Here is a 72,089-nt window from a genome sequence, read left to right as displayed (position 1 = left end):
GATTTCGAAGATCGAATGGAGTTCTGTCAGTGGCTGTTAGGCAGGCTGGACGGTGATACAGCATTCGTATCGCATATTTTGTTCTCGGACGAATCGCGCTTCCACAATAACGGGAACGTCAATCGTCACAACATGCACTATTTGAGTCCGGACAATCCTCACTGGGTGTGACAGGTGGCCCATCAAGTACGATGGGGAGTGAATGTCTGGTGTGAAATCTTGGGGATTCGCCTGATTGGACCTGAATTCTTCGAGGGCCATTGGACGGGTCCACGCTACCTACACTTTCTGCGTCAGGAACTCCCACTGCTGCTGGAGGATGTGCCCTTGTACGATCGTATGACGATATAGTTGCAACATGATGGAGCTGCACCACATTCGAATTTTCCCGTTCGTAACCACTTGAACGAGGAACAGCCATGGAAATGGATAGGACGAGGTGGCCATGCTTCTTGACCCACCAGATCACCGGATTTAACGCCGTCAGACTTCTTCTTGAAGAACGGCGTTTGAGCTCAAGCGCCGGAAAACCCCGAACAGCTCATGTAACTCATCACGGACGTCTGCCGAGCAATTACTTCTGGAATTTTCAGCGCGCAAGACTATCTATTGGACACCGGGCCCGAATCTGCATAAATCAAAACGGTCATCACATCGAGCATTTGCTGCGGTAAAACATAGCCAGGGCTGTTGTGTTCCTGTTATTTCCGGTCTGTGTGTGTCCAAGCTGCTAACGAATCGGCCCTTCTTACGGCCATAAACACATTTATTCACACAAAATGTGCTTGAAAGCGGGCATTGAACTTACATTGCGTGCGATACGTATTAAACAAATATTCCAAAGTTTGTAATCTTCGCCCCGGACTTGAACATCCCACCTGACATGCAAGCCCGCTCCGCATCGTATTTACCAACTAATCTACGGATCCGTACGGAGCACTGGGCAGATTATAGCAAGTATTAGGTTTACTGTGGTCACAAAATCACTTTAGTGTTTCGCCGGTGTGTCAGGTTCATATGATATATAAGGCACAGGCATGTCTTCTAGTGTTTAATACGAGTTTAACATTACGGCGTCCTATCATGGTGAGGCGGTAAATACCAAGATATCCGGTTGTGTTGTCTGAGCATACCGGCAGGGCAGATGTTTCCAGGACGAAATTAATATTTTGGGTTGCATAAAACTACTTTGGAATGGGCGGATGAATCGCACTGTATATGGAAGGGATGTTAAGTATAAAACTAAATACCTCAATGGTATTTATAGCTCAGTTGGAATGAGCATGCAACGAGAAATGGGGAATTTGTGGGTTCGGATCCCATTGGCCATTTTTGTTCTGTACTTAATATCTCTTCGATATGCACTCTATGTACTAAATACGATCTAATATGTTGAAAGCTAATTTCGAAAGCATTGCGGTCATGAAAGTTAAATGTTCTGATGAATGCTTTGTAACATCCGCAGACATTTGAGTTAAAGCACCATCAAAATATTCGATATTAAGGTCTTCTGGTGTTTGGCTCGTTAACCATTCAAAACCCTAGCGATGAGTTTAACAACTCTTCCCCCACCCCTCTCTTTTCGTTCTCGTGCTAAAGGATTATAAATCCCTATTAGCACATATTTTAAGAAGACTTGCCATCCAGTAAGTGGGAAGGTTACACGGCGTGTCATGCAGTATGAATGCGAAGACCATTTTGTAATAGGTTCAACTACAAATACACATTCGAAGTGCGAAAGAAGAAACGAAATTTAGCAGCCTTCCACGACTTTCTACAAGTGAACTGAAACGGAAACCTGCCAACGCTCCTAACATCAAGAAATATCTGAAATGTATACACCCATGCCATCCATTGTTTATTGTTATTATTGTTTTATTATTATTATTATCATTACTATTATTATTAAAATTAACTATTTCCGTTTTGCTCCCACTGAGACCAAATTTATATATTAATGCATTAAAATGTTTTATAGTTTTAAACTGTTCCTGAGAAAAATACTTCATTGGATAAAGTCAGTAGCCCGTCATCTTCTGGAAATGTACTGGTTAACGTGATTAGCTGCCACCCCCTGAGGCCTGGGTTCGATTCCCGGCTTTTCCACGAAATTTGAAAAGTTGTACGAGGGCTGGAACGGGGTCCACTCAGCCTTGGGAGGTCAACTGAGTGGAGGTGGGTTCGATTCCCACCTCAGCCATCCTGGAAGTGGTTTTCCGTGGTTTCCCACTTCTCCTCCAGGCGAATGCCGGGATGGTACCTAACTTAAGGCCACGGCCGCTTCCTTCCCTCTTCCTTGCCTACCCCTTCCAATCTTCCCATCCCCCACTAAGGTCCCTGTTCAGCATAGCAGGTGAGGCCGCCTGGGCGAGGTACTAGTCATCCTCCCCATTTGTGTCCCCCGACCCAGACTCTGAAGCTTCAAGACACTGCCCTTGAGGCGGTAGAGGTGGGATCCGTCGCTGAGTCCGAGGGAATAACTCACCCTGGAGGGTAAACAAATAAGGAAGAAGAAGAAGTAAGTTACAGAACATGAAACAGTGCAATTTGAAAAACCAATAGAACGAATAAGTACGAAAATTGCTCCTTTGCTACATACGAAAATAATATCTCACTGCCACTGTACTGTTTCATCGAAGCTACAGATTCTATGAAGACAATAACTAGATGTCCTTCTCTGTTATAAAAAATGATTTTGCGCTAAAATACTAAACCTTTATCAAGCCATCTAAGCAAGTTCGCGTCACCGGCGATCATCTGGTGCAGTTGCAGATTTAGTGCGCACTGTGTGTTATTGAAACGTAGAGAGCCTCATGATCAACGTGAAGATATCTTGATATCTTGACCAGATCTGCTGCCATTCCTCTCAGACGACTTGCCATTTGTTCGCAAGAAGCCGAGTGAAAACGGTTCCACCCGCAAGTTCGGAATTAAATTCTCAGACGAAGCAGAAACTGAACTTAGGGCCTTCGGATTAGAAAGGGAGACATGTTACCTCTATACCATTGGAATGTCCGGCTCCATGGCTAAGTGGTTAGCGTACTGGCCCTTGGTACAGAGGGTCCCGGGCTTGATTCCCGGCTGGGACAGGGATTTTAACCTTAATTGGTTAATTCAAATGGTTCGGGGACTGGTTGTGTGTGGCGTATTCAGCATCAGAAATCATCCTAGGTAGGGCCCTCATCTTCGCATACTTGCAGGTCGCCAAATAGGCCGTCTACGAGAAAAAGACCAGCACCAGGTCTCTCTGGAGGCCATACGCCATAATAATAATAATAATAATAATAATTATTATTATTATTATTATTATTATTGCTATTGGACTGATCCATCAAAAATAGGTCAACACTTTAACTGGTCATACATCAAATTGCGTATGGACACAACTTTGACTAATTTTATAGAAATCATCTATTTACATCGTGAACAAAGTTTGAATCAGACCTAGGAATTTGAGTTGGAATATTCCCCCTTAAATACATTTTTTTCTCCTTAGCCCAGCTATTTCCGGCCTCTCTGGATCCATACAGCCTCATTCAAGGTTAAATAATAACAATAATAGTCTAATAATAATAGTAATAATGATAATACTTTCATTGCAACCAAGTAGCCATGCGAAGGGTGTAAGATGTGATAAATTGTTTAATATGTGGATACATGCACCATAAGTTCTGTGAAAATCCCTATTTCTATCAATCGAATGAAAACTGGGCGTGCAAACTATGCCAGAGGAACTACGAAAGATATAATCTTGACAACTGCAAAAATCGTACAGCCTTTGAATGACTATAGTAAAGAACAGTACTGCATCTGAATCTGCAGTACCTTCGCTTAGGTTTTGATGATGATGATGATGGTGATGATGCTTGTTGTTTAAAGGGGCCTAACATGTAGGTCATCGGCCCCTAACTTAGCTTTTGACCTGGGGTTTAATGCCGCATGCCCTTCCTGACGCCACGTAATATTTGAGGTGAAAAATTCAATCCAGGATCGACCGTGATTCGAATCTCAGCTTTCCATGTAGGAAGCCAGCCGAAAATTCATTCAGCTAAAATCATTCCCGTATATTTCCCTTAAGTCAAGAAATGTAAACACACTTATTCTGTTCCCGTGTCTAGCCGTTTGCGTGCATTCTCGATTTCTCGATGGACCTAGTGTGTCAAATTGTAATTAATGTAAGTACAGGTAAGAAAATGGGACCCCTTGTCCAGAAATATGATACTATTCCATCATTTGCTAGAAAGAAGTACAATTAAATACAAAACAGTGCCTTCATTCCTTGCAGTTGTTCACAATATTTTGTTGTCCTTCGTACGTATCTCCGAAGAGTCAACCACTCAAATTACTTGAACAGTGGATCCAGGCAGCGAAAACTAACAGTTCACCGCCCTTTCGAGCAAGGAATAAACTTCTGACACTTCCCTAACACCCACATTTGAAATTCCAGCATGAGCTAGCCAGTAGGAGCTGAATTTAAAACATGGCTCTATGACACTACGTCAGTAATGACGACTTGTCTCATAGATCCTTGAATCAGGTGTCACCGTACTGACGGAGTATCAAGTCATGTTAGTTTCTCCGTAGTTATTGTTCAAAATTTAAATTATTTTCGTGGGGTTCATTATGGTCATATTACAACAAGAATATATTTATATATTCGTATATTTCAATTCGTTTAATTTAATAATATTACTATCTTTATGTCTTTCCACTGAGGTAACCTGGAGATGATCAAATACCAAATGCTGTTTCATTGTATTCCACGGTCTTTTTTTTTTATTGTGTAGTGGGAATGAAGTTTGTTAGTGTGTTTTACATACGTGATAGTGTTGTCTTCCGTGGCTGACGTTTTTAAAAATATAATGTTTCCACTAAATTCTTAAGTTTATTTATGAACAAGACGGCAGCCATCTTGTTATAGTTTCTTGTTTGTCGTTGATTGTAAAATTTCTCCTTGAACTTTTCGAAAAGTATACTATATTAGTTAACACCACCTAGGTGTCCTTTACACCAACTACGGAACGGTAGCCATGTTTTGTTAGTATTCATGCGTCGTGTATTTCCAGTATGATATTCAACGTTTAAGTTATTCTTTGTTATTGTGCGTGTCAGACAGAAGATAACGAACAATTGTCTGACGTCTGTGTGGAAATAAGGTGACGTTATATTCATTGAATTACTTCTCTGTGAGATATGTCATTTGAGGATTCACGGAGTTTACGCTGGCATTTCTGATGTGGAAGTTTAAGTTCTTACTAGCGCTGCTGACTCGTGGTTTGTGTCCATCGTGCGAATTAATAAAACTGTCCTATCTGCGATAAATTCGTTAAAGGTACGAAAGGTCTTCGTATTCATTGGTCTTACAATCATCCTGATAAACCTATTACAGAAGATTGTATGATAACGACATCACGGGATTCTTTCTATGAGGAACCGGTTTCATGTAAGAATAATGTACATATGCTACGTCGTATTCCGAAGGATACTACTAATCAAAATTCATATTGTAGAATATTTTACTGATAGTGTCTACTCTACAGTTCATTTTTGGAAGGTGTGGTCTGCGGGTTAGAATTCACCCACGGTAACCTCTGCTTGTCGTAAAAGGCGACTAAAAGGGGACCGGATATCTCCCGGTATAAGGAGACACCCTACACCAGATGCCAACAGTCTCCTTGAAAGTGGATGAGCGGGTGTAGGTCTGGGCACTCTATTGTCCAAGGGGTAAGAAATTGCCCCTAAAGGCGGAGGAACCAAGTGTGGTCAACGGCAGTAGAATGCAGAAGGCAACGGGAAACCACTGCATTAAAGGTCCTAAGGACATCCCTATAAATTCACATAACATGGATCTGAAATTAGTATCCGGAGTTTCTATTCCCCCAATCGGATCTCCAGGGAGGAATGCTGCGAACATAGTTGTGAACGATTGTGTACTTGACAGTGCTAGGAAAATCAAAATCTATGACAAGAATTACGAGTTGCTACTTGGAATGTACGCAGTTTGTATACGAGTGGAAAACTAGCAAATGTGGAAGCAGAAAGATGTAGATTGAAAGTAGACATCCTTGGATTGAGTGAGGTAAGATGGACTGGATCAGGAATTCAGAACACGAAGGAAGGATATATGTACTTCTTGGGAGGAACCGACACAATCACAGATATGGAGTTGCTGTGCTTATTACATCAATCATCGCAAATTCAGTTCTAGATTTTGTACCACTTAGTGATAGAGTAATGTTGCTGAGGTTACAAACATCACACCGGATCATGAACGTTATTCAGGTCCATGCACCAACTGACGATAAAGATGATGATGAAGTAGAAGCATTCAATGACACCTTAGAGGAAGCTATGAAAATAACTAAGAATGGAGAAATAACGTTGGTCATGGGTGATTTGAACTCAAAAGTAGGGGCTAGCATTGAAGGCAATACTGTAGGCAGCCATGATCTTGATGAACGTAACATAAGAGGAGACAGACTTGTTCAGTTCTGTATGGAGCACAATCTGTTTGTCTGTAACACATTCTTCAAACTTCCTCCTCGGTGGCTTTACACATGGATATCACCCGCCGATAACGACGAAAAGATCATAAAAATTCAAATTGATTTCATTTTGGTAAAACAACAACTAAATAAATATGTGACATCCGTTAAGACGTACCCTGGTGCTGATGTAAACAGTGACCACAATCCAGTTGTAATGGACCTTAAAATGATACGTTTTAGAAAAATTAAATGAAATGTTAAACCATCCAAGCATATAGATATTAAGGAACTATTGGATCCCAAAGTAAGAAATAATGTTGGAACTGCACTGGAAAAGAAGGTGGAATTAATAAGATACACTGAATCGTCAGAGGTAGAATACACATGGAACGCCATTAAAGATAGTGTGATTGAAATCCAGGAAAATGAAGTTGGACACTGCAACAACATCAAAAGACAGAGCTGGATGATAGATGAAATTCTAGAACTTATGGATGAAAAGAGAAAGCACAAAAATACAGATCATATTCAACACAAAATTCTAAACAAAGCTGTACGCAGAAAGTGCAGGGAAGCCCGAGAATTATGGATGACAGACAGATGTAAAAAAATGAGATCCTTTAAGAGAATCACGACTATTTTAACTTGCATAAGAAAGTGATAGAACTTGGTGGTTTGAAACGGAGACGATATGGTCAAATTTTGAGAGATGCCAATAATAAAATAATCTTGGGTGTGGAAAGGAAACTCAAACGATGGAAGGAATATATACAAAATCTCTTCAAAGATGACAGAAATGATCCTCCTTCGCCTGACGAGGGAATAAATGAAAATAGCCCTGAAATAACAAAAAGTGAAGTTGTACATGCCGTAAAACTTCAAAAGAATGGCAAAGCAACTGGACCTGACGGTGTGTACGCTGAAGTTCTCAAAGTAATAACAGAAAAGGAATCTACCGGCTTCAATATCTTATCATCATTATTCAATCAAATATATGTATCAGGAGAAATACCATCAGAATTGCTGAAATCAACCTTCATACTACTACCGAAGAAGCCTAACTTGTCTCAGTGCGATGATTATCGTGTGATAAGTTTGATGTCTCACGTGCTCAAAATATTCTTGCGAATCATTCACACTAGAATATACAAAAAATGTGAATTCCACATGGATCAGAATCAGTTCGTTTTCCGAAATGGCGTTGGTACACGTGAGGCACACTTCTCGTTAAATGTGTTGTTACAGAGGTGCAGATATATAAATGTTGATGTCTATGCCTGTTTTATAGACTGTAAAAAGCTTTTGATTGTGTCAGGCGCAATAAGCTTATAGAGATTCTGAGATCAACAGGTATTGACTCCGGCGACTTACGTATAATTAGTAACCTGTACTGGAATCAGTTCACAAATGTCAAAACTGATCAAGGAACTTCACAAACTGCTTAGATCAGGAAGGGCGTCCGCCAGGGTTTTGTACTGTCACCTCTGTTGTTTAACATTTACTCAGAGGCAATCTTTAAAGAAACATTGGAAGACTATGGTGGGATCAAAATTAACGGGAAAATCATCAACAACATCAGATATGCAAATGATACTCTTGTCATAGCTGATGACATGCCTGCCCTTCAGTGCATGATAAACTCCTTAGTTCAGCACAGTGAAGAGTTTGGATTATATGTTAACCCCTCAAAAACGAAACTGATGGTGTTCTCTAAGAAGACACTTCGGACAAATCTCACAATAAAAGATAAAATAGTTGAGCAAGTGTCTTCTCTCAAATATCTGGGTACGATCTTGGATGACCAATGTAACTCCAAACGGGAGATAATATCTAGAATTGAGCAGGCCAGGAAACAATTCATTACCATGAAGAAATTCTTTGTGAGGTCAGATCTCAATCTCCAACTATGAATTCGTATGATCCGCTGCTATATTTTCTGTTCTCCTATATGGATGTGAAAGCTGGACTCTGGATCCAATCATAGAAAAGCGTCTTGATGCCTTAGAAATGTTCCTGTATCGCCGTCTCTTGCGGATATCCTGGGTAATGAAAATCTCAAATGCCGAGGTCCTTCGTCGGATGAAAAAGCAAAAACTACTACTGCTCACCATAAAACGGAGGAAAACGCAAAACCTAGGACATATCATGAGAGGAGAGAGGTGTCAGTTATTACAGCTTATTATCGAAGGGAAGATACAGGGGAAGAGATCTGTTGGGAGAAGAAGAAATTCATGGGTGAAAGACCTTCGAAGATGGCACTGCTGTACTTCAGAAATGGCATTCCATTCTGCGCTGTCAAGATCAGAGCTAGTTACGTGGAACGCCAACCTCCGCTCGGAGACGGCATCTTAAGAAGAAGAAGTGGGAATGAATTTGGTTAATCTGCACTTAATTATTGTGGTTAAATTTTGAGAATTGTACTGTTAAATTGGTTTATTGAAACAGTTTCAACATGTTTGTCATCCCTGAATGATATTATAATTATATCATAGCTCTCTCCTATATTGTAAATGGCAGTATTAAGCCATAGGGGTTTCAACGTTTCATTGTATACTGTTGGATAATATTTTAAAAAGAGTTACTGCAGATAACCGAAAAAGTGTATCAGATCTTCTTTGTTAATTCATCTGGTCATGCGACCCAGGAACCTGAAAATCAGTTCCCCCTTCCAACAAGTAACTTAACATCATTCATTTGGATTTTATAAAACTCGACAGGCTGCCAATTTTCAGATTAACTATGCCTGGTACTAAATAAGATGCAGGTGTTTCTTGCTAATTATGGTGTTGTGCACTTATTACTTCTATCGGTGGGATCGGTTCTTGGTCCACCCTTGGAATAATAACCTGGTTTGAATTGGGTTCACTCACCTTCAGGAGGAAACAGATTAGGTGACACACCAATATCTCACTGGGGAAACTGTCGCTTTCGCAATATTGAGGTATGGTAATATCCCTAGCAGTCACACTTAATGGTTTTTAAGTATTGTTACCTTTGTTTTTATACATATTGTTATTCACAGAACAATCTCGTGTCGAATGTATCGTTGACAGTACACTCATAGGTAGTGGTAACCACTTTTGCCTTGATGACGGCGGGATGCGGCTTGGCATGGATTTCACACGACACCTGAAGCATTGGTAAGCCATGCTGTTCCATGATCACTGCAGAGTCTCCCATAATCCATTAAGATTGGGCGGAGCGCTGTCCAGGCCATGGACATTCCTGTCGACAGCTTCCCAGATGTGCTCAATGGAATTGAGATCGGGGATCGTTGGAGGCAGGCAAGCATCTTCACATCTGTGGGGAGTGCATCGAACCAGTGAACAACAATTAGGAAGCGACGGGATGAAGCGTTGTCTTGCTGTAGGTACAGGTCACCTGCAGCGTGCTGGAGGTGAACAAAGGTGAACATGATCTGCCAACAGGTTCATTTAACGTTTACCGGTGATGGACGTTGCCAGATGTAACAGGAGTCCTGTTTAATCCCACGGGAATACGAGCATAACACTACCACCGGCCTGAACTGTATATTGCTGGCCAAAGGGACCACTAGCCTCATGTGGCTGACGACGCACTTGTGCCCTGCCACCTGCGTGGACGATCTAGTATCTCGACACCTTTTTCAGGTGAGGATTCTGCCTAACTTCCAGCATCCAATGGTGGTGTAAATCGTTGTGCCTTATGAAGGGTGTTGAGCAGATACGCGCTCATAGGACGCTTACCTCTGTACCGCATAGCGGAGAGATATTTCTTGATGGTATGGTTGCTCACACGTCGTTGTTGAATCCAGAATCCACGTACTCGCGGTATACATTTGATACCGTAGCCATTGTAAAACCAGAGCCTATACGACTTCAGAGAATGAGTGGCCAATACCCCTGACGCCGACAATCAGGCCACGACCAAATACTCTGAGGTCCCATGTCCTACCCATCCCGTAGTGAACTGTTCCTCCTACATCCCGTACGAGATCTAACGTACTTGTTGTTACGTGCCACACCCTCCTATTTTATTCGCAGGGCCGAGCACTGCGCCATTTATCCACTACGAGAGCTATCTCCAATCATTTACTCATGAGTGTATACTGTATTTTGATATTGGCTAGAACAAGTTCGTTACCTTCGTCGGCTTGCGCCGGACTCATCTTTGGATTTGAAAGGTTAATTGATGTTAGAGGGTTGCTAATGACACCAGTAACGATGTAGCTTATCCCTTTGACAAATGATGCGAAGATGTCACTAATAGGATTGAGTGGTGCACTGGAATTTATTCTGTGGGACTTGTAGGATCATATGGAATAGTGCCATTTTGTTCGGTCAGGAAGGTAAGTAGAAGCTATTTCTTTCCTCATTTCCCTAGGACTCCTCGTCAGTGATACCTAAGCTATGTATTATAGCTGGTGGTGGAAATGTTGGGAATCCAATCAGTTTTGAACTGGAAACCATACATTATAATTAATATTATTATTAATGGCGGTAGAGGTGACGGTTGTGGTGGCGGTGGTGTCAGTAGTAGCAGTGGTAGTATTAGTTGTAGTAGTAGAGAAGGGGCACGGTTTTCCGCATCCAGCGAACAAGAAGGAATATTATTATTCTAGGACATGTACTCAGAAGATAAGTGAGACGATTAGTTTAGACAGACACTCTTGTCAGTTCTACTGAAACGATGTAGAACATCTACAAACTCCTAGTGTGATGTTTTATCATGCCTCCAGGAACACTTTCTAACATAGTCAAGCGTACGTACCAATCCTCCTTTTCGACCACAGCATCGTTCTCACTTCAAAATTTCAAATATTCACCTTCTTCAGCTCACCTCATTTTAAATTGTTCTCGTTCCTTGTATGTACAAACTTACTAGATTCCATGTAATTCAAATCAAAGTCGAAATCTGATTTCTCTCTCCCTGAATCAGTGTTTGCACTTTCGATGTAATTCCAATCAAAGTTGAAATTTGATTTCTCTCTCCCTGAAGCAGTGTTTGCAGTCTCACATCTGCCAATGGTAATGACGCGATAAGTAAAGATCGGCTCTTAAAAGTGCTCTGAATTGCAGTAGTGATAAAGTAGCTAATACCTATTGACATTTTTAACTGTGTATCTTAGGTGTGATCCCCTTAGTGTTAGAAATATTGCTGTTGATTGCTTGTTGGTAATAGTTAAAATTAGTGATATTCATTTAAATTTTATATTAAATAGTTTCGTTGGTGTCCGGTAGATTGCGTGTTCCGGTGACGTAGGTTAGGTTTACTTTGTTTCGATTTTGGGTAGGGGAAATTGGTTGTGTAGCTATTTAATTGGATTGTATCTTCCTTTCTTATTGTTGCATAATATTTATGTTGTCCTTTTTATATTTCAGTATTTAAAGGAAGTTCTCATTTATGTTTTCCCGTAATACTAATATAATGGGGACCGATGACCTTCGATGTTAGGCCCCTTGAAACAACAAGCATCATCATCATCATCATCATCATCATCATCATCATCATCATCATCATCATCATCATCATCATCATCATCATCATCATCATCATCATCATCAATACTAGTACTACTACTAATAATAATAGTAGTAATATGTCTATCTATTGATGTATTTAGTGTAACTTCATAATTCTATAATTAGCTGTTATTCCTATTATTATATAATTGGTAGAATTGCAGTGTATTTATTTAATCCGTTAGTATCTTGCTTGATTCATTATCGGGAAATTCTTTAGTAGTACACAGAATTGCTTTCCTTTGATGTAAATATTCACGGAATACTCTATTTTATTTCTGTTGATATTCTCATAGTCTCATATTATTTCATATTTTTGTAAAAAATAGTTAAGAATGGCTGGGGGAGGCATTTGTTGGCACTGTGCGTAGGAATGTGCATAGGAGAATGAGGAAAGGGGTGGCGACTTTGAGGGAGATAAATAAGTTTCTAAGGAAGGTCTCCCTCAATCAATGTACAGTAGGTAAGAGAGAAGTGAAGGAACGGAAGATGTTGCAGAAGACAAGTGGGCCAATGTTTTGAGGGGAAGGATAATGACGACTAAGATTACACATCAGGAAGTGACTTCAGAATTATCGGTGGGCAGCAGGTATGAATAGCTGCGGTTAGAACAGCAGGGGGAAATTAGTGAACAGGGAAGTGTTACAGAGGAGGGGTGAGTCAAGAGGAAAGGGAACAGTAGGAAGGAGAAACAGAGAGTAGTGTATGGAAAGAAAGTGGTGGGACTTGTTCTTGAGAAGGATAGAAAGGAGGAAGAAGCCGTCAGGGATGTTAAGAGAGACAAGAGAAGGAGGGGATCTACTGAGGTGGATGGCGTTGAGGCTCTTGTCATGGAGGACACCATTTTTGGGGAAGTTGGAACATGAGAGGAGGAAAGGGAACCTGGGTATGGGGTTATCCAGGGATTGTGTTATGGCAGATGTTGAGGAAAGTATAAGGGAAAGAGCAGAGTAGGGAGAATGTGGAACATTTCCACGTTGTATCATCAATGTACGGCAAGTAGGAATAGATACTAACATAGCATACTAACATAGCTGGGGATGTGTGGGGTATAGTTAAGGCAGCGCGGTGGGAATTTAAGGGAGCTGATAATGTTATCAGTGGGATCCTACGTAGGATGGATACTGACTGCAGTGTGATTGTGGAATTATATGAGGCTATGAAGTGAGTGTGCGGGAAATTGGGAGTGAGATTTGTAGAGACTACTGGGTGGCTAAGAGTAGGGATATACACTCAGATGGTCCTGACTTTAATATATAAGCTAGGGTATTTGGTTAGAAGAGTAATGCGGAGGGAAATTCAGGGAACGGGGAGGACTAGGGAGTGGTGATAAGAGTATAGAGAGATGGAAGTCAAGTAAGAATGTCATAATAATGTTAGTGTTAAAAAGGGGAAGTACTGTAAAGAAAGTAATAGTAGGCCTATTACGTATTTAAACATATATTTACATTACCAGATAATTCTGATAAGTGTTCAATCATGGCTGAGAAGTGACATTAGGGATGAGGACATTTTCTGACGGGACTTTGGTAATTATTGTGGAGAAAGGAAAGGAACGGTAAGAGGGGGAGTATTTACACAGGAGGAAGACTTTGTAAGCTATGCAAATTTTAAGGATGAAGAATATGAAATCCTAGGAGTAAGGCTCATCTCTAAACATAATCGTCAACCGTATGTTTTTGGGGAGGACAGACATTTGAAAAGAGTGACTTCGACGCAGATTTATTTGATAAGATAATCAGCTATTTGGGGAACGACACGGAAAGGAACGTGAATGAAGAGGGCGATCTCAATTTACCAAATGCCAACTGGGAACTTAATGTGAATGACAGAAAGCGTCACAAGTTAATCTGGAAAGGACGGGTGAATCAGGTAGTGATGGAACCAACTGGAGGGAAGAATATTCTGGACGTGGTGCTTATAGGGCCAGACTTCGTCTATACGTTGTAAGTGAACACGAATATGCTTTTGTCTTAATTAAAAATAAATTCAATAGAAAGGAAGGTTGTAAAAGTAGGACTGTTGGGCAATATCATGTAGGCGATAAGAGATGAATGGGGAGTTTTTAAAAATATATTGTTATCGATGGAAAATGGTAAATGAAATGTGGACAGCATATGGAATGAGTTTAAAGCAATTGTTGCGGTGTGAGGGTGGTAAGGAATGGTAAAGATGCATTATATTATAACAGAGAAATAAAGAGATTAAGAAGGAAGTGCAGGTTAGAAATAAACTGATTTAGGAATAGTGTTGCAAGTAAGGAAGTACTGAAGGAAATTACTAGGAAATTTAATTTATATAAAAAGTTAAGGAAAACATGATGGCAAACATAATTGCTATTTGTATTACTTTTAGGGAAAAATGAAATGGCGTATGGCTTTACCGGCGGGATTGTCCGAGGACATGTTCGGCTCGCCTAGTGAAGGTCTCTTGATTTGACGCCCGTAGGCGACCTGTACGTCGTGATGAGGATGAAATGACGATGAAGACGACACATTCACCCAGCCCCTGTACCAGCGAAATAAACCATTGATGGTTAAAATTCTCTGCCCTGCCGGGAATCGAACTCGGAACCGCTGTGACCAAAGGCCAGGATGCCAACCATTTAGCCATGGAACTGAACAATTTTTGGGAAAACTTGAAGTGATATGTGTAGGTACTTTAAAGCTGAAACAGGTTCCCGGAAGGATATTCCAGTGACCATTAATGGACAAAGGGAGTGTATGTGGAGGGTCTTACAGAGGGCAGAAGTGTTCAGTCAGCAGTATGTAAAAATAGTTGGATATAAGGAAAAGCACAGGTTGAGAATGTGGAAAATACTGGCAATGTGCTGAAATTTATCTATGTTAATAAATATATTTACAAAAAGATAAACGGTCTGAAAACTATAAATGCAACTGTAATTGATTAAGATTCTGGGGATATAGGCCCTACAAAATGCCACGGGTTGGGATAAATTGTCATATTGAATTATTTATTTGATTGCTGCCTGCATGAAGGAGCTATGTCAAATGAAGGAAGAATTGCAATAGTGGCCCCAGCGTACAAATGAAATGATGATAAAACATAAAGCGGATCTGCTTGACATATGTTGCTGGTAAGCTCTGGGAAGGCATTATTTCTGATTATGTTAGACATGTTCTCCAGATTACCAACTGATTTTATGGGAGGCATTTTGGATCAAGTATAGTTTATTCCGATGAGGCTCAACTGGTAGTATTCCAGCAAAATATAGCAGACACTGTATTTTAGATTCAGGAAGTCCAATGGGCTTTGTCGCTATTTTATTATCCAAGACTTTTGACTGGTTAGATAACGGAGACTACGGAGGTAAATGAAGGCTCCTAGACAAGACAGAAAGTGGTTTAATGGGTGGCTAAAAGTGTAGAAAACAGAAAGAGAATTATAGTAGATCGAGGACTAACTAATCCTGTGTCCGTTTAGAGGGTGCTCTCCAAGACAGTGTTATTGGATGTTTATTTGTTCTTAAATAAACGGTATGGGTAAATAACTGGAATCACAGATACGGATTTTTTCCGGATGATCTTATACTGTACGGTGTAATGAATAACTTACAGGAACGTGAGCGACTACAAACTATACCTCGACAGTTTTCTGGGATTGACAGAGATATGAAGGTAAATAGGATGAAAAGTCAGGTTGTAATTTTCACCAGGAGGAAATGTCCTCTCAGTTTTAATTGCTATGTTGATGGGGTGATAGTACCTCTAGGGAATCACTGTAATTACGTAGGTGTTAATGTAATAAAATATCTTCATTAAGGAATCACAAAAACGAAATTGTAAGTAAGTATTGTTATGAGGTTCCGGATATGCTGTTTTCGAATCTCACTGTCGACTGCCCTGATGTCAGTTTACCGTGGTTTCCCATTTTAGCAACAGGTCAACGGTGGGACTTTACCTTAATTCAGGCCACGACTGCTACCTTCCCTATCTTTGCCCTTTTCCATCCTTCCGTCGACGAAAACCTTCGGTGTATTAGTAAAACGTTAGGAAAACTTACACTAAGTGGGATGTTCCGAACTCTCAGTGGAGAGATGCGGTGAAATGATATTGATAGACGAAGAAGCCTACGTGGGGCTTTGAAAGATAAGAAGGATCATACTATGAAGATGAACTGGAATTCCAGAGGATAATTCGGGGAAAATATTATTTTATAGGAAGGGGAATTATGGGGTGGAATAATTCATCATGGGATATGTTCGAAGAATTTCCAAATTATTTCAAAACATTTAAGAAAAAGTAGTTAAACAACTGATAGGGAATCTTCTTCATGTGCGACAGCCCTATATGCAGATCACTATTGATTGATTGATTGATTGATTGATTGATTGATTGATTGATTGATTGATTGATTGATTGATTGATTGATTAGGACAACTAGGAAGCTGTAAGATTTTGGACGTAGTTTCTCTGGTCTAAACATGAACAATATAGGCACATAATAAATACATTATTTACTGTATTTAATTTTTTATTTTTTATTTATTTATTTATTTATTTATTTATTTACTGTTAATGCACAAGACACAGCTACACTGAGCACTAACCACTTGCACCGGATATGAGCTGGACGAGGGCTACATGTTGAGTTATGTGACCGTTGTTTTTCCCACGCACTTTAACAACGGTTAATAACATGTCATGAAAGCGACTTTTGTATAAATGTGTAAAAATGGTTTCGTCATAAATCAATTCTCGCCGGGCTGAGCGGCTTAGACGGTTTAGGGGCTGGCCTTCTGACCCCCAATATCGCAGGTTCAATCTTGGCTCAGTCCGGTGGTATTTGAAGATGCTCAAATACGTCAGCCTCGTGTCGGTAGATTTACCTGCACGTTAAAGAACTCCTGCGGGAAAAAAATTCAGCCACATCGGAGTCTGCAAAAACCGTAAAAAATATAGTTAGTGGGACGTAAAGCAAATAACATTATAAAATCAATACTCCCTTGGATACTGTCTACCTGTCAAGATATTGTGTGTGACAAAACTTATGTTCAGCCAGCTACATTGTGTACTTGTTAGGAACTCATCTTTTATGTTCAAAGTGGTGAGCTCGAATCCCAGTACAGCCGGTTGTTAATTAAGGCTGTTTTAAATCCGACAGCCATTAGATTTACTACTATATTAACGAACCTCTTTTCAGGCCAAAATTCCGGCTCAGTAGAGTGGTCTAAGATGAAATGTAATATTTAGTAATTCAATGGTTCTAAAATTCATATAATAATAATAATAATTATTATTATTAAAACTTGATTTTAACCCAATTAACATACACATCATGATACAAAGTTGTTAATCCTAATTCTAAATTTTCTATCCCACTGCCAACGGCTGTAGCCGTGTCGAAACACCGGATCCCGTGAGATCCCCGAAGTTAAGCAACGTTGGGCGTGGTCAGGAGTTGGATGGGTTGCCACGCGCTGTTGATTGCGGGTAAAGGAATGGAGGAGCGGAAAGGAACTGGTCACCCTACCGCACGTAAACTCCGGCTCAGGAACACCTCTGCGGAGGTTCGACCTGCCTTCGGGCAGAATAACCCTTACCTTACCTATCCCACTCGTACGGTAGCCCCGTGATGAAGGGCTAATGTCCTTATCCAATACCTGAAAGTACCAAGCGCAATTTATTTATTTATTTATTTATTTATTTATTTATTTATTTATTTATTTATTTATTTATTTATTTATTTATTTATTTATTTATTTATTTATTTGCTAACTGCCAATGCAAAAGACACAGCTACACAGAGCACTAGCCACTTGCACTGTCAACATACGAATTAAGAAACGGTAACTTTAATAATGAAATACAACATACCTAACAGATGAATAACAAGATCAGGTGTATATAAATTTCAAAATCAAAAACCACGAGAAGGTTCATGTCCGTAGCCAAGTCGACTCCTTCAGGAATCAGCAGCTTTCCTAAGAGGTAGTGAACCTGATCGATTAAGTCCCCATGGACAAGTAAACAATGGATGGAGTTTAGCTAGAGTTGCCACTTTCTGAACAGCATTAGGTCCTATCAAGTTATTTCCACTACGTTAACCAAGGATATAATCTGTGGTGATGGCTACAGCACTCCGCTTCCATTAGATGGCTTCTAAAACAGGCAAAGAGATGCCAAGGGTGTACTGAAACCTTACGGATTGGACAAGGAGGAGAGGACATTTGAAACTTCGGGAAATGTAAATTTGAAATACAGGTCAGGGGAGATGTAACAACAGTGAAACCTAACGTAAGTTGAAACAATGAATTATTCAGTTTCAGATTTCCTGTTTTTCAAGAATGTGTGAAAGTTAGTAAGCTCCGGGGGAAAATTTGGAAAATTAATACGACAATCGATTCCCTCAGGCCGATCATGTGGTATAGGGAAGCCACGTACATTTTCCAACAGATTACGAGAGATTCCAATGAATATTGCTGTCTTCACGCCAGATTAAGCTCTTATGGTGTGAACGATAGAAGAAAAGCCAGGTATTAAGGGTGATATTGACTTCAGTTTTATTATTAATATTTAAATTTGCTTCAGTTACTGAATCTAAGGAGAGTAGAAAGAAGTTTCGAGAATAGCGTTAAGACATTATTTTTCTCACGCCGTACGGAGAGGACTTAGCCGTATTTATCTTGCACTTGGCAAGTGAACAAGCGTAAAAAAGTAAATTATGGGACTTGGGCCTGAGCCGAGAAAGAAAAAGAATCTTATAACTTTGGTAAGGACTTCCACTACCTAAAATGATTAACGCTCAGTAAATCGTCGGCGTCAGCGCTGTAGGGGGCAACGCGTCCGCCTGTCACCCGGTGGGCCCGGGTTCGATTCCCGGCCGGGTCACGGGTTTTTAATTTTAAATAATTAATATCCATGCCCTGAGGACTGGGCGTTTGTGTCGTCCTTAACGTTCCTTTCCTCACATTCAATACTACACTTCCGCAATTCCACTTAAACGCAGGTTCCTATCATATGGTGAATGTAGTGGCAAAAGATCTACAGAGGTGGACTTAACGAACAAATATATCATCAAAAAAATCGTCAGTGTTCGTTTGAGATTACAGTGGATAGGATAGCTAAGAATAAAGTGACTCCATCAGCGATCGCAGGAAGATGGCTGAAATAACGTTTATCCATCAGAAATACTCACTTTCTATTATTCTTCTGACTCCTTTCTGCTCCCTTCTTCACATGAGGGATATTTACTCTAGACTCTATTGAACGACCCGTCGAAGATTCCCCTTCGGTAATGCGCGGTAATATATCTCAATTACCGCTGACCCTTATGAGTAGCCTACTAACTGTATTTGGCTTATATGCGAATGGTATTTTTCACCCCGTACAGTGACTCATCATCACAATAGTTTCGACACGAGCTAGGAAGGAAAGGGTATAAAGGTTTCCATGAAACGCACATATTATTTCCATTTACCTGGACCGAATCATTCGAAGTTTTCTCCCCAGCACAGTGACGCTATCCAGCTTTGAAGGTTACTAAGTCGGAAGGTAAGGGAAGACCTGCCGCATATAGGGCTGTTTTAATAGAAATTAACTATCAATACCAAGACTATGATTGTGAGAAAGGGGCGCTGAAGTCCATGGAATTAAAAATTATGTTAAAATAAGGCCCGTTACTTACAACGTTCAGATGACGAGGTTCACCTGTTCTATATCAATAATAGTAATGCAATAAAACGAACGTGGCACCTTACAAAATATACGTTATCTGAGTTGTCCTGTATATTATACATCTTAAACGAAATGCGCCCCGTGGAAAGGTGATTTAGATACATTTTACCTCGTATGACTTGTATGAGAGTGATATGACCATAGACAAAGCCAGGAACCTACCACTCCGCCCCCAGAAATATATTTTCTTTTATAAGGAACTAGGTTCCATACTCGTCACTGACGTGTTGGGATAATGGCAGCAGTAACACCATTTAATAGGGATGGTTGGCAGCAGAAGCACAGAGCACATCTCAACTTACAAGAACAGCCAGCCAGTGTAATGTTATTGTCGAGAAGCATTAGGAACTCGAGACATTGAAAGCCATCACATAAGAAAGGCCTAGACTACCAAACCCTTCCATTATAATTTTGTTTACCCTTGACTAATCGTACCTTCACGTTCTTATTTCTATAGTCACCTTTATTATCTTCTTGACCAATACGGGTTAATGACCACGCGCTTTTTCCGCTTATACAAATTACAACCACCAGCACCGCTAGCGGGTCTGCTGCCATCACGGCTGAGCAGTATTTCCACGGATGCGTTGCTCGCCCTTGGCGGACTTCGTAATGAGAACCAAAATTCACGATTACCTCTACCGTTATAGCTCGTACCTTAAAACTGTATCAGAAATAAAAGATTGAAAAATAGATTGTATATAGTTGTTATGTACTGATACAACTAATCTTTCCGGAGGTAATTGAAAGATTGTTAAAATAAAATAATTACGAATATATCTGTTATGACTCATCATACGATAAAACGGCATGAATGATCGGAAATTATATTTTGCGCAAATTTTAATACGTACAGTTTTCCCATGCAAGTACAATAAAATTAACAGCGAAAATTGACATTTCCAATTTTTATTCCCTTAATATTGTTGCGCCACTGCACATTAATGAAATAATACATAAATTACAGCACCCTCAAGATATCTCTGATTTTAAATGCCAAGATTCAAGGAAAAAATTGCTGCTGTTGTTGGAATACTACCATAGACTCAAAAGAGTATTACTTTCTGTACAGTTATAACTATTTATTATATACTTGTACACTCCCACCTCGCTCATATTACCATGACCTGGTAACGTAAAATGAGAGGTGGTATTCGAGCCACAGATGTGCTGCGAAACAGAGCTATTCGCACAATTTATCCCTTTCTTCCACGAACAGAGCAGAACTCGTACCGTATATGAACTGGCACATAAATGGCAATTCGCACCAAGTACCAAATCGTCTGTTTGTTTTTATGTGTTTAAAACATTAAATAGCTCCTTAGAGTTTCGACCTCCGGATCCCAAGATCGTTGATCCAAACCCGGCAGTGGCCGTCGGGTTTTTAAAGTCCATTTGATACACCACGACGCACAATGTGGGCATGTGAATGATCTCTGGTGACACATTTGATGTTTACCCGACAAAATTAATTAAAACTCAGTCGTTAATATCCAATATAGATTGGGTGTACTCTGCCATCTAATAGGCTCAGAGTAAAACGGAACGTTGAAACTGACGAGCAGGCAGCCAAATTAAAATGCCTACGCGGTAGGTGAGGCCATGCGACTATTATTATTATTTTCATTATTAAATAATCCTTCTCTTCACAACCTTATCATAACTCTTCAAACAACAGCTCACCAACAATGCCTGTGGTCCTGCCAAAATATAAGCATATTACACACAATCTGAAATATGGAGTTGAAAATTTAATGAAAAATCTTACGTTAAATATATTGGCTGAAATGTATACAGTATTGTGTCGCTCCCAGAATTCAACAGAGAAAAAAATAGCATTACAATTGCGGCACGCCAGACAATTCTAAGGGAATTAAATCCACTCACTCAAAATACTCTCACAGTTTTCAAAGTCTGCAGAACATTTTCACTGGTCTGAAGCAATTAACATGTAAGTAACTTACAAATTTGAATTGATTTTATTAAGTATTAGCCTATTTGTATATTCCATTTGTACTGAAATAAGTGTGACAATCACCGTGGTGAATGTACACTTTGTTGCCAACTTAATTAATTGTATTGACCCTTAATATGAGCATTTGCTCGTTGCAGTTTATCCTATAAACAACGAAATCAACGTTGCGCCGGTGAAAACCGATGTGAAATTATGTTGTTGGTGAAATACAGACCGCAGCACATATGTCGTTAAAAGAGAGAATCACGTGAGGTTCATCACAAAATACTGAACCTTAGATGACAGATCATTACCAACCTGAGTTCTAAGCTGAAATATGTCTCAGCGATTTTCGCAGGCGCAACGACAAAGTAAGAAATTCTGTGAAACCGTTTTTCAGTGATCCCTGCAGAGATAGACAAAAAGTGAACTGAACCAAGAATTTGAACTAAAAAGGCGAAATTGAAATTTTATTGATATTGAACCCATGACCTTTGTGCCCTAAGAACATTATGCATAAATTGCCAATTTAATTAGAAGTTCGATTCTTCATGGCATGGATTTGACACATGACGAGGGGGTGATTACCTTCGGTCCCACGCTCTGGGATACGTGACGTCAGTCGCACGTGTCAACGGCGGAAGAATCTTAAGTCAGTTTTGTGAACTATTTCAAAGCGCGTATATATGGCGTGCCCCAAGCCAAGTCAAAAATATAGTGCTTATCAAAGGAGGTCATTTATCCCACAAATCGAACACGTATAAATTTTTAATGTCCATGAACACTACCGCCAGAAATGTAGCAAGTATGTAGTCTCTTTCAAAACTCTAGTAATTACAGTTTAGTTAAGTCAGAAAATTTATAGAAATTTTCTTGGCCACAAAGGGAGATGCCCAAAGAGAGGGGGTAACTGGTATAAATATGAAGGGACGCCATGACGAAGCCTCCTTCTCCTGCATTTTATGGTACGAAGCGGACGATCAAGTGTTGAGCTGCTCTGCGAAATCAAACAACAAAAGTAGACTAAGTTCAACCGCAGATTTTAGCCATTGTGGCTGGGGTCTTGACTCCCTGTGGAGATAGTTTTCTTGAGTGGAAGTAATTGTACCAGACAGGACGGTCAAAGTACTGAATAAATTCTCCTGTGATAAAGTAATTCGTGTGCGGAAGTAATTACAGTCCATCGTGTGCGCTCAAAGAAAAAAAGTGAAGGGCATTTCTTTTTTTAATGCTTTATCCCAGGAAACCTGAAGAAATATAATAATCTGTAAAGCCAGAAATATAAAAATGGCTAAATAAAAATGCCAGGGTCGCAGGTGAGCCCTATGACGAACACTGGCGTGACTACATAAGGTATGTGACTTTCCATCTTACTACCTATTATATCTTGTTTCATGATCTCTAAATGTGTATTTGAATGGGGATATACGAAGCAGAGGTCACCCCTATTAAGTTTTTGTAAATGTTAGAATACGACTAAAAGAGTCTTTTCTTTATTTATCACTTGGATAACATTTTTGAAGCCTTGCGAATGCCGTATGATGTTGTAAAAAGTTATTGAATAGGGTTTCGAAGTGATATCACGTCCAATGTAGATCGTCATTTCCGTGTGTTTACTGCCTATATTTTGTGATGTCAAATTAAGATGTTCATTCGACGTAACGTTTTTCTGTCTGTAATTTTGACGTAAATAATATAGAAATCCTTGGTTACTCATTTTCAATCGAGTGGAAGCGCTCTGTCGGGTGAGAATCTAGTGTGATGAATTTGGTCACGGAAAGAAACGTTTTTCTAGGCCCATTTTGAACTGTGTGTGACTGACAATAAAAAAAGATCTAGTAGAATTTTTCAGTAATTTTCGTGAAAATCCAGTTATTAAATACGATATCATTTTATGCGAAATATTCATTATTAATGCATTGTGTGATATTAGACGTCGGGATTTCTAGTAAGGATTTTATTCCAGTTCTTTTGTCGGTGATAGTTGTGAGTGGGGAATAAGAGGTTAGTTTTGTCATATGAGTCGAGATGAGATTTGTGAATCAGGGTGTAGACCTGTCAATGAAGCCGGGACTTGTGAAAGCCCGAGGAAGATTTTATAATGGAGAGAATGGAAAGCAATATATAGAAATCCATAGCGGTATTAATTTGCGACGCGTATAATTATTGTGGGCATCTTGAAGCATAATCTGTGCATTTTGTTGGTTAGAAAATCGTATTTGTTTAATTATGTCGGCAGAGTTTAATGATTTTAAGAGAGAGGCCAGTTAGGTAGAACGACAGATGTCTCGTGTAACTGCCAAGCGAACTTGGAGGCGAGAGGCCTCAGCTGAGAGGGGTTCACCGCAAGATAACGGGACACGCGTGGAATTGAGATTGTATTTCTCGGCCGGGGAGAACGTTAAATGTTGGATTTAGTTGAAATTTAATAATGGCTAGGGTTAGATTAGATTTAAAGTGTGAGGTCATGAAACGAGATATATAAACTGGACATGAATGATGTAGTTCTTTTCCAGATAATAGGAAGCAACAGATAAACATCGATAGGATTTAAAAATTGTGAGAACACAATTGCGTAGGAATTTGTGAAGAAACCAGAGTCCGCGGAGATAGAATTTGTTATCCTTTAAGATTTCATTAAATCATTTAAATTTATTTAATTACTAGCGAATGTACCCGTGCTTCGCTACGGTATTCTACATTGTATTCGAATATCGAAGTAAATAGTGTGCATGCAGTAAATAAGATTGTTTTAAAATTGCATGTCTCTTAGCGTTATCCGAGAAAGAGCATGGGGAGGTCCCCGTACGTTGTTTCAAATGTAAAGTATTTGTTATGGATTTGTGATATAACGGCAGGCTCACTTGCCTACTGCCATTCACAATCGAGTTGGGAAGTTTACATTATAATGGCAGGCCCCATTGCCTACTATGCGGACAGAATCGATTTGGGGAGTTTTCGTTAAAATGGCAGCCCCCCTTTCCTACTTCCAGACAGATTACAGTTTTTATTATAATGGCAGGCAATTACCCTACTATCACTCGAAATTGAGTTGTGCAGTTATCATTATAATGCCAGGCCCATTTTCCTACTTCCAGCCAGCTTACTGCCAGTCACACCAAGTTGGTGAGTTTCCATCAAAATAGCAGGCCACTATGCCTAATGCCAGTCACATTTTAGATGAGGACATTTCTTTATAATGGCGGGCACCCTTGCCTACTGCCAAACACAATCGGGTAGGGGAGTTTTAAACAAAACTGCATGCTCACTTGCCTTGTGCAAGTCAAATCGAGAAGTGAACTATTCATTACAATTGTAGACCTTCCTTACTAATGACAGTTACACAGGAGTTGGAGAAGGAACCCTTTCATACTGCCAGTCAAAGTCGGTGTGGGGAGTACTGATTACAATAGCAGACCCACCCTTTCTCGATCGCTACAAATCGACATCACTGAATATATATAGATCGACATACGAAAGTATATGCGTGTTTACAATATTGAAGACCTTCATTTACAGATTAACTGCTACTAAACGTACGTCATATCGACAAAGGATTATACCATAAGACACGCCGGATTTAGTGGCCTAAATGGCTGGTCCTATGATATGTCATCTATTCTTGGGTCAGATTGAGTTAGAAACGTGGAACAGAGTAACGTTCTTGTAAGATTATCTCACATTACATTACTTTTCGGATAATTATGTGACAGCTATATACTTAGCAGTTGGCTCATATATGGCTACTGGGTGGGCCAATTTTCGTGAAGAGTTTGATGATTCTGTATTTCATATAAGTAATCGAAGGTATGAATTATGCATGTGAAAATTCCAAATTGACTTAACATCCATTAATAGAGAAAAATCAAACGTAAAAGGGATACAGATACGGCAAAAAGTCATAAGACCAAGGTTGTAGATCATTCCAAATTGAACGGAGATTGTGCAATCTGTTATGTGATAGGAATTTCCGAAGGTCTGCACCATCATTAAAATTGCCTGCATATTTCGATATTCTTCGGGGATAAAAAGTGAAAAATTTAATGATCTTGGATGTTTTCCGTTCGTTACAGGCTAAAAGGTATAATTTTGTCAAATTTCAATTATCTTCTTTTTCTTCTGGCAGATTATGCTGCAATCTGGATTTTGGGTGAGGCGGGTAAAAATTAGGACTTTCAGGAAACTAAACCAAAAATTATGCAGATGGTCATTATTACCCCTTAAACGGAAAGCTGTACGAAAAATTCGCCAAAATAGTCAGTGTAGAGGCACACAGTCGTTACGATTTGATTTATATAGATAAGGAATCTGCTCCATGTAAAACACATTTTTGGCTATGTCCGCTGGACTTAACCTGCAAAACTGACCATTCATGATATCTCCCTTAATAATCCTCCTGACGAAAAAATGCGCATGAAAAAAAGATTTAGAGGTGGAATTCCATCACGTTTGGTCGATTTCCAGTCAGGTTGGTCTTGTTCTGTATACATTCTGGAAGAGTAAAATCACCATTTCGGTTCCCTCTAAACCGCCAGTCCATTCCGGAATATGAAATGTTATTTACGTTTAAAACCTACCTTTGGACAGGTGGATGCTAAATATGAATTTTCGTTCGAATGTCTTCAGTAGTTTTCAAGTTGTAAGGAATACGCTTTACACGCACACGCTCGTGAGTTAAGTCCGATGGGACTTGTACAAAAAAACGGTCCGTTAATGATATCTCCATTATTAATCCTCGTATCGAAATGATGCACATGAGAAAAAAGGTTTAGAAATTAATTTCTACCAAGGCAGGTAGATTTAAATTAACGTTGGTTGTGTATATTTTGTGGAAGTGCAAAATCACTGTTTCGTTTTCGTATAAGCCCCCAGTCAGTTCAGGGATTTAGAAACAATATTTGCCCTAATACCTATCAAGGACAGGTGTATTCTAAATATGAGTATTGGTGGAAATACATCCAGTAGTTTGTAGCACTCGCGTACATACGGCGTAATTAAGGAAGAAAATAATACAGTTAAGAAAGTTGAAAGTAATAGAAAATGGATTATAACTGAGGACAGCCGGATAATGAAAAATGTGTAAATGCCAAGTTACTGTATGGAAAATCAAATGCCCCTCAATAAATTATGCTAGTGTGAGTTATGGATATAATAAAGCGGTAACAGATGAGAAATTTAGGTCCATTGATTCCTAGGTAAACAAATAATAAGAAGATGACTAATGGTGTTATTACTTAATCTATTCGAAGGCGGTTATAACATCCAACGATATTCCGCCAATATCCCGCAGATAGGCCGATTGACGCCTCTATTTTCTTCTACCCAAGGAACAACCACGAATTTAAAAGCATGATGAGGAAAATGGCAATACGTTACTTCTCTGCTGGCATGCAGTCAGAGACGTTGCCATGGTAACCTGTAGGTTCGTTGTCGGTCTGTCGGTCACTCAATGCAGAGCATGGTACCAACAGAAAATTGTAAATTTCTCCGTCATGTAAAGAGTAAGGTAAATTATGAACATGACGAAAGTTGTTTATAATGAATAGACGTTTCACGTACGGTAAACGAAGTTTACAGATAATCAATAGTATAAGAGAAAATGGAGGAAAACCATTCTGGTTTTCCTATAAACCCCCCGTCTATTCAAAGATTTTAAAATAATATGCATATTGAAACCTTCCCCGGGATGAGTATACTCTAAATATGAAGTTTAGTTGAGATATATCGAGCCGTTTCGACGTGATGGTGGAAAAACCATTCTGGGTTTCCTATAAACCCCCGTGTATTCAAAGATTTTAAAATGATATGCATATCGAAACCTTCCCCGGGAGGAATATACTCTAAATATGAAGTTTGGTTGAGATCTATCCAGCCGTTTCGACGTGATGGTGGAGGAACCATTCTGGTTTTCCTATAAACCCCCGTGTATTCAAAAATTTTAAAATGATATGCATATCGAAACCTTCCCCGGGAGGAGTATACTCTAAATATGAAGTTTAGTTGAGATATATCGAGCCGTTTCGACGTGATGGTGGAAAAACCATTCTGGTTTTCCTATAAACCCCCATCTGTTCAGAGATTTTAATATTATATGCATATCGAAACCTTCCCCGGGATGAGTATACTCTAAATATGAAATTTGGTTGAGATCTATCCAGCCGTTTCGACGTGATGGTGGAAAACCCATTCTGGTTTTCCTATAAACCCCCGTGTATTCAAAGATTTTAAAATGATATGCATATCGAAACCTTCCCTGGGAGGAGTATACTCTAAATATGAAGTTTGGTTGAGATCTATCCAGCCGTTTCGACGTGATGGTGGAAAAAATTTTCTGGTTTTCCTATAAACCCCCCGTGTATTCAAAGATTTTAAAATGATATGCATATCGAAACCTTCCCCGGGAGGAGTATACTCTAAATATGAAGTTTGGTTGAGATCTATCCAGCCGTTTCGACGTGATGGTAGAACAGACAAACAGACAGACAAATAAACAGACACGAACAATTTTATTTATATAGAAGATTAAATTCAGTGAAACCGCATTTTGAAATAACTTTAATCAAGCGAATAACTTGGAGATGCATTCTGGAAATCTTAGTTTGTTTTCTGGGGAATATGTAAATGGTAACGTTACGATTAAGGGGACATATCCGAAGGAAATGTATTTTACTGCCACAAATCTTGTGAGCATTGCTATTGATGCATTGTTTAACTTAAATTGATTAAGCAGTGAATGTGCTGGGGATAGTAAAGTGGAAACTTTGGTCATCAACCGATGTAATTTAATTGTGTTTAGCCTTCAGCCTAGAAACTTGGATGGTCAGGGGGTCATCAACCTCAGTGACTTAGATTAGGGCCCTATGTCAATGTAGCATCATTTTCCTTGCGGTCATCATCCACAATGACTTTAAAGTAAGAGTTTTAGATGTCGGTCCATGACATAGACGCAGGTCACATCGATTCAATTAAGGGTCCATGTTGTATAACCACTGTGTTGCACACACCGATTGGACAGCCTTAATTATACCTAGAGTCCAGAGTTCGTGTTACGAGGGCTGGACCATAACGAATCACTATGATGGTACATGTGGTCTCACATGGAAGCCGAATTTAAGGATTTCCAGACTTTCCTTTCTTTAATAAAAATGAGAGAATGGTTTCTAGTAAGAATGCCCATCAGGTAGACACGTCAAAGGCTCACCAGCGTTCTAACCTTCTATGTAATAAGATGATTGTGGTGTCCAGTGGACACGATTGATTTCAGTGATACCGTTGACATATCGGAATGCTTCAAAATTTCCTGAATAAATAGGAATCTTTTAAACAGACCTTTCATTTAGTAGATAGATTAGAATTACTGAACCATATCTTTACCTCAGCAAGTGACGAAGAACCTGATACGACTCAAGAGACAGATCTCATGAACTTTGCTGATTGGTAAGAAAGGTAGGTATCCCTAAATATGGACCCAATAAAAGGGTTCAATATAGATATAATAATTATAATGTTATTTGCTTTACGTCCCACTAACTACTTTTATGGTTTTTGGAGACAATAAGGTGCCGGAATTTAGTCCCGCGGGAGTTCTCTTAAGTGCCAATAAATATACCGACAGGAGGCTGACGTATTTGAGTACCTTCAAATACCACCCGACTGAGCCAGGATTGAACCTGCCAAGTTGAGCTCAGAAGGCCAGCGCCTCAAACGTCTAAGCCACTCAGCCCGGTATATAGATATAAATCCCGTGATATTTTCCATACCATCCGTGTCAATAGCCACTACCATTGGCTGAAATTAATACAGTAAGACGTCGCTCGCGGATTTCGACACAGACAGATGTCATTAGCAACAGCGGCACAATAAACAACCTTAATGAAATGAAGTCTAACCACTTACCCTTCGCTTCATTCGGCATATAATCTGGAAAACAAACCAATGTTGATACATATATACACACACACGTATCAAAACGAAGCTAACTCTCATGCGTTGACGCGGCATACATGTTGTAAACAAATCAATGCAAAATTTACATCTTTTACCATCAGAGTACCAGATGTTCGGAGGAAGTAATAAGCCGATCAGTCCTTCTCCTCACGCTGAGGCAAAGCCACAGTAAAGTTATGTTTCAGTAACTGCGGAATTACCTGTTCTGGAAATTCAGTTGAGCCTCATCTGTATACAGTATATCTTCGCTATGTGGGATGAAAGTGAAAGTTGTGAACTGAGCTGAATATCAGTTTCGGAATACAATCGAATACTGTGGCTCGGGAGGGTTGTTGCTGCTTTGGGGGCAAAATGACGGGAGGAGGAGACCAATGTGCGTGAGTAGCAAGTGCAACAGAGATTGACGGTAAAGGCAGGGGATTTCCGTTTTGCTGAATCAACATTTTTAATTGGTACAGACGTCATCGTTGTCAATGAGCTCTGACGTCGTCATGGCGTCATAATCTAAGCCCAAGCTGACCTAACAGGCTTCATGCAGGAGCCCATCGGTCAGGTTGTGACAGGTGTTTGGGGAACAGAAGGGCTAACTTCCCTCCACAAGGACCAGTGTAGTCCAACAAAAAATGTCAACCGGTGGCCGAGTGAACATTCACCGGCATCCCCCAACAGTTTTCCAGTTGCACTGAAGCTGAAAGCTCAAGAGCGGTGGACAGAATACCATGATATATTTTTATTTACATCGGTAGGGGTGTCGGGGGCGGTTGTTTGGAGCCTGCTCCTCCACAAGCTACATCATCTCCTGTGTGAAACGTGCTACCAGTCAGAGTTATTGAGGTATTGAGTATTGAGTTGCGTGGTACTGGAAGTTGTTAATGAGGTCGAGGAGGAAACGCCATAGGAAGAAATAGAAAGATGCCAACGGGTGAAACCCGTTTTGTTCTACGTAGAACATTCAATTCTCTTTTAGAAACGTCAGCTCGAATGAAGTTAAAACTGTGATATACTCTATTATATCTAATGCCGCAGGTAATGATGATATTCCCATATCGCTGATTAAGGTTATCTTAGGAGCTGTTCAGCCAATACTAACTCATATATTAAACTACTGCCAGACAAACGGAGTGTTCCCAGATGTTTGAAAAGATGCACTAATTAGACCCATCCCGAAGAGCTCCAAATTAGATTCTCCTTCAGATTATCGTCCATTTTCCATCCTACCACACTTATCCAAGGTGCTTAAATGTCTAGTTCATACACAAGTTACTGAATACCTTACGAAGCATTCCCTCCTCAACCATTTTCAATCAGGCTTCAGGTAAGGACATAGCACTGCGGCAGCTTTACTACGAGTGACAGATGATATCAGACGTGCAATGGACCAACAGGATGTGACTGTACTGACATTATTAGACCTCAGTAGTGCCTTCGACACTGTCAACCCTCAGTTACTACTGCAGAAACTTCGATAGTTAAATTTTAATAGTGTGTCAAATCGGTTTTTTTCCTCATACCTTGCAAATCTCCGGCAACGTGTGAAGTTGAAAATGTGAGTTCAGGATGGCAAAGTAAGACCTTCGGTGTCCCTTAGGGGTCGGTCCTCGGACCACTCAAATTCTGCACATTGCATGGGTACGCGGATGATGTACAGATTTACTCTCATTCAAAACCGAGTGATACAGATACTGCAATTACTAAAAATAATTTCCGATCTTCAACATCTTAATGACTATGCAAATAAAACAGTTTATTAATAAACCCAAATAAAACTCAAGTTATTATTATCGGTACCAGCAAAAACCTATATTCCCTCAAGCAACACGATATCTCCCCAATAATTTTAAATAACAAAATCATACCCTACTTTACTTCAGTGACTAACTTAGGAATAATTATGACTGAGACCCTAAATTGGACTCAACAGGTCACATACAGTAAAGTACATAAATGCTTATATCCGTTTAAACGGTTCTGTAATGTAACGTATTTTCTCTTAAAGTACAACTATTTCGCTCTCTGGTACTACCTATTGCACCGGCTTAAAGCCTGAGTCCCAACCAGCGTTTATCTCAGGGGTGTTATGGTTCGATCGAATCTAACGCAAATAATGAACAACAACAACAAATATGAAGATACGGAATATCCAATGAAATATATGGGCGCCGTCTAATTATCACTACACGGTTGAACGGGGCACTCAGATTATTAACTTTAAGGCTCATCATAGAAACGAACAAAAATACATTAAAAAAGATCAAAGGGAAAAATTGGAGGCTCCGTCCTAGGAAAGGGGACGGATATTTTAAACGGTCACCAAGGGTTTACTACTCTACAAGAACTTGTAACTGTTTCCTTGCAAATGCTTAAGGAGCATTTTATTTAAGTTATCTTCTGGAACATATACAAGATTTTGTTGACCCTTATTTTGCCTAAAATTCGGCAAATAATTCCTGAAAATTTACATAATAAATTTGACATTGTAGACTACTCATCCACTTGCGTGGTTGAAACGTTGATTACCGAGGGTTGAAACACGACCCTCTTGACAACATCACGATCAATTCTGGTCGAGACCAATTACCTGTTGGCAAGGTGGGCGCGATCACATGAATTATGTCATCGTTTCCACCTTTATTGAGATGAGACCAACCCGGGATAGTACAATACCGTCCCCGGGTTCCTAACCCTAGATATGCTATCGTTAACTGAAGGAAACGACAAAGGGATTCTAACCTGAACCTCCAGATGTAGGGATTTGCCATCATATTTAACGTCATAAACTTAGCTTATTATTTACGAAAACTTGACATTATTACGTCATTTCGCCAGCTGACTTTCCTAATCTCCGTCAAAATCATAATCCGAAATAATTCATTAAAAATTTCATTATTATTATAATTATTATTATTGTTATTATTATTATCATCATCATTATGTTCGTCAGTAGAGATCATCATTATCGTAACACCTAATCATCACTAATTTAATATTTTAATTTCATATTTCATCATTATTTTGCTTAGAAATATCATCGTAAATTCTTCTTCTTATGCTCCTTCAAATTATTATGATAAATTAAGTTTACTTTTTATACGGCAGTTAACTATTATTACCTTTAATGCATGACCATTTACGTTTCTGGTTTTATTTGGCACTAAGCAATCAGTTAAGACACGATTTACTTGGAATATTATTTTTTATTATTAATATGAAATTTTAATTTCCAATCTTTGGAATATAGTTGCATATGATAAATCCCATATGAACAACCAAGATCCGATTTCACATCGGTCGGTATACAAGAACGGTATTCGAACCGCAACCTTACTTCATTTCGTACTGTTATAAATTTTTGGGGACACTATGTTAACCAAAGGCAAATCTCAAATCCCATGGCACCTCGCGGCTGGGAATCTCCATCCAGTCCCTGCGAGTGTTAAATTAATTCCTTCCTTCGTATTTGAAGTCCATTTATTCCATTGGAACACTTTAAAATATTTTATTTATTTATCCTCCGTGCGTTGACTCTTCTGCCAATCATAACACCGGAATCGGCATATAACATCGACGTAGGCTTCGGGATTCATCTATTTTAACATCAACATCAGTACGACTCCATTTTATCGCATGCCGGATTTTTGTGCCCCTCGACATCCAAAATCAAAAATGGGCTTAACCCACTCTGGGCCTTCTATATAGCGTGACCATCATATACAAGTGCCTCTATCTCTCCTAAACAAATTATTTTGATTATTATTGTGTCCAACATCATTAAATCAACCTTTAATATAAAAATCAAATTTACTGACCGAATTAAAGTCTTCTACGTGCAACATGTTATCTCCACATTTAACTTGCAATCATTCTATAAATTCAGGCCTGTGCCTTGTTCACAAAGCATTATTACTAAACACTCATTTAGACATAATCCGTCCATTTATCACTCCGAAACTTCTAATGATTATTCTATTTGACGTATACTGGCGAAACTTTACGGCACACATGATAATTGATATTTACATACAAAACAATCGGACGCACAATATCGAAATTCTCTGGGAACCCTGTACCTCTGGATAACCTTACAACATGCCTTAACGTCTATAAAATTTACGAGAAACTGACTTAATCAGACAAACATCTCTGGAGCAATTCTAATATGAAACTCAATTTATCTTTAAGTGAAACATCCTCCTGTAAAATCAATCACGAACACTGCAAGCACTTGAACAAAACAAATTCAATCCTAAATTACTCTACTAAATTAATCAAGAATATTATGAGTGCTTGATATAATTATTTACATAATATTTTATCACTTTGTCTACAAAAATTGTACGAGCCATGCAGCGGCATCGCTTGACATTCAAGCTACATATTAAAGGATATGATCTCCTTCCGTAAACGTTTAGCAAATCTACGTAACTTAATAGGTATTTTTACTCATCTCAGCCTGTAGTCTGCTAGACCGGGCGAAAAGCCTCATGGCCCTTTGCGGTTTCAGCACCGCATTCTGTTAGCTGTCATGTCAGCTTGAACAAGTAATGCAATGCACTTTTGAACTTTACACATTTTTACGTATTCAAATTTTAACATATGGCAATTTTACACTCAGAACTTATTTAAATGAAATAAGACACTTCTAGCCTTAAGTCTGACCAGCCTAATTTACACATGCATATCTTCCTTCCTCCGCGGCACTTAGGAACTTGTGATATTAACGTGATCACCTGAACAGCCCGTCGCGCACTCGGTTTCCGAACTCGGCATTCACGTAATATTTGCATCCTTGTCTATTAATGTGCGCGAGACTGACAAAGTCTAAATCCGAATCTGCAAGTCTTCGCAAATGTTTATGAATTGCTATAAATTTGCCGGTAGGCAGTTACTGATGGTGACTCTAAACTTTATGGAGTCGATTGGTTACACTACCCTAAACACGTAGTAACAGCTCTAAAAAATGGTACAGAATGTATTGGTTACACGCACTGACATCGTGGTCGCTCGACCAAAATTTTACAAGTGTGTACACGTACTGACATAGCGACGGCCCTAATAACTTTCACAGTGTCTCTACATGCAATGACGTAGTGACGGTTCTAGTAACTTTCACAGAGTGTCATAGTTACACGTATTGGAACGTTCTAACTGCTCGACAAACTTTTACCAAGTGTCTCCTCAGTCGCCCTGATCTGGTATTTAAGTGAGTTCATCCCCTCTCCGAGTTCACAAGAGGTCACGTTAGAGTGAGCAGTTCCAGTTTTCCCATTTGACTACATGCAGACCTGCCGGTGGCTTGAACTTGGGGTCAACTAATGTGATTATATGATTCTTGCCTCTGTTTCAAATCTCAACTCATTTTGATCGCTGGTAATTATAGTAACTAAGATTTTTGATCCTGTATATTTGGCGGGCACATTCGCGCCATTTTCCGCGTGCCTTGCCTTCAACTAATCAGCGAATACTGTAGCGTCACTAATTTCTAAGAATTATGACACTCAATCTTCATTAATTAATAACATTTAATATTTGGTCATGTTTCTAAAAGTTTCCTGATTACGAATTTGTACTCAGTTTTCCTTTATAAATTTAAACAGTGAAGTTACTTTTTATTGCGTCTCCTATAATATTATGTTGGCTTGACTGCTTCTCCCCGGCGAATTTTACTATTGGTCCATAGCTAAGCGGGAGTTTGAAATCTCATGTAATTCTTAGTTCTACCAACTGCGAGCTTCAAACCCGTCTCCAGCCTTGCATTGTCCATGACGTCATTTCCAAGTGCACTCTTCGTTCAGTAGATCGGCTGGCCCTGGGCAACGTATTTCCCGGTTGGGTTTGGAAATAGCCCTTCCGTTCTCTTTCCAACTTGGCAAGAATTCTTAGAATACTAATTTTGCTGGCCATTTTGTTTAATAATCTCTAGTGGATACAGAAGTCTGTGTAGGTTTCACAATACCTTCCGAACTGGCTAGTGGGCCCACAAGATACACATGTAAAATATTATGGAACAGCGAATACGAAATATATTCCTTAGTAAATAATTCTAATTGAATGACGCAGCTAACACCCCAGCATGTTACATTACTCCCCATGCTGCGTTTAAGAATTTTGTGCATACATTAAATTTTTAACAAATTTTGATTTACTAGAGGGTCATCAATTTTTTCTGACATCCCTCTAATTTTCATAAGTTCCTGGGCTCGAACAATCCCGTTCCGTCGTTGGTGATTCTCTCTCTGAAGTGCCTCGTTCTCTTGTTCTAATTGACGAATTATTTCCATGAATTCAAGTACATCGCTGTCTGGGTTTCCACAGTTGGCCGGATCATTTGGATATCTAGTTCCATGGCTTCTCCATCTCCTTCGGCATCTTCTTCATCTTCTCCTTCCCCCTCTTCTTCGGCCTCGTCTTCATCATTATCTTCCATATCCCCGTCTGGCATGTAGTACAACTTCAGTTTGGCAGCGTTGTACACACCTTCTGTGGTGCTATCCAGACTATGGACTTTGTATGCATTGTTATCGTAGGTGTGAATAATTTCGAAAGCTTCCACATAGTGTCGAGAAAATTTGTGGTACACCTCTTGCTCTGGATATGATGCCGTAGGCTTCTTGACTAACGCAGGCACGTCTATCCTCAATGAGCGATGAAAACTCTTGTTCCTTAGCCTCCTCAACCTTCTATCAGCTTGCGCTTGTAAGTGTTCTCGCGTTTCTCTCACGCAAATCTCTTGTGATTCTCGCAAATCCGTCGGGCAAGCGACGACTTCATGCCATGGTCTAGCTGGATATTGGTTATGGTGAACCACTGAGGGTATCTGTTCAGTAACCTCGTGCATGGTGGTATTGATACATTCCGTGATTATAGGTACCACATCAATCCACCACCAATGCGCTTCTGAGTAGTAGATCCTACAGAACTTCGCAATTTCCCTCATAATTCTCTCCGACGCATTGGATTCAGGATGCCGTATTGAGCTCAGCACATGTTTGATGTCTAGCCAGCGTAATTCGTTTGCAAACGCCAGGGATGTGAATTGTCGTCCATGGTCAGTCAGGATGAATTTCGATTTTCCCATGGTTGGTATTACGTGAGATGTTATTCCCCTCGAGGATAGTTTAGAGTTTGCTTTCTGCATGGGATATAGAGCAACGAATTTGGAAAACACGTCCAAGCTTACTAAAATGAATTCATTTCCCCTGTGGGCTTTCGGCAATGAACCATACAGCTCAATGGCGAACATCTCCTTTGGCTCAGTAGGTAAAAATTGATGCGGTTACTGTTTAAGTAGGAAGAGATTTGGCTTAATTCTTTGACAAATGGCACATGTTCGCAAGACGCTTGTGACATTTTTGTTCATTTTTATTCCACAAGAAAGTTTCCTGAATCGTAGACAATACCTTTCCTATTCCACCGTTTCCCATGACCCGCTGAACGTGATTTACCAGGGTCATTTGGATATCCGAAGGCACGGCTATCCTAAGTTTCGTATGGTTCTCATCCACGAATTTGTGTAGGATCCCATTGAAGAGCATGTTTGAATTTTGACCACTGTCATATCAGCAAGAGAGTTCGTTAGATAGCTAATAGATTGCAGTTTGTGCCAAAATTACCGTATGAACACATGTTTTCAAGTGAGAGCGCGCATTTTAAATGTTGATTGCTGAGATATTTCTTTAGATAGATGATAGATTGCAGTTCACGCAAAGGATAGTGGTATGGATACATGTCTTCTTGCAAAGAGCGTGTATTTTAAATGCTGAGAGCTGCCATGTTGACAAAAGCGTTCCACTGTTAGCTGATAGATTTCAGTTTATGCCAAATACGGCAGTGTGTACATACGTTTTGAAATTGGGAGGGCCTATTTTGAATGCTGACAGATTTCATAACCACATGGAGGATAGTTCGAAGATCTAGCATAAGATGCTTTGGAATGAGAGTGTGCTTTTTTTACTAGATAGATAAACGCAGAGCAGGCGCTAGTGTGTGTGACAGGTTGAGACATGTCTGTGTACGTGTTTCTAGGCAGATGTGACGCTGAGAGCATGTGACACCCTCACAAGGAATGCTCGAGGTGATCACGTGGCCATAGCTGCAGTCGCTTAAGTGCGGTCAGTATCCAGTATTCGGGAGATAGTGGGTTCGAATCCCACTGTCGGCAGCCCTGAAGATGGTTTTCCGTGGTCTCCATTTTCACACCAGGCAAATGTTGGGGCTGTACCTTAATTAAGGCCACGGCCGCTTCCTTCCCACTTCCAGCCCTCTCCCGTCCCATCGTCGCCATAAGACCAATCCGTGTCGGTGCGACGTAAAACAAATAGAAAAAAAGAGCACGTGACCCGCAGTCATGCAGCCACCCGAGCTGATCCTTATGACTCACTGTTAGTGCTGGTTCGGTGTGTTTACTGACTAGAATCCAATTTATAGTCTTGTATCGATGATTTGAGAAAGCTGCTTCAGGCTGTCAGTGTTAGCATAGGAAAATATTTTTACACACACGCTGGCTTCCAGAGAAGTTAATCTTACGCGAGAGGCTATGCGGTCTTTATCTGTGGACCTATAGTCGACTCGAACTCCATAATGTAGACATGTTCTCGACTCCAGTTGACATTCGAGTGAGAATAGACAGTGCAGAGGGCGTAGGTTTTATGGTCTTCACGAGGAGGAGAAAGAGGACGAGTAGAGGGAGAAATGGGAACAGTGTGTAAAATATTCTTATGAGTGCAGAAGTTACTGCGGTTACATCGCTCAACTATTTAGGATATTTCTCCCCTTTTATCCGAACATGAGTCGTGCTCTATGACTACAGGCGGAGTTATTACCCTGAGAAATATGTACCGTAGTTATTAAAGAGTTTAAAACATCATAGCTATCAAATCCACCATAAGCTTCAGAAAGGGGGTTTAGTTGTAGGAAGGTGTTTATATTGCTATGCTGTACTAGAGGGAGAGAGAGAGAGAGAGAGAGAGAGAGAGAGCTTACAGCTGAGGTCATGCTTTGTAGAGCTGTTGCTCAATAATATCCACATGACGAAGTTCTATTTTTATTTACAAAATGCCTGTTTCGTACCCTGTGTGACCTTCATCTTGAGATGCTTTCATCAGTTGCGGGCATTCTCCGAGTAAGTTGGGATCATTTCAGTACGTCATGTCTACTTAGAGCAACAGAGGTTTTTAATGACATTGAGACAGCATGCAGTTGTTGATGTGTGGGAAATGATAGATCCTTTTTTCATGTTTCTACCATGACGTCTGCTCAGCTTGCTTTATTGGTAAAGAGACGTTCAGTTCTTCATCGTCTTCTTCATCCTTCTTTTCCGCATCTTGAAATGTTTGCACGGTGAGAGGACTTGTAACAGGCTAAGACGGTAAGGTGGAATTAAACATTTCTTGTAGAGATGTGCCGAGTTCTGTTTTTAAAAATAAATCATTATCTGCCCGAACAAGTTTGGCCTCTTTACATTTACTTCCAATATTGTATTGTGCATTGATGGTAAATTGCGTAATCTCCTAGCCTGGCAGTGAAAAAGCTCTGTTCGCTTAGATCAGAACACTTACGCTTCCTCACTTTAATCTTCTGATATTGAGAGTCAGTTTTCAAACCTTTCACTGGCAGATCACTGCTTTCCAGATGTTACATATTCCTTCCTCTTGATCCACATCTGTTACGTGAGACTGATACTGTTCGACATTACGGTAATATGTATCGCAGACTTCACATAATAAAAGCGCTGAAGGGTCATGTTTAGACTTCACATGACCTACAAGATTATCATGTTTGTTAAATGTGGCAGAACACTTAATGCATGCAAATATTTTGAGCTTATGTTTGAAGATAATGGTCATTTAAGAAATGAGCTCTTCAATTCAGTAGTTGATAGCAAACTGACTAAATGCAAAAGCGTTTGGGAACACTGTGAAAGAGAACATCTGATTAGTGATTTACGTACATAACATTAACTTTCTTATGTTTCATACTTTTCCTATAACATATTGTACAACTAAAGCATAATATTAATATATCTTAAACCGCAAGTCGTTTGATAACTTCATAAGATTTATATGCCATCATACACTGCGTATTGGTAGCTTGAACACATGACATTTAAATTTTCAACACATTACTCCCTATACTTTGCGTCTAGGTGGATAACACAGTTCATGTTATATGAGTATAACAATTTCGTTTGATTATTTGTAGGCTGATGCAGCCCCCGTAAGGGAGACCCTCCGACGAGGGTAGGTGGCATCTGTTGTGTATAGGATACTGTGTGCATGTTATTGTAGTGGATGAAAATGTTGTGTGTCATGTGTAATTTACAGGAATGTTGATGACGCTACAAACACCCTGTCCCTAGCCCAAGTCGATTAACCATTTAAGTTGAAAATCTACGTCCTTGCGGGGAATCGGACCCGGGGCCCTCTGAACAGAAGAGCACTAGCCAGATCATTCAGCCAAGGACCGGGCCATATGGGTATGATTTGCCTGTTGTGGTTACCCGGAAGAGTGTCCTCTCTAAGTGAAGGGGCCGAAGATCACTAATAAACCAATCAATTCGCAATGGATGCCTCCCTTTATATACTCCAAGCTCGAATGCCTGAGGAAAGAAGTATGCGAGAATAGCCCTGAGGTATCCTGTTTACGAGTGTCAAATCTTCGTTCCTATATTCACAGGAGGTTGGATAGGATAAATAAAAGTAAGTAGAGCCAATGCCACACTCAGCGAGGTTACAAGTTGTAAGACCCTGAGGCATTGCAATATGACAGGATTGTACACCAGGTCGGGCTAGCAGCTATCTTTGCAACCCGTATGCTAGCTATCAACAGCTTACAAGTTGTGACACCGTGAAGTACCCCTGACCTATTTCTCCTAGAGTTAGTCCCATAAGAGCAATTCATATAGAAAAACTCCCATGACAACTCTCTCAGAGTTTTGACGTATAACAACCATCTCGCTATTTGAACATAAACACCCTTGTCCCCGAATTAGAAATCTCTAATCAACCCTGAATCCGAACCTCTCCGAGTAAGAAATATGCACCCAAGCCTAAACCAGGTTCTTCGTTTCGCTGTTCAGAGAAGGTTAAATACGATAAAGAAAGGTATTGTCAGACTCAGCTAAGTTACAAGGGCATCACAGTATGACAGGATCGTACACCTCCACAGCTCCGCCAACACCTATCATAGATAGCCTAGGTGTCACTGAAGAGACATACTAGGGAAAAGAAGAGTGAGGGAGTTTCCCGTTGCTTTCCTCACCGAGCCAGAAGTTGCTACTACATATCAGTCTGCCAAGCCCACTGAAATGCGTGCACCATTCGACCTCATGAGCGATATTTTCATACCATCCATAACAGGGACTGGCTTCATAAGGAATAGTATTATTAGCATCGCTCATGCCTCGGTCACTTTCATATTGTCAAAGCCAAAGATGAGACTGAGACAGGTCAATGAAAGTAATAAATTTATTCCAGAATATACCAGAAGACATAGTGCACTGTAAATTCTACATCTCGCCAGCAAAGGCATAACCTTGTATTACAGAAGTGGTTCTCAGCATTGCGTTCATAGGAATTAATCTTATACTTATTTTTAGCGTAGGTTAAGTAAACTTTAAGTTATATTACAGTAAGTTATTTTTAAAATAACCTCAGTGCGTACATATGTTCTTTTTACAATGGCTTTACGTCGCACCAACACAGATAGGTCTTAGGGCGACGATAGGATAGGAATGGCCTAAGATTGGGAAGGAAGCGGCCGTGGCCTTAATTAAGGTACAGCTCCAGCATTTGCCTGGTGTAAAAATTGGAAACCACGGTAAACCATCTTCAGAGATGCCGACAGTAGGGTTCGAACCCACTATCTCCCGGATACAAGCTCGCAGCTACGTACATATTTTGCTTGAAGACGTGATTAAGTTATTCAGTCATATATGAAAAACACTCTGCGAAATAATGTATACCGCTTCCCTGTGCTAATCCACATACGGTAAGTACATGTATGCGTGTTCAGAATTTAAACACTTTCTCTCGCGCTCAAGTGTTTTCGTTAGCGTGTTTTGCAACCTTCTGTGCAAGTTGGTTTGAACTCTGCCAGCGTGACTCCTCCACATAATGTTTCCTGTGTAAACGTCATTGGCTTATTATTTTTCTGTGATGTGAGTAACTCGCATTTTTTTAAATGGATGTTTACCCTACGCCACATAAAGTAAGTGCAGTGATTGACCTCTCGCGTGTGTACAGTAATTTAGGCGACCGAGTTTCTCCTTAGCCGAGTATTGCAACCCTGTGTGCATGTAGGCTTGAACACTCCCAGATTAACAACTTCGCATAAATTTTGCGGTATAAACGTGGGCTTAATTATGGTACAACCTCAGCATTTGCTTATGGAATATTGTTTCTCTGATGTGAATATATTCACAACTTATTTTGTCGATGTTGTCCATTCGCCACATAAAGTAAGTGCTTGAACATTCTTGTGTGAGTGTCGTAGTAGTAGTAGTTTAGACGACCAGGTTTTTCGTTATTTGTCTCTTGTAAGACTATGTGCATGTTGGTTTGAATTCTCCCAGCCCTACTTCTCAGCTGTTTGAACGTAAGTTTAATTAGGGTACAATCTCAGCATTTTCTTATGATTATTTTCGTGTTATGAGCGCACCCGAAAATTGTTTGAACTCTCGGGCATGTGTAGTAGTTTAGCCAACAATTTTTGTCCTTAACCGATCTTGTAACCCTGTGTGCACATTGGTTCGAGCTCTCCCAACCTACATCCTCCGCATAAAGTTTGCAGTGTGAACGTAGGTTTAAAAAAATATCTGGGAGAATAAGAAGGAAAAGAAGAAAAAAGATGCTGAGGGCCAAGTAGCTGCAAACCACGACTGCTCCAGGAAGGCAGTCGACCCCAGGACCAATCAGGAGAGGAAGGGACAGTACAGCAGCAATCATGTGAGATCAGAATGTCCCTCCTCAGCAGCTTTTATTTCCAATGCATTGCAACGGTTCAAATCCCGTTACAAGATGATATCTGTATTTTTATTATTGTATGATTTTATCTGTATTTTATTATTATTATTATTATTATTATTATTATTATTATTATTATTATTATTATTATTATTATTATTATTATTATTATTATTATTATGTCATTATTATTATTATTAGGTTATCTGTGATATTGTTACTATTATTGTAATTATCAGTCTTATTCAATTCCCTTACGCAATGCCTGTCGCTTGCGTATTTGTAATTGAGTGTATGCATATATACGTATATGTAGATTAACATTAAATACCTGTACAGTGAGAGTTTCGATGTATCAGATGTGGAAGTGACGTTGTTATCTTGCTATACCACTGGCGATTCTGCCAAGTCATTGCTAAGTCATGGCTACGTCATCGTGAGCTTTTAGAATATGCGCTCAGAGAGTCGGCCGCCCCGGGCTGTTTCACAACTGTATGTAATATTTGCCGCGTTGTGGGAGTATGTCATTGTTATTTCTGGATATTACGTAGCTGTGTCAACCAACGTCTATATAAGATGGGTGCATATTGTAGCGTCAGTCATTAGTTATACGGATGCAGTACAGTGAAGAAGTCTACTAGATCAAGAGGCCTTAGTTGGTCAGTCAACGAGTGTGAACGAGAGATGGTGAAGACTTAGTGAGCCATTAATTATTGGTCATTGAGAGAGTGAGACCAAAAGGTTGGTCGCTCACTCAGTTGAAGACACGGACGCAAGGGCTTACCATGGAGTCAGAGAGGGCAACCCTGGACCTGCCAAGAGGTAATACCATATTGACTTACAAAGAAGGCAGATTATATGGAGAAGAAGCAGTCACAAGGATGTATCACCAAGTTAGGCGTGACACATCTACAGTAAACACCAGAGCAATGGATTACGTCGTAATTACACTCAAAGTGTTGAAGGTACAGTCAAGTGAATCAGTGAGGGAAATATTTCGTATAAATTGTTAAATATCCGGTCAAGAAGAATTCAAATTCATGCCTAGTTTCTTTCAGTTGCAATGTCATAATTTCATATTCTCATCTGTTTTATCGCAACAAGACTCACTATTTTTTGATATATTATTTAAAGAATATATATTGTTCTATCAAACGAATTCATAGTTTTATTTCATTGACAGTAAAATATCTTAACCTCAAAATTAATGGGGAAACCGAACGCCAATCTCCTTTTCCCAGAACTTATATGGTATGTTGTCAAAAGTAAGCTTATTACCCCACACCCTAGAGATAGTCAAGAGTCTCATTCTATTATTGCTGCACTGAGTGACAGCTGGCGCCCTTCAAATAACGTATGTGTAAGTAAGCAGGTAAGAAGTAAGTGTGAGTACAAGGTCCGACGTGTGTGTATTTTATTTAATGAATGATAATTTTCATAATTTCCATGTTAAATGCAGATATTCAGATTTTTCAAGTTAAATGCAGTTTTATATAATATTTGTAAAATTAGTCAGTAATTTAGGAAAATTACAATTTGGCTCCGCAACGTGGTGCTCGAATAAATTCAGAATCTGTTTTGAATGACAGCATATCATAGGTTCATTTTGGGAGGAGTATGCACAATTAAAGCCATCGGAATTATTACCGGTAAATGTCAGGAGTGTGATTTTGAAATATATATTTGTATTTTGGGGATATGTCAAGGGATTTGAAGAGGGAGATTAATTTGAGATCGCGTACTATCACTAGTGAACCAAAGATGGACAAGGAAGACAATAACAAGTCATGTGACGACGAGGTCATTGCTTCTGCGGACATCCAAGGTGAGATTGAAAATAGGGAGCAGGTGAGCACGATGGAAGGTTCTGAGATAATTCAGGAAAGTGCAGAAATTGAGAGGCACACTGAAACCCAAAAGGAAATCGCGGGGGGAATGAACCAAGATTTTCTAAATTTGCTGATGGCCAAATTTACCGAGATCAGTAATGAAAATAAGAAACTTATTGATAGTAATAAACGAATGGAGGAAAAGATTGATACTAGTAGTGAAAATAGTCAGAAAAGAATGGAGGAAAAGATTGATATTAGTAGCGAAAATTGTAATAAACAGATTAACTCTCTAAGGAGTAAAATGGAACAAATAATTAGTAGTAACGAAAATAGTAAAAAAGAGATAAGTAATAAAATGGAAGAAATGATTGGTATTAGTATTGAAAATAATAAGAAAGAGATGAAAGAATTAATTGACAATAGTAATGAAAATTGTAATAAACAGATTAACTCTCTAAGTAGTAAAATCGAAGAATTGATTAATGGTAACAGTGCGATCATTAGTAATATAGATTCTAAGATAATAGAGGTAACAGAGCAAACATGTAAGTTAGAAAGTAAGTCAGATGAAGAGTGTGTTGAAATTGAAGGTGAAATGAAGTTGAATCGGAGCAATATTCATATTCAGACCGAGCAAGTCAAAGAAATATGTACAGAGGACAGTAACAAGATCGTACCGGTAATTATTAAGTTGTCAGAAATATCTAGTAATCGGGAAGAAATTCATGAGGTAGTCGAGAAAAGATTGGACAAGATTTGCAATGTAGTTGGAGAAGATACGGGGGAATAGGTTAGTAGTAATGAACAAATTGAAAGCAAACTTGTGGAGGTCACTGAACTACGGAGTGAACAGGAAACGCTATCACAGCAGGTAAGAGAAAGAGAGGAAGAATTGAAGGAAGACGTGAGAATAGAGGAAGAGAAGGATGAGAGAGGAGCGGAAGAAAAAATTGTGAGTTGCCAGGGTGTGATACGGCAGAAAGGTACAGGTGAGTCGGCGTGTGAGGTGATAGTAGCGAGTGGTTTGTTCAGTAGGGATCGTGATTTAACCAAGTTTTCTGGAAAACAGTTTAATTCGATAGAATTGGTAAAAGTAGTTGCGAAAAGATTTTCTAGTAAGTTGAGGAATAATAATACTGAATGGGAATACGTACTGGAAATCTTGTCGAATGTTTTTATCGGTGAAAGTAGAATATGGTTTCGAGTATACTGGAATAATATGTCTAATTTAGGAGAGTTTAAAGTGTTCATTGACTGGCTTTGGAAGGAATGTGTGGAAGGGAGCGCGCGAGAGAGAGAGCGCATGATAGCTGGGGAAAGTAGTATAGTAGAGAGAGAGGGAAAAATGTTAGCCGTGTATCAGAGGAGAGGGGGTGATCATGATGAGCAGAGGATTAATAGTTGTGTCAATGGTGCGAGGGGTCAGAGGAGTAATCAGAGAGAATCGGAAGATGGGAGGCGTATGTATTTGAGTTATGAGAGAGAAGGTCAGAGGAGTAATCAGAGAGAATCGGAAGATGGGAGGCGTACGGATTTGAGTTATCAGAGGGATTATGATAGTCTTAATATGAATGTTATCCAAGTGTCGTTATCGAGTCAGAGTATTTCAGATTCACAGGGAATCGGGTAAATAAAGTGAACAGTCCGAAGGTAGAAGATGAACTGGTATTTAGTATTTATTTAGTATAAGTAGTTATATAATGAAAGTAGATTTAAGAGTATAGTGTGATTGTGACCTAAGTAATGTTAAGTGAGATATTTAAGTAATGACTTAGTTGTAGATAATGAAGTAATTAATGGTAGTAGTAAGGTAGACGTAAGAAGTGATCTGATAAGTGATGGAAATACTTATAATACCGAGTATGTGATGTAAGTAGTGAGGTAGTAACTCCGATTATGGAAATTGTGATGTGAAGAAGGTGCTAGTTTAAACAGCCGTTGGGTAAGTCACAGTGAGTAAATAAGATGATAGCGGTAGTAATCACGATAGAAGATGATTGTAAGTTTCATCTATGAGTTGTACCAAAACTTGTGTATACAGTTGTTTTAGGAGCTGACTTGGTTGCAAATCATGGAAGTAGAATAGACATTAATTTGGGTAGTGTGTGTTTGTTCTGGGAGTAATCTAGCAAAGAAGTACGTGCTATTTATGATGGTCTGAGGTAAGTGTGTTGGTGACGTGTGTTCTTTGAAATATATGCGAGGTAAGTGAAGTTGTTCCTAGTGAGAGGAAATGTTTTGTTGGGTGTGTTACGTGCCTGTACGACCAGTATCCGAGGGATAGTCGGTATGAGGCAGTGACGTGAGGTAATTTGGGTGAATTACAGGAGGAGTAATTGTGTTCGATGTTAGGTAAGCATCGAGATGTATTTAGTGGTAAGTGAGGAAGAACACGTATTTGAATATAAATGTGTAGTACATGACCATTCATCGTTTGTGGGAGGTAAGAACCCCATTCAACTTAAAAATGCTAGTGACGTCTAAGAACAAATAAACATTATGCTGGATTACGGAATAATTGAACCATCTTGTAGCCATGGTATTGATCCTTTAATTATTGTTGCCAAGAAGGATGTGATTTCTTGAGATATATAAGTTAATAAGGGCAAAATTGATTCAGTTTGAGTGACAGAGTGCTACTCAGAGGTCCATTTCATCATCTGCAGAGGCGGGAAATATGTTGAAGTTATATTTTTTTATCAGGAGTATTTCACTATTGTGAACCGTATCGGGGAGTGTGTATATTCTTATAAAGATCAGGAAGGGGATATTGTCGGTATTTATCCTATAATGAATGTAAAGAAGTACTTCACGTGAGATTTGTTGAGATAATAATAAGATGATTAATTTTTGTAAGAAACTGGCAAAATAAAACTAACAACTGCGATTTGCGTGTGAACCAAGTGTCGTATTGGTGTATTGGAAGAATAAGTGCTACATTGTCATGTTCTGTGTGACAAAAAACGGAGAACAGGACATTGGACAGTTATCTGCGATAACAATATGCAAGAAAAGTTCTCATATAAGTGAATTTTCACAAAGTTTTGATATGTTAAAAAAATAAGAATGTAGTGTAATCATTCAAAATTATTTGTATGTGTTAAATTGAGTGCTGTACTCTTGTGATTTGTATGAGAGAAAAAGAGAATGGGACACTGAACAGTTATCTACGATGGCAATGTGCGAGAAAAATTTTCATATGTGATGTATTATAAAATATATGGATGCTGAAAAAGAAAATTATTGTTGTATACTCATTTAAAGTGTTTATATGTGTCAGTGTTATATTTATATTATGTTGTTCATAAATCAATCGATTCTTTGTTCTTCGATTTATTTATGAGGGAGGCGAATTCTAACGGTTCAAATCCCGTTACAAGATGATATCTGTATTTTTATTATTGTATGATTTTATCTGTATTTTATTATTATTATTATTATTATTATTATTATTATTATTATTATTATTATTATTATTATTATTATTATTATTATTATGTCATTATTATTATTATTAGGTTATCTGTGATATTGTTACTATTATTGTAATTATCAGTCTTATTCAATTCCCTTACGCAATGCCTGTCGCTTGCGTATTTGTAATTGAGTGTATGCATATATACGTATATGTAGATTAACATTAAATACCTGTACAGTGAGAGTTTCGATGTATCAGATGTGGAAGTGACGTTGTTATCTTGCTATACCACTGGCGATTCTGCCAAGTCATTGCTAAGTCATGGCTACGTCATCGTGAGCTTTTAGAATATGCGCTCAGAGAGTCGGCCGCCCCGGGCTGTTTCACAACTGTATGTAATATTTGCCGCGTTGTGGGAGTATGTCATTGTTATTTCTGGATATTACGTAGCTGTGTCAACCAACGTCTATATAAGATGGGTGCATATTGTAGCGTCAGTCATTAGTTATACGGATGCAGTACAGTGAAGAAGTCTACTAGATCAAGAGGCCTTAGTTGGTCAGTCAACGAGTGTGAACGAGAGATGGTGAAGACTTAGTGAGCCATTAATTATTGGTCATTGAGAGAGTGAGACCAAAAGGTTGGTCGCTCACTCAGTTGAAGACACGGACGCAAGGGCTTACCATGAAGTCAGAGAGGGCAACCCTCGACCTGCCAAGAGGTAATACCATATTGACTTACAAAGAAGTCAGATGATATGTAGAAGAAGCAGTCACAAGGATGTATCACCAAGTTAGGCGTGACACATCTACAGTAAACACCAGAGCAATGGATTACGTCGTAATTACACTCAAAGTGTTGAAGGTACAGTCAAGTGAATCAGTGAGGGAAATATTTCGTATAAATTGTTAAATGTCCGGTCAAGAAGAATTCAAATTCATGCCTAGTTTCTTTCAGTTGCAATGTCATAATTTCATATTCTCATCTGTTTTATCGCAACAAGACTCACTATTTTTTGATATATTATTTAAAGTATATATATTGTTCTATCAAACGAATTCATAGTTTTATTTCATTGACAGTAAAATATCTTAACCTCAAAATTAATGGGGAAACCGAACGCCAATCTCCTTTTCCCAGAACTTATATGGTATGTTGTCAAAAGTAAGCTTATTACCCCACACCCTAGAGACAGTCAAGAGTCTCATTCTATTATTGCTGCACTGAATGGCAGCTGGCGCCCTTCAAATAACGTATGTGTAAGTAAGGAGGTAACAAGTATTGTGAGTACAAGGTCCGACGAGTGTATATTTTATGTAATGAATGATAATTTTCATAATTTCCATGTTAAATGCAGATATTCAGATTTTTCAAGTTAAATGCAGTTTTATATAATATTTGTAAAATTATTCAGTAATTTAGGAAAATTATAGCATGCGGTGGGACCACTCTCAGGTAACCAGTGGGCTCTAGGTAAGATTCAGTCACTGTGCTGGTGACCACCATCATACAGCCTGCTTGGCAATTAAAAAGGTGCCAGTGTGTGCCAAATGCACAGGGGGCTATCCAGATTCTCAGTGCAGTTGCCCAGCATACAGAGCAATTGCTGGGGCGGCGAGGAATGAGGCCTGTTGCCATATGCCAGCAACATCCAGTTGGTCCCCGCAACGTTCTCCGAGATACAAGTTTAGATAGAAAGCTGCCATGCGGCTCGCTGTTCAGCAAGTCCTAGGTTTTCTCGCGGCACGGCTTGGTAACCGCTAAGGCACGCGCTAGCCACAACTGTGCCTGGAGGAACGAATTCCCCGAATAACTGGACTGGCTTGGAACGGACTAATAACTTCTGCATGGTACCTGTTCCTGACTAGCAACATTATCTGGACTTTTCCAGACCACATACTTTGCATCCTGTTGGCATATTTCTATTCCTACCTATGGGGGATTTCTACTGGTCTTTATTACCAACACCCAGTAACACGCAACCCAACACCTAATCTGCCTGGTAGCATGCTTAATATAGGGACAGACAAATTACTTACTTAATGTCACTACTTCCCAACCCTCTCCGCTGTCATTTTCTCTTAGATTTAACGGCATGTCGGAGGCGATGTAGCTTGTATTACTCACCACGCAGGGGTAGCAGGCTTCGGTTTCCTACCCGAAGAAATGAGAAGGAAGAAAAGCATCTTAGGATAGACAGACGGCCAACTTCTGGTCTCTCCGCTTGTCCATCTCTGCTTGGCTTCGAGCCTTAGGGCAACTGGAGGGCTGTTGAACAGGGGAAACCGGTGAATGTTCACTGGGCCAATGGTTGGAAATCATTTGGTGTTCCACACTTGTTCAGGGGAAGTGAGGTTAAACACTCTCTTCTCCAAAATATGGTCACTGACCAGACCGGGCTCCTCCATGAAGCCTGTGACGGACTGTATGGACTGTTAGGTTAGGATAGGTTGGGTTATGACGTCATTATGACGTCATAGCATTGGCGACGTCATTGACCCCGATAATGTTTGCACCAAACAAAGATTATATTTCCGCAAAATTCAAATCGCCCGCTTTGGCAGTCAATTTCTGTAACCCTTACGACCTGCGTGGTACTGAGTTTGATTCTTTGCTCTGAATGTGACGTTATATTCCATGATGACATGTCATGGAAAACGCATATTACGAACATCACCCAGAAAACATTCTCTGAATCGCACATGCTGCGCGTGTATAAATACTTATTTCCTGAAAAAAATCAAAAAGTACTGGTGGAAGCTCTGGTTTTCCCTCATTTCGACTATTATGACGCGATTTATAGAGACGCTCGGGGCAAGTTATTGAGCAGATTACAACGTGGTCAAAATGCATGTGTGAGATACGTCTGTAACCTTCGGTACTAAGACCATGTAACTCCTTCATATAACCACCTATCTTGGCCACGACTAGAAATCCGTCGCACTGTGCATACCCTATGCCATCTCCATGAAATCCTTCACTCTTCATAGCCATTTTACCTTACTTCATATTTCAAATACCTATCCTCTTATCACAGTCTTAACACGAGATCTGCTAAAAATTCCATCCTTGCTTTACCTACCCATAGAACTGACATCTACGATAAATCATTCACAGTAATTACCTGCCGTCAGTGGAACCTCCTTCCCGAAAGTATCAGGGGGTTAAGCGCTATTCGCACTTTCAAGGAAGCACTTTGGAGACATTTTATGCACCAGTAAGGATCATCTGTAAACTTGATGCTGCTACTTACAACCATTCTATTGTTATGGATGTCCTGGTAGAGAGTCAAAAATTATATCCGATTTGTTTTTAAAATCATATTTTATGTACTGCATCTTTTTACATGTAGGATATTAGTTTTAAGAATTTATCCTTTTATTATATCTGATTTATTTCATCTTAATTTAATCTCACAATCATTGTATTATTATTAATTTCATTTGTATTAGATCTAGTTACTGTAAGTAATACAATGTAATATATGTATATTTCAGTTCCTGGTTAGATGGAAGAGAAAGCCTGAAGGCCTTGATCTTGCCAGGTAAAATAAAGCATTACTAAACTAAACTAAACTATGTAGTAAGAACATCTGGTGGGAACAAATTTGGAGTTAGGATATGGTAGATAGAGAGCATGGTAAAGTAAGTTAACCACTTGGTATCTACCAATGCACCATTGTCAGAAGGTAGACTGCCAGTAATCAGTAGATATTGTCTCAATTATAGCAGTGTTCTGCCATGGACTGTTAAGTTGGTTAATGTGTTTGTCTGATGATCTAGAGAGGCTAGAAAATAGTACTACTTCATTAGTGGAATTTTCTGAGCGATGCAAATTAGGCAAATTACAAAGGAAAGACGAGCGAGCGCACGTACACGTGTGTGTGTGTGTGTGTGTGTGTGTGTGTGGTAGACAGAAAGGTAGAGAAAGGGAGACGTTGCATGTATCACTGACTAGAAAATATTGACAATTTCGTCCATCCAGTATTATATTTCTGCAACTATGGAAGTGACTGTAAAATTATTTTTTTTCTCCAGGATGAACAGAACCCACGAGGTCACTCATTTTTAGGCTGCACGCTTCATCAACGTCACGTGTATCTTCATTCCCTTCATTACCTTCATTCGATGCACTGGAGTGACTAGGACCGAATTGACAGGATTACTTACAACACCATGGAACATCAGGAGAAGAAGGATACGCTACGGCAGAAGAAAAAGTATGAACGCGTAAGTGGCAATATGAGGACGAGGGATCCGATCGACAGAGTGGACACTGCCCGGACAGTCGTTAATTTATCTAACCGTTGTTTAACAGAAGATGAAACTGCTGTTCTTGCAAAAGGAGGCAATTTTGCTGTTACACCGGCGACCTACCCAATAGAAGATATTATTTCCAACATAGAATCAGGAATACGTCAGTTGCCGCCAGAGGTTTCCGAGGAAATACGTCACGACTGTTCCAAGATACTTTGCACGGCCAAGTTACCAAAACGTAATCTTAGCAAGAAGGAGGGGCTTGCTCTAAAGAATTTAAAAGCCGACGAAAGTATTATCATATTAGCAGCTGACAAAGGTAATGCTACTGTTATCTTGAACACCGTGGATTATGAACATAAGATCAAAGAACTTCTTGATCCGTCGATCTACAAAAAACTTCCCCGTGACCCGACTATGAGTATCCTGCGCAAGACCAATACTCTGATTAAGAAATCTTCTATTTCACCAGAAGAACAGAAGAAGCTGAAGAAATCAGAAGCCTTGTGTCCAAGACGATATGGTCTTCCTAAGGTCCATAAGCCAGACGTCCCTCTTCGTCCCATCGTTAGAACCATTCGCTCTCCAACTTATGAAGTCGCAAAATATTTAAGCAATTTACTTAAACCTTACGTAGGGACTAAGGACTCACACATCAGAGACTCGGCCCATTTCATAAACAGATTGCGACACTTGCGAGTACAACCGGGGGATATACTTGTTAGTTTTGACGTCGTCTCGCTGTTCACTATGGTACCAATCAAGGATACTCTTGAACATATTCAACATCTCTTTGCAGAGTAGACAATAGTTTTATTTGAACATGTACTTACGACGACATTTTTCCAATGGAAACATGAATTTTATGAACAGACAGACGGTGTTGCCATGGGAAGCCCACTTAGCCCTGTTATTGCTAATTTTTATATGGAGTTCTTTGAAGAGGAAGCCCTGCAGACTGCTGTAAATAAACCCAGCTGTTGGTTCCGCTTTGTTGATGACACTTTTGCAATATGGGGACATGGAGAGGAGGCACTTGACGGTTTTGTTACACATGTGAACAGTATTCATCCTCGTATACAATTCACTGTGGAGAAGGAAAAGGATGGAGAATTAGCTTTCCTGGACGTGTTGGTGAAGAGGAAGAATGATGGATCCCTAGGGCATCAAGTATACCGAAAACCAACACACACAGACCGATATTTAAACAAAAATTCGAATCACCATCCTGGGCAGAAGCGCGCCATGATGATGACTTTGGTGGATCGCCCCCTTCGTGTCTGTGAACCAGAGTACATCGAGAAGGAACTACGCATCTTGATCTAGCCATACAAACCAATGGCTACACGGTACAAGAGGTCAGGAGAGCACTCCACCCCAGAAGACAGCCAGCGAATAGTAAGCGAGAAGAACCCAGGAAGAAAGGTATCGCTTATTTGCCGTATATACGGGACGTCACGGATCGCATTGGAAGGCTCCTTGAACGTCACGAAGTAAAAACCATTTTTCAGCCGACCCAACAGCTAGGAAACATGTTACCTTCTGCCAAAGATCCACGTGACCCTTTTAACATCTACTGGGGTCTATAGGATACCGTGCAGCTGTGAAGCTGTTTATATTGGCACGACTGGCAGAAGTGTCAATACTCGCCAGACGGAGCACAAAAGGAATTGTCGCTTGGGGCAATACGACAAATCAGCAGTAGCGGAGCATGCACTGCTTGACGGAAATCATGAGATCCGTTACGAGGATACTGACATACTGGCCACAATATCCCACTTTCACGCCCATCTCTACAGGGAAGCAACCGAAATACATCAACATCCGGATAACTTTAATAGAAAGGAGGAAGGACTGAAACTCAGCAAGGCCTGGTACACCCCTTTATATAACGTACGGCCGAAGTTTACTAAGATCAGGTACATTACAGTCAACCAACCAGAGGATCCATTGCTCGCCACTTTTTTTTTTGTGTGTTGATGGCCAGTGGATAGGAGCCCCGGTGCGAAAAATATGCCCCCCTACTCATCTGTTTCCGAGGGATTGCCGATGAGGCGAAAAGTCACTGTTCTCGCTACACTGGCGGGGGAAAAACAGTCTGTCTGATAGGCTGGGAGGCCTATAGTCAGAAGAGAAACCCCCTCTTCGCTTCAGTTTACGTGCTCAAAAAGGAAAATTACATCGGAGCGGTATTGGCATCAGAGTGCTTCTTAAGAAACGGCCCTTAACAGGAGAGTAATTTAGAGAAAGTTTAGTGGTAAGAAGGTTTCAATTTGGAAAAGACCGAAAGGTTGGCCGGTTCGAATTTTAAAACAGGTCATAGAGGATCCAAGGGCCACGGTACTTCAGGCGAGTACTTGGCTTCTTAGTCCTCATGACCCGCTTTAACAGTAAAATACCAGGGTCCTCTGATTGGTTCGAGAGGATCCTAGCCCTGGTCATCCTCACTATTTTATTTATCTGAGATCTAAGTGTGGGGATACGAAGCTCGGCCCGTATCCTCTTGTTAGATTTCAGATATGGTGCTCTGGTCATCATTCTAAGTGTCTTATTCTGAAAGGCTTGTAATTTTGAAAGTGGAGTTTTGGCAATATAGCCCCAGGCCTCACAGCCATACAGCAGGATGGGCCTGATACATGCTAGGTAAATATTTCTCTTGATAGAAGTAGAGATATACTTATTGCCTAGCAGAGGTCTCAGTGCTTTCATCCGTGCCGTGGCACGCTGACGGGCCTGTTCTATATTGTGTCTCCAGGACAGAGTTCTGTCCATTATTAGGCCGAGATATTTAATTTGGTTCGTCCAAGACACGGGGACGTTATTGATAGTGAGGCGATCAAGGTTAGGCCGGCGCCGGGTGAAAACAATTGCCTGGGTCTTATCCGCATTTATTTTCACCCTGTTCCGGAGACACCACTCCCAGAAGGAGTCGATCCATTGCTGTAATCGTCAGACAGCATAGTCATTACGTTTCATGCCGATGTAAATGGCTATGTCATCCGCGTACTGCTGGATCTCTACACCTTCCCGTGTAGGAAGATCGTTCACATATAGGCCGTAGAGTGTGGGGCTCAGCACTCCACCCTGTGGGACTCCTGCTGTGAGTACCCGAGGGGTGGATTGCTCCCCTTCACAGGAAACATAAAATTTCCTGTTAGTCAAACACGACTGAATAATTTTGACTAGGTAATTTGGGACTCTATATAATTCCAAAAGTTTTACGATTACATTATCGTGCCAGACAGTGTCAAATGCTTTCTCTACGTCGAAAAATACTGCTGGCACGCTACGGCGCATATTGAACGACCTTGTGACATACTGTGTCAGGCGCAGCACCGCAAGGGAGGCACTGCGCCTGGACCTGAACCCAAACTGCTCAGGTCGCAGTATGTTGCGGGTGTTTAGATATCCATTGAGGCGAGAGAGAAGTCTCTCGAAAATCTTAGAGATATGTGATAACAGGGTTATCGGGCGATAATTTTGTGGGAATAATTTATCCTTTCCTGGCTTCGGGAAGACTATCATTTTACCAGTCTTCCAGACGTCAGGGAAGTATCCCAGTTTAATGCAGGCCGAAAAGATGGTAGCTAAGAAAATTACTGCCCTGTAAGGCAGTGACTTGATTTCCTTGTTCGAAACCCTGTCATCACCGGGAGACTTCTTCTCGTTTAAATTTTTAATAACCCTGCGAACCTCGCGAGGCTGGAAGTCAGGTACGTTGAAGTCTGGTGTCCATTGTCTTTCGAAAGCCAAGGCTTTTCTGCGTATCTCACGGGTCCGTCGTTCGTCATCGTCAACGTCATCGTCAGCTAAGTTATCAGTTACGCACTGGCTCTCAATAGTGTCCGCGAAAGCCTCAGCTTTATCATAGGAGGAGAACACCAGGCCGTGCCGGCCGTGGATGGCACGCCGGGGTTCCTGGGTTCGAGTCAGACCGCGAGTGACACGCCAAAAGTCGCGCTCTGACTCCTGTTCTGAAAGATGTCGGCATAATTCCTCCCATCTTTCAATCTTACGTTCCAGCAAGCGATTGCGGACTTCACGGGCTAGTTCCAGGTATTCCGCCCGGTCAGCTGGGTCCCGGAATCGTTGCCATCTCTTCCTATATCTATGTTTAATTTGGATCAAATCCTTAAGGAGATTCGGTGTAGTGTCGTCCTCAGAACCAGGACAGTTCTGGGAACGATTATTATTATTATTATGGTTGGATTTAGCTGCTCGAATGATGTATTTCCGGGCATTGCAGACCTTATTATTAAGGTGCGCAATCGCGCGGTCAACATCATTCTCGCTGGTGATCGAAAAGGTTTTCAGATTTTTATTGACATGCCACGTGAATTAGTGGTAGTCAAGGTTTAGTTTAGAAATAGGAAGAGACGGCTCATCAAGCCTGACCCAGGTAAGATTAAAGATGATAGGTTTGTGGTCGGAATTTAGTTCATCAGGGACTAAAAAATCAATAGCCCTGCTGTAATACTTGGTAACTGCGACATCTAGGACATCAGGTAGGCCACCATTATCCGGATAGAAGGTGGGCTCCGTGGGGGCATATACACTGATGTCAGTATCTGTCATATGTTGCTGGAGTATTCTCCCCCTAGGATTTATAGTCCTGGAGTTCCAGTCGGTGTGCTTGGAATTCAAGTCGCCTCCGATGATAGAGGGCGTATGGCTGGGATTATTAAGCAAAATATCTAGCTCCGCCGTATGAAGCGGAGCACTGGGGGGAAGATAGGCCGCAAAAATACGATAATGATAATTACTGTGTCTAATCTCGATACCGAGAGACTCAATAGCTCCGAGAGGGAGGGGGTCTATGACGTGATGAGTAAGCTTAGACTTAATCAGCACGGCCACGCCCCCGCCCTCTCTGTCAACTCTGTCTTAGCGGTATACCGCAAAGTTCTTAATTTTGAAGGGCATATGAGGTTTCAGCCATGTTTCCCCTAGTAGGAGGATATCGATGTTATGCTCAGAGATGAACGACTCGAGTTCGTATCTCTGGGCAGAAACACCCTTGCAATTCCACGCACAAATTCTGAGGTCCATAGTCAAAACGTGACAGCCTCTTTAAGGTTCTGAAAAGTACTGCATAACAGCACTTAACAGGACTCCAATTTTGTCTATCACGGTTTCACATGTCCTCAGTTTAGTCATGGTGTCCTTAATAATAGGCAGTAATTTTGAGAAATTAATCTGCCTCACGAGATTCAAAATGTCACCTATGCCCGAAAAGTCGGATATAGGTGACGCTTCCACTGAGGGTGCAGGGTTCGATGCAGGGGTGGGGGCGGCCTGGGCGCCTCCGGCAGCAGCAGCATAAGAAAAATTGGGGTCTACTGCCCGGGAGGGGGGGAGGGTCCTCCTTTTCTCAGCTTTGGAGAGCTCCCTAACTACCTTCTGTTCCATAATATTGCGGAACAGTTGGCAGCCCCTCCAGGAGGCGGGGTGGTTGCCCTGGCAATTAGCACACTTAGCTGCTGCCTCCGGTTGAAGAGGGCAGGCAGCAGCTGAGTGGTTTTCTCCACATTTCACACAGCGCAAAGGCATTTTGCAGTAATTAGCGGTGTGCCCCCACCGCTGACATCGGTAACACTGAGAAGGGCCCTCGCGGCCCCTGAAAGCCTCAATTTTCACGGCACACCCGCATAGGTGTCTAACCGAGAAGATGGTTTCTGAAAATTTCTCCTTAGAGAGGGTGACACTCATGACACTGAGGGGGATCAATTTCTTAGTTGTGGCATCTCGCCTCGTGTACTGATATACATCTTGAGGCTGGTACCCCAGTGCCATGAGTTCCTCTCGAACCCAGTCCACGCTGACGGTTGCTACTATATTACGGATGATGACTTTTAAGAGCCTCTTACTCGCCAGCTGGTGAGTGTAGAAGCTCTTATTGTTGTCCTCAAAATATTGTTTGATGAGCTGATAATCGTTCTCATTTTCAGCGTGGAATTTCAGAGCGTCCCTGGTGTTGATCACTCTGATATTCCCAGTGCAGCGTGATTTCAAATAGTTGTAGTGTCGCTGATACTCCGATTTATCAGCGACAACAATTGGTGGAACAGCGACTTTTTTAGGGGCCACAACATCCATGGCCTCCCCCTGTCCTTCCTGAGATGGGCTCTGCCCTGTCTCGATGTTATTGACTGGGGTCGAACTCGCGACCTCAGCGGGTCTAGCAGACTGAGAGGGGGCAGTGCTAGTGGAGGGAAGGGGGTTGGTAGCAGGGGTAGATTGCCTAGGGATGAAGTCCGCTAGGGTAAGGTTACCTTCAGTGGGCAGGGAAGCTAGGACGCTAAAGGGGTTTGGGGAGGTCACAGGCTTTGGTTGAATAGTTACTTGTTTTCCAGATTTAAGGGATTTACGGTCCCTACGATCGGTGCGGTGTAATTTGTTGCTACCACTAGTAGGTTTATTATTGCCGCTATTTGGTAGATGAAAAAGGTAGACCATACTAGGGTGTATCTCCCCAGTTTTATTGTAATTGGCTACCGCTTCCGGCATGCTGGGAAGTAAATTAATTGTGGAGGCAGCCTGGAGAGCCGGCAGGCCCGATTTAACATTGCAGGAAGGATTTACCTGCGGTAGAGGTGGAAAATCATTTCCACCACCTCCCGGTGGCGGGGAGCTAGCCATCATGCACTACTGGGTACTACAAACAGGCACACCAACAAGCAAAACAGCAAGCAGTGAGCACTTACCAGTAATATCCAGATAGTAGCCAAAAGGATTGCTAAAAATCCACTTCAGCACTTCTCTGTATATATACTGTTATATATTCAGGCAAGCACCACTAAAAACAAAGCTCGCACCAGGTCACAGCAGGAGTAAGCAGAACAGCGCGTCCGTATGACACTCCAGATTGTTCTCGAATGGCTATTGCTCGGCACGACCCAATCGGAGGTCCAATCAGACGACAGACTTCTCGGAGCGACCCAGTCAGAATCCATGCCCGGCGCGAACCAATCAGAGGTCGTGTGCTCAGATAGCCAACCAAACGTCAAGCTGCTCTTCGCTACCCAATCGGAGGTCGTGCTTTCAGATAGTCAATCAGATGTCGGTTTGCACAGCGCGAACCAATTGGAGGCCACACACTTACATATAAATACAGCTGCTTCCCAAACAACTTTTGCCACTCTGATATCAATACTGCTCCGATATAAACTTTCCTTTTGAGCACGTTAACTAAAGCGAAGTGGGGGTTTCTTTTCTGACTATAGGCCTCCCAGCCTATCAGACAGATTGTTTCTCCCCCGCCAGTGTAGCGAGAACAGTGACTTTTCGCCTCATCGGCAATTCCCAGGAAACAGATGAGTAGGGGGGCATATTTTTCGCCCCGGGGCTCCCATCCACTGGCCATCAACAAAAAAAAAAAAAAAAAAAAAAAAAAAAAAAAAAAAAAAAAAAAAAAAAAAAAACAACTTTTGCAGTCGCCAGCGGGATACAGGAGAGCGTATCTACACGACTCCACAGAAGATGACTACCGCAGCAGTAGTCGAAACGTCTGGGAGAAGCGAGTGGAGTGGACCACAGCATAACAGCCCGGAAGAATTTTATTATATAGCCAATATTATACCGGTACCTAAGAGTTCAGACCCGCAATCACTCTCTGACTACCGTCCTGTGTCCATGTTCCCTACACTTTCTAAAGCCTTTGAATGTTTATTATACGAGTAAGTTCTGGTACACCTAAATAAAAATGCTGTTTTGGACCCAATGCAGTCTAGATTTAAGGAGGATCACAGTACCACGACAGCACTTTTGAAGGTTACTGAAGACATTACAAATGCTATGCACAAACGAGCGCCTTTGACACTATAGAAATTCGGACTATGATAAAGAAAATGGAACTGCTAAATTTCGATCCGGCTGCACTTAAGACTTTTAGTTCTTATTTGAGTAACCATCAGGAGCGGGTAACAGTAAACGACAAGGCCTTCAATTGGAAAATAGTCGTAATATCTTCATTGTAAATTCATATTCAACTGCATCATATTTATGTCTGCTTGAATTCGCTTAGAAATTTTCATTGACAGATACCGCACGAATTCCGTTTTTTGTTGGTAAACATAGACAGGGATTTATATTGCATATCTTTTATTCTATTCCTGTAGGACTTTTGAAATGAAATGCCAGGTCCCTGTGGTTAATATTCGAGGTCCTGTGACTACGATCACGGCATAAACAGCTCAGCAGCTTAATGAGTACGTATAAACTGAGACTTCATTGCTTCTTCTTTTCAAACAGACCATTGAGAAATTATGTATGAAAACGATCTTCACACAGGATGCTACGATAACTACATTTACGGCAAAATAAATGGAATTCGATCTGAAGTGCAGTGCGGTTGCGAAATCTAAATGTTCAAATAGGCATACACTTCCGTAAAACACTGTCGTATTCAGTTTTTTCAGAAAAAAAAGGAATGTTGACTTACTTCTACCATTCATCTACATTATTTCAAGCACTATCTAACAAAGACATCGTAGCGTTGTTCTTCGTAATTTATCGAACTGCTAAAGTTCAAGAAAACTGGAGAATCATAAATGCAAAACCATTACTGAATAGGTGAATTGCGAATGAATGGTGAAGAGTCTCCATACAACCCTATGTAATAGTAAACTACGACCTCGTCTCGAATTTCCCATATTGGGTGTTATTATTGTAGTTTTGGGGTAGATAATATGAAGGAACAATCGTAACAAAACTACTTCCAGGACCGTGTCTGGTGAGAGACACTGACTGTCGAGCTATGAAAAAGATAGCTGGTGAAATTTGCCAGACATTGAAGTTATGTGTGGGTCGAAAATGTAGGAATTTCGTAAATTTTCTCTCATAGACTTCTGAATGTACATTCGTACCGATGGCGTGGGTATCATCGAAAACAGAATCTTACACCCGGCATCATAGTACCATTTAGCTAGACGTAGGACAATTAAGGGTGAAGTTACATGATGTGCGAAGTTTTACAAATTACTAAATGTTTTGAATCATATAGTATGCTATGCTCGGGCTAATTGAATCATCCGTGCCACTAGGTGACCAGTTATTTCTGAACGAGTAACATCAATAACATATCAGCCGTAATGATAACATTACTTAATCGTTCTCATTTCACTTACATAATGGCACGATAATTCACAGAGCGGAGTGGCCGAGTGTGTTAGCGTGGTACGGCTATCGAGTCAAGCTCTACATTCGAGAGGCGCGTGGTTCGAACTCTACTGTCAGCCACCCTGAGTTTCCAATATAAATTCTGGACAAATGCCGGGATTTTTAATATCCATACGCCACAGCCCATTTCTTCCACCCCGTTATCAAATTTCATCCAACATCATTTCATCTTCATTTGCTCCTCAACTCAGGTTGTCATCTGCAAGGGCATTCGGCCGTTGAAACTTTCCATATATGTCAATTTTGCCTCATCGCCGACCCCGTATCAAGAAATGGAGCTGAGAGGTGGACATAAGTGTTCCCCACGAGGGTGTATTTGTTCACCCGAAGACAGACTTGTGTCTAGTGACGTCACGAAAACATCTCACCTGACCCCACCTCTTTTCTTTACTGTTTACTTGATGATTTATGTTTAGCGATTGGCTTTTGTCCTAGCGGTGTGGATTTCTTAGATGAATGTCCATGAAAGAGTGGTCGTCATCCTGTGGGTTATTTACAATGCTATGATTTATTTTATTATATATGAGAATGTCTTTGAATCATGTTAAATTCAGTTACACCGGGCGAATTGGCTGTGCGGTTAGGAGTGCCCAGCTATGAGCTTGCATCCGGGAGATAGTGGGTTAGAGCTCCACTGTCGGCAGCCCTGAAGATGGTTTTCCGTGGTTTCCCATTTTCACACCAGGCGAATGCTGGGGCTGTTCCTTAATTAAGGCCACGGCGATTCTTTCCCACTCCTAGGCCTTTCCTATCCCATTGTCGCCATAAGACCCATCTGTGTCGGTGCGACGTAAAGCAATTAGAAAAAAAAATAGTTACGAAACAATTCATCAGATAAGTATTATTCCCAATTATTTACAATTATTCTATGCAGATTTATTCATTTCTCTTACAGATTATTTTTAAAGACAGATTTGTTTCTGGTAAGAATATTAAGTATCTTTTAGACGAGTTTATTTGTTTACTCTATTTGTACATATAATTTTATTTTACGTATATTTGTTCATTTATTTACTTATTCTTTTGATATTCATATATTTGTTTACCTTATTTGCACAGTTACTTTTCATTTACTTTTTAAAAAATTTACTTACTTATTCCTTGGATATTTAAATATTTTTCATCTTCCTCAGTGTCTGTTAACACTTGGATATGTGGAAGGAGTCTTTAGGACCCCGGGGCATTTTCATTTCTATGTATATGTGTTTAGGCGCTGCTCAGTGTAGTTCAAGTCAAGTTTAATTTACACATCGTTTACTTACTTTTGGTGCATAAAATGCCAGGGTCTGTGCAGGGTAAATGATGATTTCTGTACCATGTGTTATAACGTTACTCGTATAATGCATGACAGGGGTTCTTTGAAATCTCCACGTATTACGACGATATTCCTCTGTTTCAAAGGGAACGCACTTCTTCTGCAGGTTAATTATGTTTGGCAACGTTGCGAAGACTACTTTGTCAACTGTCCATCATGCAGTTTGATTGTCATTGTTGTTTATTGTTCTATAGAGGAAGTAAGTAGTTGTTATATACTTCGTGACTGGGTGTTTTGTAACATGCAAGTACATGTATTGCTTCTGTATTACTGTCTTATTATTTACGATATTTGAATGGGTGAAAACCATAACGGTATAAGTGACATTTCTGTAAAAAATGAGTTAAGTGCAGGATGTAACTCCAGGAGGATGTATCCTTTCACCAACCAGGAGATACAAGTGATAGCGGTAATATTCTGCGCTCTAGTGATGGGTGGTGTAACTACAAATACCATGCTTTATATGAGTGTTGAAGATGTTTAAATGTCTTTTTCTCTGAATGACCAAAATGTTACTTATACCGTTATGGTTTTCACCCATTCATTTGCAATGCAACATTACGAAGAAATAATATACTTATTTCTGATACCAACATCTCAGCGACTGTATGAACCATGAAATATCATCAGTCTATACTTTAGTATTGATTGTACAAAACGTACTAGTAACCTGGGTACATACTTCGAGTACAAACTTATCATACAGAAAAATGCAAATTGAATAATCTGTATGTCTCGTAAACTGAGTACTTTCGTTTCGTTCTTATAGTATTTGTTACTGCATATCGCATTAACAGTTATATTTGAGTGATTTTATGACTTATTTGTGTAACTTACATTATTGTATTGTTTTATTTATATTTCTTGAAATTGTGAATAGAGGGCAGCACTTGGCTTCCGGGACTGTTTTCTGGCGCGAGTGACTGGCGAGAGAAAAGGGAGTAGCGCGTCAGACATGCCGCTAGTAACATGTAGAGACAGCAGTCTCACAAAATACTAGCACAACAGTGCTAACCTTTCAGGTGCAGCCAAACCATTGGCACAATAACAATTAGGAACACAAGTGTAAAGAATATTTCGAGTGTTAATTTGTGTCAGTACGTACCGCATGTGTAAATAAAATTTTATTGTATATGTACAAGAAGTACGTTCAGTACTAGTGCCTTTTGTAATTCACGTACATCTGAATATATGTGACTTGTGTACCTTTTATGTTTTATATACTGTATTGCCTTAATAACATTTAAGTGGTCCTCCGAAAGTGTAATTCATTGTTTTTATGTGTGGTTATCATACGCGACCTCCAGAGGTAAAGTTTTGATCGAAAAATAAACAACATTTTCATCTCGGTCAAACATTTTGGTCCTAACGGGCCGGATACTTCGAGCTTTCATTTTATGTGACAACAAACATAGTGCATTTACAGTGACTGGATTATGCCGATAATATATTGTGATGTATCGTGGTGCAATTTATGACGCAATTCGCCACATGGCTGATTTACGCGCGAACTCACGCCGCTGAATCAGAGCTACCAACCGCGCCGGTCAAATCTTCCGCGCTGTGGAATACAACCTGTGGACTGTTGGCAGTAGCAACCCTGAGCCATATCAAGATGGCTCCTTGATGACAACAACTACTTCCCACACCTTACAAGGTCAGATCCAATTCATATCTTTATTCCTATCCTTTCATTATGGCAGAGGAGAGTATTAAAATTCTAATACGCAAACGAGGTGTAATAAAGGGCAGCGTAACACGTATTAAAAACTTCGTAGATGGGTTTAACAGTGAGCAGGGAATTGTGGCTATTATCTCTCGTAGGGAAAGTTTAGAGGAATTGAAACAAAGGTATGAGGACATTCAATCCCAGCTAGAAATCAGTGAGGAGGGAGAAACATACGAAGCAGATAGAGAAATATTTGAAGACACATATCATCAGATAAAGGTCGACATAGACAGAATAATCACCCAGCATGAAATAACAGGTCTTTCCAGACACTCCAGTCAAGGGAATATCTCAGTAAGCAATAATTACAATGGGGCGCACATCAAATTACCTACTATTACACTGAAACCATTTGGAGGCGAGTACGAAGACTGGAGAGGATTTCACGATTCCTTTGTGTCTATGATCCATAACAATCAAGATTTGCATGATATACAGAAATTTCACTACCTAATTAGCAGTCTAAGAAACGAACCTCTTTCAATTGCACAAAGTCTCCCTCTATCTGCTGAAAACTACAGTATAGTTTGGCAAAGGTTAATAGACAGGTTTCAAAACAACAAATTAATTTCGTCAATCCACATTAAACGGATATTAGAGCAAGACTCAATCCAGAAAGAGAATGCCAATTCTCTCAGAGAGGCTATAAACACAAGTCAGGCCAATGTAAAAGCATTACAAGCCCTTGACTTAGATGTTTCAATTGAAGATTTATTATTGTCACAATTGTTAATCAACAAACTAGACCCAGCGACTAGGAAGGCATGGGAAATACACACTTCAGGTTCTGAGTTAGAATCTCTGGAGGTGTTGTGGACATTTTTAGAAAAGAGATGTTTAGCACTTGAGGCAATCAAGCCAGGTACTCAAGTTCAACAGATTAAACAGTCGATTAGATCTACACCCAAACATCAAGTAAGCAATGTGCATGCTAGTGTTAATTACCAATGTGTACTCTGCAAGGGCTCACATTACCTATTTAAGTGCGAGTCCTTCAAAAGGCTCAATGTCCATGAGAGACATAATGTTGTGAGAGATTACAAATTATGCTTTAACTGCTTGGGCAGTAATCATAATGTCAATCAGTGCCAATCAGGCTCGTGCAAGATGTGCGGAAAGTATCACAATTCACTATTGCATGATGACACCAGACGTGACCGCAGCAGGCCAATGCTTAGCTCACGGGAAACAGAGAGAGAACACAGCTCACGCCAAGCAGTAGCTAATCACACAACCCGTTCAACAGATGTTACTCACTGCGCTGTCAAGGAATCCGATCTGTCTACAGTCTTGATATCAACAGCAATAGTCAAGGTTAAAGACATTCACGGTAATATGCATGAGGCTAGATGTCTTTTGGATTCAGGTTCTCAGACAAATTTCGTGAGCGAAGAACTAGCTCAATTATTACGTCTAAGAAAACAAAAACATGTTACACCAGTAACTGGAATTAACGGTGCAGGAGTTCAAACCTCACACTGCATTACAGTTCATTTGCAATCTGCGGTCAGCCCTTTCAATGTAGATGCCACATGCTTAGTGCTACCAAAGATTACAAACAATTTGCCAAGTAGAAAAATCGACATTTCAAGATGGAATCTACCCACCAATATAAAATATGCCGACAGAAATTTCCACATTCCAAGCAAGATCGATTTGCTACTCTGTGCAGACATATTCTTTAAGGTTATATTGGAGGGCAAGAAAACTCGTGATGGGTATCCAACATTGCAGAATACGAAACTGGGTTGGGTAGTAGCTGGCCAGGCACCCATACAACACCAAGGGGAACATGCAACATCACTATTCATCCAGGTAGACCAATTAGACACACACCTTAAAAGATTCTGGGAAATAGAAGAACTGAATATGCCACCAATCACTAAAGAAGAAAGAGATTGCGAAGAACACTTCACTAAGAACACAACGCGAGATGCTACAGGAAGGTTCCGAGTTCGACTGCCACTTAAACAGACTTCATCGCAGTTAGGGAATTCATACCCTCAGGCAGTAGTGAGATTCTACAGTATTGAGAAGAAACTTAATCGTGATCCCAAATTAAGAGAAGAATATTCAGCATTCATGAATGAATATCTGAAACTTGGCCACATGAAACCGGTACCCACGTGCACTGAAGATGGAGGATACTTCATGCCACATCATGCCGTATTCAAACCAACAAGTACCAGCACTAAAACTCGTGTTGTCTTTGATGCGTCTGCTAAGACTGACAGTGGCGTATCTTTGAATGACAAGTTACTCGTAGGTCCTACCATACAAGACGACCTGCATTCTATTGTACTACGTTTCAGATCACACAAGATTGCTCTTGTCGCAGATATTACAAAAATGTATCGACAAATACAAGTTGACAACAAGGACATGAAACTACAACGAATACTATGGAGAAACACTAGCACCGAACCTCTCCAGTGTTATGAACTCACGACAGTTACTTACGGTACGGCAAGTGCTCCCTTTCTCGCTGTGAGGTGTTTGAAACAGTTAGCCGATGACGAGTCAAAGGAATTTCCACAAGCAGCAGCTGTCCTTAGAAAGGATTTTTATGTTGATGACCTAACCGGAGCCAGTACTGAATCAGAAGCCATTCGTTTACAGCAAGAATTAGAGACATTACTGTTAAGAGGGAGATTTGAACTTAAGAAATGGTGTTCTAACAGCAGTAAGGTCATGTCAAAAATACCAGAAGAAAATAGAGAAACCAAATCACCACTTCAACTCGACAATGCAGACACAGTAAGAACATTGGGAATACTCTGGCACCCTTCTACGGACCAGTTTCAATTCGACATAACTGTTAAAAGGGTTTCCCATGCAACCAAGAGAAGTGTACTCTCAACTATTGCTGCAATTTTTGACCCTCTGGGCTTATTGGGTCCAGTTATTCTCTCATGCAAGGTCTTCATGCAACAACTCTGGACCTTTCAATTAAAATGGGATCAAGACCTGCCGAGTCAGCTTCTTAACACTTGGAATGCTATTTACTCGCAATTACCAGAACTTAACGACATCAAAATTGACAGGTACATTTTAAGTAAGACTAAAGTTGTAAATTGTGAATTACATGGTTTCTGCGACGCCTCTGAACGTGCTTACGGGGCTTGCGTGTACATTCGTACCACAGATGAAGAAGGGCTTATTTCATGCAATTTGATGTGTTCTAAATCAAGAGTCGCCCCACTTAAACAATTGTCAATTCCACGCTTAGAATTGTGCGGCGCTCTCCTGTTAGCAAGATTACTTAAGCGAACGTTCACGAGTCTCAACCTGGATATAAGTTCTATTCATGCGTGGACAGACTCTACAATTGTCTTACAATGGATTGCGTCACCGTCGACGAGGTGGAAAACATTCGTCGCCAACCGGGTCTCTGAAATCCAGGACACGGCTGAAAACTGCACATGGCATCATGTATCTACACAAGAGAATCCAGCTGACATATTGTCACGAGGAAGCGAGCCTCAAGCATTAAAATCACATGACCTCTGGTGGCATGGACCGTCCTGGTTGTGCCAGCCTGAAGAATTATGGCCAATCAGTACTGCAGAATGTACCTCAGAAGCACTTGAAGCCAAACCCACTACATGTGCAATCAACAGCTGCGATAATGAAGACATCACTACACGGTTTTCCTCGTTATCAAGAATGAAACGTGTCTTTGCGTACTGTAAAAGATTCATCTACAATTTACAGCACTCACATGCGAAGATTACAGGAAATCTAAGCACGGAAGAATGCAACAATGCACTACTTTGCTGTGTACGATATATTCAACACCAGGAATTTCAGAAGGAAATTCAATATCTTCAACTGAAAAAAGAAGTTGACAAGAGAAGTCAGTTAAAATCTCTCGCTCCATTTCTCGATAAAGATGAGTGTCTCAGAGTGGGCGGGCGATTGGGTAATGCAGACGCAGCATATGACCAGAAACATCAGATTATACTACCAGCGCATCACCATGTCACGAAATTAATTATTCGTGACGAACACTTAAGATTACTACATGCTAGCACACAGCTACTAGTTGCATCACTTAGAATGAAGTATTGGATTCCTCACGCCAGGACAACTGTCAAAGGTGTCATTCGCAAATGTGTGACATGTTACAGGTTCAAGGCCGAGAGCTCATCGCAATTGATGGGCCAGCTGCCTGCTGAAAGAGTTAAACCCACTCGTCCTTTCCTATATAGCGGTGTAGACTTTGCGGGACCCTTCTTCATTAAACAAGGTTCTCCACGTAGTAACACGAGAGTAAAATGCTACGTTGCACTTTTTGTCTGCTTAGCCACCAAGGCCATTCACTTGGAACTTGTAAGCAATTTAACCACCGAAGCCTTCATTGCTGCCTTAAGGAGAATGATAGCCCGGAGAGGAAAGGTACTTCAACTTCACAGTGACAATGGTTCATCATTCATCGGAGCCAGAAATCAACTTCGAGAACTTAACAAATTATTCCAATCAGAGCAACACCAACGTGAAATTGATAATGTTGGAATTCAAGAAGGATTTACCTGGAAATTCATTCCTCCACGAGCACCAAATTTCGGAGGTCTTTGGGAAGCTGGGGTGAAATCTATGAAATTTCACCTTACTAGAATCACAAAGCACGCTCACTTGACATTCGAAGAAATGACCACTCTTCTCTGTCAGATTGAATCCATTTTAAATTCACGTCCAATCACTCTCCTGAACAATGACCCAAATGACACCTCTTATCTTTCACCCGGACATTTCCTGATAGGAGAACCCATGATGGCCATACCTGAAACAGACCTAACCTTATCAAATACTTCAAGGCTTTCCAGGTGGAATCATCTTCAAAAAATGAAGGGACATTTTTGGAACAGGTGGTCATCCGACTATCTGGGCAGCTTGCAGCAACGCATGAGATGGAAGTCAGCACAGCCCAGTGTATCTACAGGAACTGTTGTCCTAATTAAGGAGGACAACACTCCACCATTGGACTGGAGACTAGGCATCATTGAGCAAACATTTCCAGGCAAGGACGGGTTGGTGAGAGTCGTTGATGTCCGTACACCCACAGGAGTTTATAGGAGACCTGTGTGCAAATTATGCCCACTCCCAATTGACTAGTGACCTCAGTGTAGTGCGTCGTCCATATTTTCTTGTGTATTTGTGCATATGTATTTATCTTTGCCTTGACAGTTTTTCTTTTTTTTGAGACAGAACTCATGCATTACTTGTCTTATTTTCAGGGTATTTAATTTCATTGTTATTGCATTTAATTTGTAAAATGTGAGCACATTTTAAGTGGGCCGGTATGTTACTGCATATCGCATTAACAGTTATATTTGAGTGATTTTATGACTTATTTGTGTAACTTACATTATTGTATTGTTTTATTTATATTTCTTGAAATTGTGAATAGAGGGCAGCACTTGGCTTCCGGGACTGTTTTCTGGCGCGAGTGACTGGCGAGAGAAAAGGGAGTAGCGCGTCAGACATGCCGCTAGTAACATGTAGAGACAGCAGTCTCACAAAATACTAGCACAACAGTGCTAACCTTTCAGGTGCAGCCAAACCATTGGCACAATAACAATTAGGAACACAAGTGTAAAGAATATTTCGAGTGTTAATTTGTGTCAGTACGTACCGCATGTGTAAATAAAATTTTATTGTATATGTACAAGAAGTACGTTCAGTACTAGTGCCTTTTGTAATTCACGTACATCTGAATATATGTGACTTGTGTACCTTTTATGTTTTATATACTGTATTGCCTTAATAACATTTAAGTGGTCCTCCGAAAGTGTAATTCATTGTTTTTATGTGTGGTTATCATACGCGACCTCCAGAGGTAAAGTTTTGATCGAAAAATAAACAACATTTTCATCTCGGTCAAACAGTATTGCAATTTCCTCCTCTGAGAGAGGCCGAGAAAGGAAAGCTGCAGATGTCAGCACGAGTGATCCCAAATCTTCGTCAACCGTCGCTGAATGGGTTGATGGCGGCTCCTGACTTTCGTCACCGGGGATTCAACATACTTTTGTAGACACTAGTATCACACTTCAAAAATAAGAGCAAACTTGCAGGATGTACGTTCGCACTGTTGCCAATGTTGGTAACTTAATTTTAAGAACTCGGGTGAGCTAGGCAATTAGCCTTTTCATTGTTATTACCTTTCTGGTCCGTTTTGCCCCAATTAGGATAAAGTTAAGTTTCCCTCCAAAGACGAAGAATACGCCCACGGTATCCCCTGCCCGTCGTCAGAGGCGACTAAAAGGGGCGACTAAGGCATGATTGAATTAGAACCATGAAACTGCTTGTGATCAGTACCATCAACGGGGAGCATCAGGAGTCGCTTTTACTTGCGAGTAGTACCACTGTGTTAGGTACTCTAATAGGTTTGTGATGTCCGACTCGTTGGCTGAACGGTCAGCGTACTGGCCTTCGGTTCATAGGGTCCCGGGTTCGATTCCCGGCCGAGTCTGGGATTTTAACCTTAATTGGTTATTTCCAATGGCACGGGGGCTGGGTGTATGTGTTGTCTTCATCATCATTTCATCCTCATCACGACGCGTAGGTCGCCTACGGGAGTCAAATAGAAAGACCTGCACCTGGCGAGCCGAACCCGTCCTGGGATATCCCGGCACTAAAAGCCATACGACATTTCATTTCATTTCAGGTTTGTGATAAATAGCTACAGAGAGGGGTTCACTGTGGATTTACAGTACCCGTGATTGGTAGCACTAGAGGAGCGACAACGTGGGTCTTTGTTGCCTGTGATTAGTACCCGCCATAGCTGCCTCTGTGGATCAGCGGTAGAGTGTCGGCCTCCGGATCCCAAGATAGCGGGTTCAAACCCGGCAGAGGTAGTCGGATTTTTGAAGGGCGGAAAAAAGTCCATTCGACACTCCATGTCGTACGATGTCGGCATGTAAAAGATCTCTGGTGACACATTTGGTGTTTACCCGACAAAATTAATTAAATCTCAGCCATAGACGCCCAAGAGAGTTTCAGTTTACTCGGTCTGCCACCTAGTGGGGGCCTAGAGAAAAACGGAACGTCGAAATTGACGAGCAGACAGCCAGATGGCGTCAAATTGAAATGTCTGCACACGGTAGCTGAGGCCATACGATTATTATTATTATTATTATTATTATTATTATTAGTACCCGCCATGTGAGGAACACCACGGGAATTACGGTGCCCGTGATTAGTACACCTATGTGAGGAACACCATGGGTTTGTGTTGCCTATGAGTGGCGCCATTATGTGAGAAACACCACAGGTCTGCATCACCTGTGCGACGTACAATACTTGTGAGTAATTCAGTAGTACAATAATGTGTGGAACACCGGAAGTCTACGCTACTTTTTATTAGCACGGCAACAGTGAAATACCATGGTTCTACTTTACTAGCGATATGTACCATTATGAGGGGTCGTTGACCTGGATTTTGGACCCCTTTAGACAACAAGCATAATCGATTCAGGATTCTGCTTTGGAAGCAATCCCTTGGTCAGTAATACTATTGTTTTAAGGTAGTTTCTGGGAAGGTGGGGCATTGCGGGTCGGATCCACTGATTGTTTTAAGTCCATAAACATTGTTCATTGTCGTCTTTTTGAATTCCAGTCAGTGGATTGATTTCGAAAATATTCTAAACTTTCAGTATTGTCAGCAGAATCCGCTGATTATTTAAATTCATTTTCATCCATTCATTCTTCATCATCACGTTTAGAATTCTGGTCAGTGGATGAGTTTTGGACTTTTATATTGTCATTACACTTCGTCTCACTTCTTACCATTAGGGGCCAATTACCTAGATGTTAG

The sequence above is a fragment of the Anabrus simplex genome, chromosome 2 (genome assembly GCF_040414725.1).
Source record: "Anabrus simplex isolate iqAnaSimp1 chromosome 2, ASM4041472v1, whole genome shotgun sequence".
NCBI lineage: Eukaryota > Metazoa > Arthropoda > Insecta > Orthoptera > Tettigoniidae > Anabrus > Anabrus simplex.
This window is presented reverse-complemented; position numbering follows the sequence as displayed.